Source organism: Triticum aestivum, chromosome 4D (assembly GCF_018294505.1).
Source record: "Triticum aestivum cultivar Chinese Spring chromosome 4D, IWGSC CS RefSeq v2.1, whole genome shotgun sequence".
NCBI classification, from domain to species: domain Eukaryota; kingdom Viridiplantae; phylum Streptophyta; class Magnoliopsida; order Poales; family Poaceae; genus Triticum; species Triticum aestivum.
In genome coordinates, this window is record NC_057805.1 from 324,034,694 (window position 1) to 324,106,782 (window position 72,089).

At 46.5% G+C, this 72,089-nt stretch overlaps 1 protein-coding gene and 1 pseudogene across 1 annotated transcript; one reads left to right on the forward strand and one right to left on the reverse strand.

Annotated features, from left to right (window-relative positions):
* Positions 1–28,449: 28,449 nt before the first annotated feature.
* Positions 28,450–38,827, forward strand: LOC123097687 (probable RNA-dependent RNA polymerase 2; annotated as a pseudogene).
* A 106-nt stretch (positions 38,828–38,933) lies between these two features.
* LOC123097688 (argininosuccinate lyase, chloroplastic) lies at positions 38,934–43,925 on the reverse strand. Its single transcript, XM_044519499.1, has 7 exons — positions 43,505–43,925; positions 42,869–43,132; positions 42,127–42,243; positions 41,101–41,249; positions 39,867–40,158; positions 39,626–39,790; positions 38,934–39,423 (listed from the first exon to the last, which is right to left on the reverse strand). Exons 1-7 carry the CDS (start codon positions 43,814–43,816, stop codon positions 39,172–39,174), a joined length of 1,551 nt encoding a protein of 516 aa, XP_044375434.1. The 5' UTR covers positions 43,817–43,925; the 3' UTR covers positions 38,934–39,171.
* Positions 43,926–72,089: the final 28,164 nt, after the last annotated feature.

Sequence of the window (72,089 nt, forward strand, 5' to 3'; positions counted from 1 at the left end):
TAGTAAGTAAGATGATCCCTTATAATAATTTCAAGAAAGTGTTCACCCTAACTGTGCACCGTTGCGAAGGTTCGTTGTTTCGAAGCACCACGTGATGATCGGGTGTGATAGATTCTAACGTTCGAATACAACGGGTGTTGATGAGCCTAGCATGTACAGACATGGCCTCGGAACACACGCAATACACTTAGGTTGACTTGACGAGCCTAGCATGTACAGACATGGCCTCGGAACACACGCAATACACTTAGGTTGACTTGACGAGCCTAGCATGTACAGACATGGCCTCGGAACACGGAGGACCGAAAGGTCGAGCATGAGTCGTATAGAAGATACGATCAACATGGAGATGTTCACCGATCTTGACTAGTCCGTCTCACGTGATGATCGGACACGGCCTAGTTAAACTCGGATCATGTTTCACTTAGATGACGAGAGGGATGTCTATCTGAGTGGGAGTTCATTAAATAATTTGATTAGATGAACTTAATTATCATGAACTTAGTCTAAAATCTTTACACTATGTCTTGTAGATCAAATGGCCAACGTTGTCCTCAATTTCAACGCGTTCCTAGAGAAAACCAAGCTGAAAGATGATGGCAGCAACTATACGGACTGGGTCCGGAACCTGAGGATCATCCTCATAGTAGCCAAGAAAGATTATGTCTTAGAAGCACCGCTAGGTGATGCACCAATCCCAGAGAACCAAGACGTTATGAACGCTTGGCAGCAGCGTGCTGATGATTACTCCCTCGTTCAGTGCGGCATGCTTTACAGCTTAGAACCGGGTCTCCAAAAGCGTTTTGAGAAACATGGAGCATATGAGATGTTCGAGGAGCTGAAATTGGTTTTCCAAGCTCATGCCCGGGTCGAGAGATATGATGTCTCCGACAAGTTCTTCAGCTGTAAAATGGAGGAGAACAGTTCTGTTAGTGAGCACATACTCAGAATGTCTGGGTTGCACAACCGCTTGTCTCAGCTGGGAGTTAATCTCCCGGATGACGCGGTCATTGACAGAATCCTCCAGTCGCTTCCACCAAGCTACAAGAGCTTTGTGATGAACTACAATATGCAGGGGATGGAAAAGACCATTCCTGAGGTATATTCAATGCTGAAATCAGCGGAAGGGGAGATCAGAAAAGAACATCAAGTGTTGATGGTGAATAAAACCACTAAGTTCAAGAAGGGCAAGGGTAAGAAGAACTTCAAGAAGGACGGCAAGGGAGTTGCCGCGCCCGGTAAACCAGTTACTGGGAAGAAGTCAAAGAATGGACCCAAGCCCGAGACTGAGTGCTTTTATTGCAAGGGAAGTGGTCACTGGAAGCGGAACTGCCCCAAATACTTAGCGGACAAGAAGAAGGCCGGCAACACCAAAGGTATATGTGATATACATGTAATTGATGTGTACCTTACCAGTACTCGTAGTAGCTCCTGGGTATTTGATACCGGTGCGGTTGCTCATATTTGTAACTCAAAACAGGAACTACGGAATAAACGGAGACTGGCGAAGGACGAGGTGACGATGCGCGTCGGGAATGGTTCCAAGGTCGATGTGATCGCCGTCGGCACGCTACCTCTGCATCTACCCACGGGATTAGTTTTAAACCTCAGTAATTGTTATTTAGTGCCAGCTTTGAGCATGAACATTGTATCTGGATCTCGTTTAATTCGAGATGGCTACTCATTTAAATCCGAGAATAATGGTTGTTCTATTTATTTGAGAGATATGTTTTATGGTCATGCCCCGCTGGTCAATGGTTTATTTTTGATGAATCTCGAACGTGATGTTACACATGTTCATAGTGTGAATACCAAAAGATGTAAAGTTGATAACAATAGTCCCACATACTTGTGGCACTGCCGCCTTGGTCACATTGGTGTCAAGCGCATGAAGAAGCTCCATGCAGATGGACTTTTGGAGTCTCTTGATTACGAATCATTTGACACGTGCGAACCATGCCTCATGGGTAAGATGACCAAGACTCCGTTCTCCGAAACAATGGAGCGAGCAACCAACTTATTGGAAATCATACATACCGATGTGTGCGGTCCAATGAGTGTTGAGGCTCGTGGAGGATATCGTTATGTTCTCACTCTCACTGATGATTTAAGTAGATATGGGTATGTCTACCTAATGAAACACAAGTCTGAAACCTTTGAAAAGTTCAAGGAATTTCATAGTGAAGTTGAGAATCAACGTGACAGGAAAATAAAATTCTTATGATCAGATCGTGGGAGAGAATATTTAAGTCACGAGTTTGGTGCACACTTAAGGAAATGTGGAATATTTTCACAACTCACGCCGCCTGGAACACCTCAGAGAAATGGTGTGTCCGAACGTCGTAATCGCACTCTATTGGATATGGTGCGATCTATGATGTCTCTTACCGATTTACCGCTCTCATTTTAGGGCTATGCTTTAGAGACTGCCGCATTCACTTTAAATAGGGCTCCGTCGAAATCCGTTGAGACGACACCGTATGAATTATGGTTTGGGAAGAAACCTAAGCTGTCGTTTCTAAAAGTTTGGGGATGCGATGCTTATGTCAAGAAACTTCAACCTGAAAAGCTCGAACCCAAGTCGTAAAAATGCGTCTTCATAGGATACCCTAAGGAAACTATTGGGTATACCTTCTACCTCAGATCCGAGGGAAAGATCTTCGTTGCCAAGAACGGGTCCTTTCTAGAGAAGGAGTTTCTCTCGAAAGAATTGAGTGGGAGGAAAGTGGAACTTGATGAGGTGATAGTCACCCCTTCCGAACCGGAAAGTAGCGCAGCGCGGGAAAATGTTCCTATGGTGCCTACACCGACTGGGGAGGAAGTTAATGATGATGATCATGAAGCTTCAGATCAAGTTACTGAACTTCGTAGGTCCACAAGGACACGTTCCGCACCAGAGTGGTACGGCAACCCTGTCCTGGAAATCATGTTGTTAGACAACGGTGAACCTTCGAACTATGAAGAAGCGATGGCGGGCCCGGATTCCGACAAATGGCTAGAAGCCATGAAATCCGAGATAGAATCCATGTATGAAACCAAAGTATGGACTTTGACTGACTTGCCCGATGAGCGGCGAGCCATAGAAAACAAATGGATCTTTAAGAAGAAGACGGACGCAGATGGTAATGTGACCATCTACAAAGCTCGACTTGTTGCTAAGGGTTATCGACAAGTTCAAGGGGTTGACTACGATGAGACTTTCTCACCCGTAGCGAAGCTGAAGTCCGTCCGAATCATGTTAGCAATTGCCGCATACTATGATTATGAGATATGGCAGATGGACGTCAAAACGGCATTCCTTAACGGCTTCCTTAAGGAAGAGTTGTATATGATGCAGCCGGAAGGTTTTGTCGATCCTAAGAATGCTAACAAAGTATGCAAGCTCCAGCGCTCAATCTATGGGCTGGTGCAAGCATCTCGGAGTTGGAACATTCGCTTTGATGAGATGATCAAAGCGTTTGGGTTTACACAGACTTATGGAGAAGCCTGTGTTTACAAGAAAGTGAGTGAGAGCTCTGTAGCATTTCTCATATTATATGTGGATGACATACTATTGATGGGAAATGATATAGAATTCTTGGAAAGTATAAAGGCCTATTTGAATAAGTGTTTTTCAATGAAGGACCTTGGAGAAGCTGCTTATATATTAGGCATCAAAATCTATAGAGATAGATCAAGACGCCTCATTGGTCTTTCACAAAGTACATACCTTGACATGATATTGAAGAAGTTCAATATGGATCAGTCCAAGAAGGGGTTCTTGCCTGTATTGCAAGGTGTGCAATTGAGCACGGCTCAATGCCCGACAACGGCAGAAGATATAGAAAAGATGAGTGTCATCCCCTATGCCTCGGCCATAGGGTCTATTATGTATGCCATGCTGTGTACCAGACCTGATGTAAACCTTGCCGTAAGTTTGGTAGGAAGGTACCAAAGTAATCCCGGCATGGAACACTGGACAGCGGTCAAGAATATCCTGAAGTACCTGAAGAGGACTAAGGATATGTTTCTCGTTTATGGAGGTGACGAAGAGCTCGTCGTAAAGGGTTACGTCGACGCTAGCTTCGACACAGATCTGGATGACTCAAAGTCACAAACCGGATACGTGTATATTTTGAATGGAGGAGCAGTAAGCTGGTGCAGTTGCAAGCAAAGCGTCGTGGCGGGATCTACATGTGAAGCGGAGTACATGGCAGCCTCGGAGGCAGCACAGGAAGCAGTCTGGATGAAGGAGTTCATTACCGACCTAGGGGTGATTCCCAATGCGTCGGGCCCGATGACTCTCTTCTGTGACAACACTGGAGCTATTGCCCTTGCGAAGGAGCCAAGGTTTCACAGGAAGACCAGGCATATCAAGCGTCGCTTCAACTCCATTCGTGAAAGTGTTCAAAATGGGGACATAGATATTTGTAAAGTACATACGGACGTGAATGTAGCAGATCCGTTGACTAAACCTCTCCCTAGGGCAAAACATGATCAACACCAGGACGCAATGGGTGTTCGATTCATCACAATGTAACTAGATTATTGACTCTAGTGCAAGTGGGAGACTGTTGGAAATATGCCCTAGAGGCAATAATAAATGGTTATTATTATATTTCTTTGTTCATGGTAATTGTCTATTATTCATGCTATAATTGTATTGTCCGGAAATCGTAATACATGTGTGAATACATAGACCACAACGTGTCCCTAGTAAGCCTCTAGTTGACTAGCTCGTTGATCAACAGATAGTCATGGTTTCCTGACTATGGACATTGGATGTCATTGATAACGGGATCACATCATTAGGAGAATGATGTGATGGACAAGACCCAATCCTAAGCATAGCATAAAAGATCGTGTAGTTTCGTTTGCTAGAGCTTTTCCAATGTCAAGTATCTTTTCCTTAGACCATGAGATCGTGCAACTCCCGGATACCGTAGGAGTGCTTTGGGTGTGCCAAACGTCACAACGTAACTGGGTGACTATAAAGGTTCACTGCGGGTATCTCCGAAAGTGTCTGTTGGGTTGGCACGGATCGAGACTGGGATTTGTCACTCCGTGTGACGGAGAGGTATCTCTGGGCCCACTCGGTAATGCATCATCATAATGAGCTCAATGTGACTAAGGCGTTAGTCACGGGATCATGCATTGCGGTACGAATAAAGAGACTTGCCGGTAACGAGATTGAACAAGGTATTGGGATACCGACGATCGAATCTCGGGCAAGTAACATACCGATTGACAAAGGGAATTGCATACGGGATTGATTGAATCCTCGACACCGTGGTTCATCCGATGAGATCATCGTGGAACATGTGGGAGCCAACATGGGTATCCAGATCCCGCTGTTGGTTATTGACCGGAGAGGCGTCTCGGTCATGTCTGCATGTCTCCCGAACCCGTAGGGTCTACACACTTAAGGTTCGGTGACGCTAGGGTTGTAGAGATATATGTATGCGGAAACCTGAAAGTTGTTCGGAGTCCCGGATGAGATCCCGGACGTCACGAGAGGTTCCGGAATGGTCCGGAGGTGAAGAATTATAATTATATATAGGAAGTCAAGTTTCGGCCACCGGGAAAGTTTCGGGGGTTACCGGTATTGTACCGGGACCACCGGAAGGGTCCCGGGGGTCCACCGGGTGGGGCCACCTATCCCGGAGGGCCCCGTGGGCTGAAAGTGGAAGGGAACCAGCCCTTAGTGGGCTGGGGCGCCCCCCTTGGGCCTCCCCCCATGCGCCTAGGGTTGGGAACCCTAAGGGGGGGGAGCTTCCCCCTTGCCTTGGGGGGCAAGGCAACCCCTTCCCCCCTTTGGCCGCCGCCCCCCCTTTGGCCGCCGCCCCCCCCCCTTGGAGATCCCATCTCCCAGGGCCGGCGCCCCCCCAGGGGGCCTATATAAAGGGGGGGAGGGAGGGCAGCAACCTATAGCCTTGGGCGCCTCCCTCCTCCCCTGCAACACCTCTCTCTCTCTCGCAGAAGCTCGGCGAAGCCCTGCCGGAGACCCGCTACATCCACCACCACGCCGTCGTGCTGCTGGATCTCCATCAACCTCTCCTTCCCCCTTGCTGGATCAAGAAGGAGGAGACGTCGCTGCACCGTACGTGTGTTGAACGCGGAGGTGCCGTCCGTTCGGCACTCGGTCATCGGTGATTTGGATCACGGCGAGTACGACTCCGTCATCCACGTTCATTGGAACGCTTCCGCTCGCGATCTACAAGGGTATGTAGAAGCACTCCCTTCACCTCGTTGCTAGTATACTCCATAGATGCATCTTGGTGAGCGTAGGAAAATTTTAAATTATGCTACGATTCCCAACAGTTTCATCATAAGTATCATGCATAGCAGAAGTGGCATCATCAATAACATGCGACATATCAGAATTAATAGCAGAAGCAGGTTTAGGTGTCGCAAGCTTACTCAAAACGGAAGGTGAATCAAGTGCAGAGCTAGATGGCAGTTCCTTACCTCCCCTCGTAGTTGAGGGATAAATTGTTGTTTTTGCGTCTTTCAAGTTCTTCATAGTGACCAGCAGATATAAATCCCAAGTGACTCAAAGAATAGAGCTATGCTCCCCGGCAACGGCGCCAGAAAATAGTCTTGATAACCCACAAGTATAGGGGATCGCAACAGTTTTCGAGGGTAGAGTATTCAACCCAAATTTATTGATTCGACACAGGGGGAGCCAAAGAATATTCTCGAGTATTAGCAGTTGAGTTGTCAATTCAACCACACCTGGATAACTTAGTATCTGCAGCAAAGTATTTAGTAGCAAAGTAATATGGAAGTAATGGCAACGGTAGCAAAAGTAGTATTTTTGGGTTTTATAGTGATTGTAACAGTAGCAACGGAAAAGTAAATAAGCGATGAAAAGCTCGTAGGCATTGGATCGGTGATGGAGAATTATGCCGGATGCGGTTCATCATGTAACAATCATAACATAGGGTGACACGGAACTAGCTCCAATTCATCAATGTAATGTAGGCATGTATTCCGAATATAGTCATACGTGCTTATGGAAAAGAACTTGCATGACATCTTTTGTCCTACCCTTCCGTGGCAGCGGGGTCCTAATGGAAACTAAGGGATATTAAGGCCTCCTTTTAATAGAGTACCGGACCAAAGCATTAACACATAGTGAATACATGAACTCCTCAAACTATGGTCATCACCGGGAGTGGTCCCGATTATTGTCACTTCGGGGTTGCCGGATCATAACACATAGTAGGTGACTATAGACTTGCAAGATAGGATCAAGAACTCACATATATTAATGAAAACATAATAGGTTCAGATCTGAAATCATGGCACTCGGGCCCTAGTGACAAGCATTAAGCATAGCAAAGTCATAGCAACATCAATCTCAGAACATAGTGGATACTAGGGATCAAACCCTAACAAAACTAACTCAATTACATGATAAATCTCATCCAACCCATCACCGTCCAGCAAGCCTACGATGGAATTACTCACGCACGGCGGTGAGCATCATGAAATTGGTGATGGAGGATGGTTGATCATGACGACGGATTCCCCTCTCCGGAGCCCCGAACGGACTCCAGATCAGCCCTCCCGACAGGTTTTAGGGCTTGGCGGCGGCTCCATATCGTAAAACGCGATGAATCCTTCTCCTCGATTTTTTTCTCCCCGAACACGAATATATGGAGTTGGAGTTGAGGTCGGTGGAGCGTCAGGGGGCCCACGAGGTAGGGGGCACGCCCAGGGGGGCAGGCGCGCCCCCCACCCTTGTGGACAGGTGGAGGCCCCCTGACGTGGATTCTTCTTCTAGTATTTTTAATATTTTCCAAAAATAAGTTCCGTGGAGTTTCAGGTCATTCTGAGAACTTTTGTTTCTGCACATAAATAACACCATGGAAATTCTGCTGAAAACAACGTCAGTCCGGGTTAGTTCCATTCAAATCATGCAAGTTAGAGTCCAAAACAAGGGCAAAAGTGTTTGGAAAAGTAGATACGACGGAGATGTATCAGTATCGTTGCTACTAAGGATAAAAAGATGGGATCTATATCTAACGCAATAGATAAATGGATCTTGTCTACATCATGTCATCGTTCTTATTGCATTACTCTATTTTTCCATTAACTTAATACACTAGATGCATGCTGGATAGCGGTCGATGTGTGGAGTAATAGTAGTAGATGCAGGCAGGAGTCGGTCTACTAATCTTGGACGTGATGCCTATATAATGATCATTGCCTGGATATCGTCATAATTATTTGAGGTTCTATCAATTGCCCAACAGTAATTTGTTTACCCACTGTTTGCTATCTTTCTCGAGAGAAGCCACTAGTGAAACCTACGGCCCACAGGTCTTCTTTCTCATATATTTGCTTGCGATCTACTTTTCCTTTGCATTTTTATTTAGATCTATTAAACCAAAAATACAAAAATACTCTGCTGCACTTTATTTATTTGCGATCTATTATTTCAATCTACTACAAATTTCTGGCATCGTTACCCGAAAGGGATTGACAACCCCTTTAACACGTCGGGTTGCGAGGTGTTGTTATTTATGTGCGGGTGCTGTTTACGTTGTGTTGCTTGGTTCTTCTACTGGTTCGATAACCTTGGTTTCTTCACTTAGGGAAATACCTACCGTCGCTGTGCTGCATCATCCCTTCCTCTTTGGGGAAATACGGACGTAGTCCTAGCAGACAGGAGCTTTTCTGGCGTTATAGTCACAGAGCCATCATGGAACAATAAAAAATTATAGATACGTTGGAGACGTATCACTAGACGCAGGTGACTATGTCACAGGGATGCTAGAACACTTCAAGGAGAAAGAAGAACAAAATCGGTAGCAAGGATAACAGTATAGTGAGCATGTGTATGACTCAATAGGATACCGATGCATCTCGGGTTTTGTGAAGTATCGCGAAGCAAAGGAAACATCACATGATAATCAAAGGTTCACTTGAATGTCATTCGTGTAATCATACGGATCGATATGGACATCCACGGTTTCGCTATCGCTCATTAAACGAAGGGGTTTTGTTCATGTCTACGTTTTACCGAACCTACCGGGTCACAGGCTTAATATAATCATGATATTCTGAGTGTTAGTAGTATGAGAGTATGGAGGATTCATTTGTGGAATTGTTTCATTAATATTTGAAATAGTTTCGAGAGGAATCAAAACCATTTCGGGGCCATCGAAAGGGTTTCAGAGTTTATTGGGCAATATTGGGTATTACCGATAAACAATATATAGGTGGAAAATGTTCGGATGGTGTTAAATTAATAATAAAAGTCTCTAATAATTTTTAGGAGGCCTTTGTATTTAATTTAATATCAATGGGCCTTAAAGGCCAACTGGTGGAAGCTGAATTGGGCCACCATGGGCCAATAGGAGAGGCACCCCATTTTTCCAAGTGGGGAGGCCGAATTGGAGTGGGGAGGAGACTCCTCCTTCCCCTTTGGCCGATGCACCAAGGACGGGTCTCCTTCCTTGTGTGGCAGCCCCTCCTTCCCCCTCAACCTATATATACTGCAGGATTTTGCACTATTGGGATATACAAGTTTTGGAGCGTCCTCTAGTGCTCTAGTTCTAGTTCTAGTTGGTCCTAGTTGATCAATTAGAGCTTGACCTAGATCCTCTAATCCTCATAATTAGAATCCCAATGTGGTTCTAATCTCCTCCCACTAATACTTTGATGATGATTAACTCTGGATGGCGAAGCGCTGCCGGATCGTGAAGACCGTACGCTTGCAACCAAGTAGAGAAACCGTGCTTTCGGTCTTCCATTCGAGGGATTCATGGGAGATTCGCGGGATCATTCATCTATGGTTCGAGGGACTCCAAGTATGATTTAGACCGACTCATCTACTTCCGTTACTACTCGGAGTCGGTAACGACCGTGATCCAAACCGTTTATGCATCTTCATATTGTTCTTGGGTGATCATAGGGCGATTTTTTGTGTTTTTTACTATGTTTCACAACACGAACATCTTCATTGCCCTCTATTGTTTGTGACAGTTCACTATTCTTGACTATGATGAAGCCCAAAGAACCGGTAGCAGATCGTCGACAGCTAGAGCCGATCGGTTGTCAAAACTTTGTATAAAGCTACATCATGCCATCAATGAACTGAACCAAAGAAACACTCGAGGGAATTATAGCAAGAACATAAAATCCTCACATCCACATGTGATCTAGATCGAAGCATGCATCTACTCATAGAACCGCTCATGATGCCACTATTGGGTAACATAGTAGAAAACAATTTTTTTGCCCTACGATCAACCAGGAACACTATGAAGATGCAATAACGATTTGTATCAGATCGTTACCGACTCCGAGTTGCGGTGGAAGAATATGATTCGGTGTAAATTATACTTGAAGTCCCTCAAACCGTTCACGAATGATCCCTTGAACGGAAGACCGAAAGCACGGTCTCTCTACAGTTTGCAAGCGTGCGGTCTTCACGATCCAGCAGCGCTTCGCGGTCCAGAGCTAATAATCACTAGAGAATTAGAGGGAGGAGATTAGAACCACACTGGTCTTCTAATTATGAGTATTAGAGAGGATACAAATCTAGCTCTAATTGGACCAACTAGAAGTAGAACTAGAGAACTAGAGGAGGCTCCAAAAACTTGTGTATCAAAAGTGCCAAAACCCCCAACTATATATAGGTTGGAGGAGGGGGTGGAGGCGCCACACAAGGAGGGAAGCCCCCCTTGACCTAACATGAGGAGGGGGATTCCCCCTCCAATTCAGCGCCCCCTTCCTTCCCCAAGTGGGAAGGGGGCGCCACCTTCTGTTGGGCACAAGTGGCCCAATATCCTTTCCACCACTTGGCCTTTTAAGACCCATTGATATTTAAATAAATATAAAAGCCTTCTAATCATATTTATAGCCTTTTAATATTAATTTAACATCACCGGAAACTATTTCACCTATATATTATTTGTACTTTCACATTTGTGCCTCTAACTCGAACCCACTACTCAGATTTGCCCCTGATTTTGAAGCATGCTCAAATTTGCCCATCCGCTGTTAGGTGCACTTATAAAAATGCCCATCAGTGCCGTTACCGTCCAGTCAAAGGGCTTTGACCATTTTCGGGATGTTTTCTGCACATTTTTGCCCCTCACTAGATGAGCCACTTACATGCGAGACCCACTCTTTAAAAAAGGGAAAACTATCTCACCCCTCTATCTCACTTACAAGTGGACCCAACAAAAACATTTAAATACTCTCTCTCTACCCCTCTCTTTATCACTTACATCTAGGACCCACCCTAGAAACAAATAAATAAAACATAAAATCTCTTTTCCTCCCTGCCTCTCTCACCCCTCCAGCGGCGGTGCATGTGGCCAATGGCTGCTCGCCGGGGTGAGGTGCCCCGAGGCATCAGCCCCCTCCTACCTCTCATCTCTCTCCCCCTCTCTCTTTCTGCCAAATTCCACCGGGTGAGGTGTGTCCCGAGCATAAGGAGTCGAGCTCATCGTCTGTCTCGGCCACCGCCTTCGTCAACGATTGCCACCGGCATAGCCCACCATATGAGCTGCAGCCTCGCCAATCGATTCCCCTAGACATGCCTCTTATTTACTCCAAAGGTTCCATCTCTCTCTTCCTCTGAACCAAGAATGAGCACGGCGCCTAGGGCGCACTTGCCGCAGTCGACATTGCCGTTTGCACGGCCGAAGACCTTCCAGATGCCCAAGACCATGTCTGGGAGATTCTACTCGATCAAATTCATCGCCCCGGAGAATGAATCAAGCCCGAATGGCCTCAGTTGTTGTTGTCGGGTTCATCCTCATCGGTTTCGGTGGAGCTCCGCCATGACACGATCTCCTCTGACGTAGCACCCCGACCATCCTCCCCGGATACCTAGACTTAGCCGATACCTACCGAAGACACTGGCATTGTCCTCCTCAACCTCCGCGACCCCGAGCGTTCCTGCCTCGAATCGGTTCTCTGTCGACCGCCTCCGACGACGGAGATGTCGCTGCAGTGTATTCACAATGGACTCGACCACGCGAGCGTGTTCCAGATGATCATCCCCTACTTCTCCCTCTCTCTGGTCTCTCTCCTGCTTGGTATGCTACTCCTTGAGCATCGCCGTAGCTATCGCCTCCACGTCCACAGCGTCGCCATCTGCAGGCACTTCTAGAAGATCATGGATGTCACCTAGAGGGGGTGAATAGGTGCTTTAAAATAATTACGGTGAATAAATGTGGAATAAAGCTAACATTTAGTTTGTCAAGCACAAAACCTAAAACGTAGGCTCACCTATGTGCACCAACAACTTATGCTAAGAAAGATAAACAACTAGGTGATAGCAAGATATATATCATGAAACACTATGTCTATCACAAAGTAAAGTGCATAAGTAAAGGGCTCGGGTAAGAGATAACCAAGGCATGTGAAGACGATGATGTATCCCGAAGTTCACACCCTTGCGGATGCTAATCTCCGTTTGGAGCGATGTGGAGGCACAATGCTCCCCAAAATGCCACTAGGGCCACCGTAATCTCCTCATGCCCTCGCACAATGCAAGATGCTGTGATTCCACTAAGCGCCCTTGAGGGTGGTCACAGAACCCGTACAATTGGAAACCCTTGGGGCGGTCACCGAACCCCTACACTTTGGCAACCCTTTGGGGCGGTCACCGGAACCCGTACAAATCGCTCGAGGCAATCTCCACAACCTAATTGGAGACCCCGAAGCTTGTCCCGGAGCTTTCCACCACAATGACTGAGCTCTGCGACACCAATCGTCTAGGGCACCAAAGCACCCAAGAGGAACAAGCTCTAGGGTTCCCAAATGCCCAAGAGTAGTAAGTTTCTCACCTTCACTTCCATCACCATGGAGAACTCAAACTATGCACCAAATGCAATGGCAAGGGCACAAGGAGTGCCCAAGTCCTTCTCTCCCAAATCCCACCACAACAACTAATGCTATGGAGCAAAATGAGAGGAAGAACGAAGAAGATAACACAAAGAACTCCAAGATCTAGATCTAAGGGGCTCCCCTCACATAGAGGAGAAAGTGATTGGTGGAAACGTAGATCTAGATCTCCTATCTCTTTTCCCTCAAGATCTAGCAAGAATCATTGGAGGGATTGAGAGATAGCAAGCTCGAAGAAGGTCAACAATGGGGGGGGGCAAACATGAGCTCAAAGGATAGGGACCATTGGGGAAGAAGGCCCCCTTAAATATCCCCCCCCCCCGAATCCAACCGTTATGTGCTCAGCCCGCACACAAGTGGTACTACCGTCACATGGAGCGGTACTACCGCTCGGGCGATAGATCCAGGAAAATAGAGCAAAGGCGAGGAACCTCAGGGAGGTATAGCTGCCATAGCGGTACTACCTCTCAACCTAGTGGTACCACCACGGGAGATGCAGAAGACAGAGCAGAGGCGGTAGGGCAGGGCAGAGCAGGAGACAGTACCCCCAGCAGCGGTACTACCACCCAACCAGGATGGTACTACTGCTTATAGGAGGTATTGCCGCACCTCACTGCTACCCTACTACCCCTGAACCCGACACGAAAAACAGAACCCCCAAAATAACCAAAAGTGCATGCGGTAGTGGAACAGCAGAAATACCGCTTACAGGCGGTACTACCGTCCGGCTGGGACGGTGCTGCCGCTTACAAGCGGTACTACCGTTGCCCAGAGCGGTACTACCACAGGGGTGCATCAAGCAAGCGTCCCAAACAAAATAGATGCCACAAGAGAACCAGAACTACCATAACTTCTGCATACGAGCTTCGATTGAGCAAACTCAAGCTGGCTGGATAGATGACGACGAGTATTATCCAAACAACGACTATGAATGAAGAACCGGCAAAAACTCCAACACCGAAATATCATAGAAGATGCATATGAACTATGTTTTCGATGAACTCGAGCTTGTCATGAAGATGACCATATGCTCTAAAACTCACACAGAGAAAAACCAAACAAGAAGCAAGAAAGATGATGCAAGGATACAACGGTTCGAGCTCTCTACGAACGATACAATCAAGATACTAACTTAAGAGCCCCCCTTGATAGTACGACAATCGATCCTATAACCCGATCTCCCAACTACCACCATGAGGCCGGTAAAATAGAAAACCTATCAAGGGCAAACCTTTGCCTTGCACATAGTCCACTTGAGCTAGATGATGACGATCTTGACTTCCTCAAGTTGGACCACCTTTCTTGATTGCGTTGGCTCGATGAAGACTAGTTGGTTGCTCCCCCATACTCTACTATGGGTGAGCCACTCTTCGGCACATCTTCACAAGTCCATTGCGACCACAATGGATGGCAAGCTTCAAGCACTTGATCTCTTCATGATGCACCACTTGGACTTGCACACCACAAGCTTGATGATGACACCACTTGATGTCATCCTCCATGGGTTGTATGAGATCTTCCTCTTGATGCAAACCCATGGGAACATACCTAACCCCACATAGAACTCTCGAGTAGACCATGGGTTAGTACACAAAGCATAATGGACAATGCTTACCATACCATGGGATCACTTGATTCCTCTCGGTACATCTTGTACGTCGTGTGTGTGTTGATCAACTTGATTCACACTTTGACTTAGTGTTGATCAACCTTGTATCATGTCTTCTCTATGACCAAACTTTGGATAATTCCTTGAAAAGCACCTTGGTCATCTCATAAATTCCTTGAAACCAACACATGGACTTCAAGAAATGCCTATGGACAAATCCTTCAAATATAACTCAAGGCAACTATTAGTCCATATAGAATGTCATCAATTACCAAAACCACACATGGGGGCACCATGCTCTTTCAATCTCCCCCATTTTGGTAATTGGTGACAATCACTTTCAAGAGAGTTTACATAAGGAATTATGCATCACCATGCAAAGCAACAACAAATATGCATGAGCATGAGATGCAAATGCTTAGGAGAAAGAACTCTCCAAACTTCTACACCAAACTCTCTAAACTTCTCCCCCATTGGCGTCGATTGCCAAAATGGGCGAGAAACTTAGAAAGCCAATATAATATGTGTTCCTCCAAAAATTGTGTATTTCTTAAAATATGAGTGGAAGGACATACACATATCCAAAGATAAATAATTCGAGGGAGACAAACTATATTGATGATCCAAAGATTGCTAAAGGATGATATGCCACAAAGACATTCCAAAGAAAGAAACAAGCAATCAAAAGATACCAATAGAACCAACCAATCCAATGATCCCACGAGCCACATGAATAAAAGATATTATGATATAAGCATAGGAGTGTTCTAAAGAGCATAGAGAAGCTCCCCATGATTTGTGCATTATTTAGTTTTGTATTTGGATACAACGTACACAAAATAGGATCATCACTCCCACAAAATCAATAGAAACTCACAATAAATGCAAGTGAGCATATATGAAACTAAGCCTAGCACTTGCATTTGCAACAAACATATGTTTGAGCAATATGTAAAAGAGGCAACTTAGGAATAGGCTCAACCAAAACGATGTGTGTGAGTCATGGCAAAGCACTTGAAAAGACTAATATAAGGATGTGCATTAAGCATCAACATAGTCTTGAATAAATGAGACACAAGGTGCAATACATGTCCTTCCCCCCCACACACACATAACTAGCAAATGAGTTCACAAGCTCACTAAAATGCGAATTAACAACAAAGCTTGTGACAACCCATAGTGAAGATAGACAATGATAGCTTTGTCAAGACAAGGGATACCAATCGAAATGGCAAAAGCCTCATCAAGACAAGCATGAGGAAAACCACTCTTCATCACAAATGAGTGCATCAAGATGCAATGAGGAAAACCACTCTTCACCACAAACCATGATATTCCAGCTTCCCCCACACCAGCGAAGGCCACCTCCATGACTTCGCCATCTTCTTCCATCTGCAGGCGCGTCCCCTCGCGTGCGACGGCCATCAGTCGAGCCGCGCTGGACATGTCCATTGTAGGGAGAGAGAGGAGTTGAAGAGAGACAGAGAGAGTTTTTTATTTTAATTATTTTCATTGGGATACACCTGCAAGTGAGATAGAGGGATGAGAGAGAGGTTTTCCATTTATTTTTATACTGGGTCCCACATGTAAGTGGCTCATCCAGCAAGGGGAAAAATGTTCAAAAAACGTCCCGAAAATGGTCAAAGCCCTTTGACTAAATGGTAATGACACGACGGGCATTTCTATAAGTGCACCTAACGGCGGAGGGGCAAATTTGAGCATGCTTCAAAATTAGGGGCAAATCCGAGTAGTGAGTTCGACTTAGGGGCACAAATGTAAAAGTCCCTATATTATTTATCGGTATTACCCGATAAACCCCGAAACCCTTCTGATGACCTTGAAACGCTTCCGGTTCCTCTCAAAACTATTTCGAATATTAATGAAACTATTTTATAAATATTTCTCATTATTCCTGTCCTACTAACACTCAACAGATCGTGATTACCTTAAGCTTGTGACCTTATAGGTTGCGATAAAACATAGACATGAACAAAACCCTTTTTGTTCAATGATCGATAGCGAAACCGTGGACATCCATATCGATCCCTGTGAGTACGTGAATGAAATTCAAATGAGCCTTTGGTTATCATGTGCTATTCCTTTGCTTCGTGATACTTCACAAAACCCGAGTGAGATATATTTGTATCCTCTTGAGTCATACACATGCTCATTACACTGGTCTCCTTCGTTGCCGCTTTTGTTCTTCTTTCTCGTTGACATGTTCCGGCATCCCCGTGACTTAGTCACCTACTCGGGTTAGTTACCTATCTCAGTAAAGTATATGTTTGGTTTGAGGAACGTCTTGAGATTCAGGCAATTGCGGATGACATAACTAGTACATATGTTCCTCCCCATGTCAACATATTTTATTGTTTAGGGGGAATTACACTTACTTGTTGTCTAGTACAAGTCACTACCGTTTCTGCTATGACTTTTTACTACCGGCCAACCGTTACAGAGGCTTTTTCCTCGGTTCAATACATAATGACCGAGGCCAACTTTGGTTGGTTAATCCGACAAGTTCATCGATGGTTAGCAAGTATGATGGTTTTAATGATGATCTTGCATGTATTTCGTGTGTATCTCACATGGGGATTTAAAAAACCATGTGAATTAACTTGGGTCATAGCTGTGGTTTTGGCTATTTTGGCTGCATCATGTGTCTAGCCAGACGACGATGGATGTTGTTACACCGAGAGGGCCCTAAGAATATCTCTCCATTGTCGGAGGAGCAAATTCGACTCTCGAGCTATCTATCCCTTATCAAATTTTCTGATGAACCTGTAAGTTGTGGTTATGATCACCGTGTTACAGATGATGTTGGAGCAACCCAAAAGTTCACCGGACGATAAGAAGTGACTACGATACTCTCATAGTTTAAATAACTAAAATACATGTTAACTCTCCGTGTTATAACAATTGTCTGACAATATTATCTCAAAGTATAACAAACAAGTTAGGGTCGATTCAATATGATCATTCTTCTAACGTCATATTCTCAAAGTTGTTTTAAGACTATCGTTACACTCAACGATATCCTAAGATCCAGAAAACATGATCACCAACTACACCTGAGCTAGTCTTATAGGCGAGACTAGGAATTTTATTTTACCGTTTATCGTTCCACACGTGCATATGAGTTTTCCACCGAATCACACATTCCAGGATCATATCAGTTATAGCATAGAATATAAACTCTTAATTATGAATATGGAAATATAATAATACACTATTATTTTCTCTATGGCATATTTCCAACACAATAAACACATGAACATGACCTGGTTCATTGCAATCTACGCAAACCTCAGCACCCATGGTGGTCAGTGAAGCATTTTTCTGGGCCAAAGAGCAATCCTGCTGAAGTGGACCCAGTTGGTAGCGCTAGTTGGTCTCAACGGTGCTGCCACGAGGCTAGGTTTTCTCGCGCCCACTGCATGACATTGCATGTGCCTCCCCAAGCTTCCTTGGATGCCGCTTCCAATCGCTCCTGGCCAGCTTGCCCATCGCTCGAGTTTTTGTTTTTGGAGGAATTTTGGACGCCGTCGTCGTCCGACTCACATTGCCACACATAGTTGGGGTGGCTGTCACCATGATCTCACCCCGCGTTGTGACCCATGTGGCTCGGGCTAACCCATGCGCCCCACCCCAAAACCATCCATCCGAAGGTCACTGTTGAAGTGTGCACCCTGGCCCGCCATGGTAGGGAATGTAGTAGGAGGTCGAGGAGGAGAGGCAGCAACTTGAGCAAAGGATATGTCGTCCCGGCTGTTGGGGAACGTAGCAGAAATTCAAAAAAATTCTACGCATCACCAAGATCAATCTATGGAGTAATCTAGCAACGAGGATAAGGGGAGTGCATCTACATACCCTTGTAGATCGTGATGCGGAAGCGTTGCAAGAACGCGGATGAAGGAGTCGTACTCGTAGCAATTCAAATCGCGGTTGATTCCGATCTAAGCACCGAAGAACGGTGCCTCCGCGTTCAACACACGTGCAGCCCGGTGACGTCTCCCACGCCTTGATCCAGCAAGGAGAGAGGGAGAGGTTGGGGAAGACTCCGTCCAGTAGCAGCACGATGGCGTGGTGGTGATGGAGGAGCGTGGCAATCCTGCAGGGCTTCGCCAAGCACTGCAGGAGAGGAGGAGGACAAGGAAGAGGGGAGGGCTGCGCCAGAACTTGGGGTGCTGCTACCCTCCCACCCCCCACATATATATAGGGGCAAGGGAGAGGGGGGCCGGCCCCCTCAGATCCAATCTGAGGAGGGGGCGGCGGCCAGGGGGGTTGCCTTGCCCCCCAAGGCAAGGGGGCGCCTCCCCTTAGGGTTCCCCCAAACCCCCAGGCGCATGGGCCCTGGGAGGGAAGGCGCCCAGCCCACTAAGGGGCTGGTCGCTCTCCACATACAGCCCATAGGGCCCTTCGGGGCTGGTGGCCCCTCCCGGTGGACCCCCGGAACCCTCCGGTGGTCCCGGTACATTACCGGTGACGCCCGAAACTCTTCCGGTGGCCAAAACGGGACTTCCCATATATAAATCTTTACCTCCGGACCATTCCGGAACTCCTCGTGACATCCGGGATCTCATCCGGGACTCCAAACAACATTCGGTAACCACGTATATCTATTCCCTATAACCCTAGCGTCATCGAACCTTAAGTGTGTAGACCCTACGGGTTCGGGAATCATGCAGACATGACCGAGACGTTCTCCGGCCAATAACCAACAGCGGGATCTGGATACCCATGTTGGCTCCCACATGTTCCACGATGATCTCATCGGATGAACCACGATGTCGGGGATTCAATCAATCCCGTATACAGTTCCCTTTGTCTATCGGTATGTTACTTGCCCGAGATTCGATCGTCGGTATCCCGATACCTTGTTCAATCTCGTTACCAGCAAGTCTCTTTACTCGTTTCGTAACACATCATCCCGTGATCAACTCCTTGGTCACATTGTGCACATTATGATGTCCTACCGAGTGGGCCCAGAGATACCTCTCTGTTTACACGGAGTGACAAATCCCAGTCTCGATTCGTGCCAACCCAACAGACACTTTCAGAGATACCTGTAGTGCACCTTTATAGCCACCCAGTTACGTTGTGACGTTTGGTACACCCAAAGCATTCCTACGGTATCCGGGAGTTGCACAATCTCATGGTCTAAGGAAATGATACTTGACATTAGAAAAGCTCTTAGCAAACGAACTACACAATCTTGTGCTAGGCTTAGGATTGGGTCTTGCCCATCACATCATTCTCCTAATGATGTGATCCCGTTATCAACGACATCCAATGTCCATGGTCAGGAAACCGTAACCATCTATTGATCAACGAGCTAGTCAACTAGAGGCTTTCTAGGGACATGGCGTTGTCTATGTATCCACACATGTATCTGAGTTCCTATCAATACAATTTTAGCATGGATAATAAACGATTATCATGAACAAGGAAATATAATAATAACCAATTTATTATTGCCTCTAGGGCATATTTCCAACAGTCTCCCACTTGCACTAGAGTCAATAATCTAGTTCACATCACCATGTGATTAACACTCACAGGTCACATCACCATGTGACCAACATCCAAAGAGTTTACTAGAGTCAACAATCTAGTTCACATCACTATGTGATTAACACTCAATGAGTTCTGGTTTGATCATGTTATGCTTGTGAGAGAGGTTATTAGTCAACGGGTCTGAACCTTTCAGATCCGTGTGTGCTTTACGAATATCTATGTCATCTTGTGGATGCTACTACGCGCTACTTGGAGCCATTTCAAATAACTGCTCTACTATACGAATCCGGTTTACTACTCAGAGTCATCCGGATTAGTGTCAAAGTTCGCATCGACGTAACCCTTTACGACGAACTCCTTTTCACCTCCATAATCGAGAAAATTCCTTAGTCCACTAGATACTAAGGATAAGTTCGACCGCTGTCATGTGATCCATTCTCGGATCACTATTGTACCCCTTGACCAACTCATGGCAAGGCACATTTCAAGTGCGGTACACAGCATAGCATACTGTAGAGCCTACATCTAAAGCATAGGGGACGACCTTCGTCCTTTCTCTCTCTTCTGTTGTGGTCAGGTCTTGAGTCTTACTCAATACTCACACCTTGTAACACAGCCAAGAACTCCTTCTTTGCTGATCTATTTTGAACTCTTTCAAAATCATGTCAAGGTGTGCGTTCTTTGAAAGTATCATCATGCGTCTTGATCTAACTCTATAGATCTTGATGCCCAATATGTAAGCAGCTTTATCCGGGTCTTTCTTTGAAAAACTCCTTTCAAACAACCCTTTATGCTTTCCAGAAATTCTACATCATTTCGGATCAACAATATGTCATTCACATATACTTATCAGAAATGTTGTAGCGCTCCCACTCACTTTATTGTAAATACAAGTTTCTAACAAACTTTGTATAAACCCAAAAACTTTGATCACTCCATCAAAGCGTATATTCTGACTCCGAGATGCTTGCTCTAATCCATGGAAGGATCGCTGGAGCTAGCATACCTTTCAGCATCCTTAGGATCGACAAAACCTTTCTGATTGTATCACATACAACCTTTCCTTACAAAAACTGGTAAGGAAACTTGTTTTGACATCCATCTGCCAGATTTCATAAATGCAGCTAATGCTAACATGATTCCGACGGACTTAAGCATCGCTACGGATGAGAAAATCTCATCGTAGTCAACTCCTTGAACTTGTGAAAATACTCTTTGCCACAAGTCGAGCTTCATAGACGGTAACCTTACCGTCCACGTCCGTCTTCTTCTTAAAGTCCATCTTCACCCAACAGCCTTACGACCATCAAGTATTTCTTCCAAAGTCTATACCTTGTTTTATACATGGATCCTTTCTCGGATTTTATGGCCTCGAGCCATTCGTCGGAATCCGGGCCCACCATCGCTTCTCCATAGCTCGTAGGTTCATTGTTGTCTAGCAACATGACTTCCAAGACAGGATTACATACCACTCTGAAGTAGTACGCATCCTTATCGACCTACGAGGTTTGGTAGTGACTTGATCCGAAGTTTCATGATCACTATCATAAGCTTCCACTTCAATTGGTGTAGATGCCACAGGAACAACTTCCTGTGCCCTGCTACACACTAGTTGAAGTGACGGTTCAATAACCTTATCAAGTCTCCACCATCCTCCCACTCAATTCTTTCGAGAGAAACTTTTCCTCGAGAAAGGACTCGTTTCTAGAAGCAATTACTTTTGCTTCCAGATCTGAAATAGGAGGTATACCCAACTGTTTTGGGTATTCTATGAAGATGCATTTATCCGCTTTGGGTTTGAGCTTATCAGCCTGAAACTTTTTCACATAAGCATCGCAGCCCCAAACTTTTAAGAAACGACAACTTAGGTTTCTCTAAACGGTGTCGTCTCAACAGAATTGCGTGGTGCCCTATTTAAAGTGAATGTGGTTGTCTCTAATGCCTAACCCATAAACGATAGTGGTAAAGAGACATCATGGTATGCACCATATCCAATAGGGTGCAGTTATGATGTTCGGACACACCATCACACTATGGTGCTCCAAGCGGTATTAATTGTGAAACACTTTCCACAATGTCTTAATTGTGTGCCAAACTCGTAACTCAGATATCTCTATGATCATATCATGGACATTTTATCCTCTTGTCACGACAATCTTCAACTTCACTCTGAAATTACTTGAACCTTTCAATAATTCAGACTTGTGTTTCATCAAGTAAATATTCTCAGCATCTACTCAAATCATCTGTGAAGTAAGAACATATCGATATCCACTGCGTGCCTCAACACTCATTGGACTGCACACATCAAATGTATTACTTCCAACAAGTTGCTCTCTTGTTCCATCTTACTGAAAACGAGGCTTTTCAGTCATCTTGCCCATGTGGTATGATTTGCATGTCTCAAGTGATTCAAAATCAAGTGAGTCTAAACGATCCATCTGCATGGAGTTTCTTCATACCAATAGACATGATTCGCATGTCTCAATCTTTTCAAAAACGAGTGAGTCAAAGATCCATCTACATGGAGCTTCTTCATGCGTTCTATACCAATATGACTCAAATGGCAGTGCCACAAGTATGTGGTACTATCATTACTATTTTATATCTTTTGGCACGAACATGTGTATCACTGCGATCGAGATTCATTTTAGGTGCAAGACCATTGAAGGTATTATTCAAATAAACAGAGTAACCATTATTCTCCTTAAATGAATAACCGTATTGCGATAAACATAATCCAATCATGTTTATGCTCAACGCAAACACCAAATAAAAATTATTTAGGTTTAACACCAATCTCGATGGTAGAGGGAGCATGCAATGCTTGATCACATCAACCTTGGAAACACTTCCAACACATATCGTCATCTCACCTTTAGCTAGTCTCCGTTTATTCCGCAGCTTTTATTTCGAGCTACTAACACTTAGCAACCGAACCGGTATCTAATACCCTGGTGCTGCTAGGAGTACTAGTAAAGTACACATTCATATAATGTATATCCAATATACTTCTGTCGACCTTGCATGCCTTCTCATCTACCAAGTATCTAGGGTAGTTCTGCTTCAGTGACCGTTCCCCTCATTACAGAAGCACTTAGTCTCGGGTTTGGGTTCAACCTTGGGATTCTTCACTAGAGCAGCAAATGATTTGCTGTTTCATGAAGTATCCCTTCTTCCCTTGCCCTTCTTGAAACTAGTGGTTTTACTAACCATCAACAATTGATGCTCCTTCTTGATTTCTACTTTCGCGGTGTCAAACATCGCGAGTTGCTCAAAGATCATCATGTTTATCCCTGATATGTTATAGTTCATCACGAAGCTCTGATAGCTTGGTGGCAGTGACTATGGAGAACCATCACTATCTTATCTGGAAGATTAACTCCCACTCGATTCAAGTGATTGTGGTACTCAGACAATCTGAGCACATGCTCAACGATTGAGCTTTTCTCCCTTATTTTGCAGGCTTAAGAAACTTGTCAGAGGTCTCATACCTCTTGACGTGGGCACTAGTCTGAAATCCCAATTTCAGTCTTCGGAACATCTCATATGTTCTGTGACGTTTCAAAAACGTCTTTGGTGCCACAATTCTAAACCGTTAGCATTACGCACTGAACTATCACGTAGTCATCAAAACGTGTATGTCAGATGTTTCGCAACATCTACAGACGACGCTGAGGTTCAGCACACCGAGCGGTGCATTAAGGACATAAGCCTTCTGTGCAGCAATGAGGACAATCCTCAGTTTATGGACCCAGTCCGCATAATTGCTACTATCAACTTTCAACTAAATTTTCTCTAGGAACATATCTTAAATAGTAGAACTAAAGCGTAAGCTATGACATAATTTGCAAAGACCTTTTGACTATGTTCATGATAATTAAGTTCATCTGATTAATGAACTCCCACTCAGATAGACATCCCTCTAGTCATCTGAGTGATACATGATCCGAGTCAAACTAGGCCGTGTCCGATCATCACGTGAGACGGACTAGTCATCATCGGTGAACATCTCCATGTTGATCACATCTACTATACGACTCATGTTCGACCTTTCGATCTCTTGTGTTCCGAGGCCATGTCTGTACATGCTAGGCTCGTCAAGTCAACCTAAGTGTTTCGCATGTGTTCCGAGGCCATGTCTGTACATGCTAGGCCCGTCAACACCCATTGTATTCGAACGTTAGAATCTATCACACCCGATCATCACGTGGTGCTTCAAAACAACGAACCTTCGCAACGGTGCACAGTTAGGGGGAACACGTCTCTTGAAATTTTAGTGAGGGATCATCTTATTTATGCTACCGTCATTCTAAGCAAATAAGATGTAAACATGACAAACATCACATGCAAATCATAAAGTGACGTGATATGGCCAATATCATCTTGCGCCTTAGATCTCCATCTCCGAGGCGCGGCATGATCACCTTTGTCACCGGCATGACACCATGATCTCCATCATTGTGTCTTCATGAAGTTGTCTCGCCAACTATTACTTCTACTACTATGGCTAACGGTTAGCAATAAAGTAAAGTAATTACATGGCGTTTTTCATTGACACGCAGGCCATACAATAAATTAAGACAACTCCTATGGCTCCTACCGGTTGTCATACTCATCGACATGCAAGTCGTGATTCCTATTACAAGAACATGATCAATCTCATACATCACATATATCATTCATCACATCCTTTTGGCCATATCACATCACATAGCATACCCTGCAAAAACAAGTTAGACGTCCTCTAATTGTTGTTGCATGTTTTACGTGGCTGCTATGGGTTTCTAGCAAGAACGTTTCTTACCTACGCAAAAACCACAATGTGATATGCCAATTTCTATTTACCCTTCATAAGGACCCTTTTCATCGAATCCGATCCGACTAAAGTGGGAGAGACAGACACCCACTAGCCACCTTATGCAACTAGTGCATGTCAGTCGGTGGAACCTGTCTCACGTAAGAGTACGTGTAAGGTCGGTCCGGGCCGCTTCATCCCACGATGCCGCCGAATCAAGATAAGACTAGTAACGGCAAGTAAATTGACAAAATCGACGCCCACAACTACTTTGTGTTCTACTCGTGCATAGAAACTACGCATAGACCTAGCTCTGATACCACTGTTGGGGAACGTAGCAGAAATTCAAAAAAATTCTACGCATCACCAAGATCAATCTATGGAGTAATCTAGCAACGAGGAGAAGGGGAGTGCATCTACATACCCTTGTAGATCGTGATGCGAAAGCGTTGCAAGAACGCGGATGAAGGAGTCGTACTCGTAGCGATTCATATCGCGGTTGATTCCGATCTAAGCACCGAAGAACGGTGCCTCCGCGTTCAACACACGTGCAGCCCGGTAACGTCTCCCACGCCTTGATCCAGCAAGGAGAGAGGGAGAGGTTGGGGAAGACTCCGTCCAGCAGCAGCACGACGGCGTGGTGGTGATGGAGGAGCGTGGCAATCCTGCAGGGCTTCGCCAAGCACTGCGGGAGAGGAGGAGGACATGGAAGAGGGGAGGGCTGCGCCAGAACTTGGGGTGCTGCTGCCCTCCCACCCCCCACATATATATAGGGGCAAGGGAGAGGGGGGCCGGCCCCCTCAGATCCAATCTGAGGAGGGCGGCGGCCAGGGGGTTGCCTTGCCCCCCAAGGCAAGGGGGGCGCCTCCCCTTAGGGTTCCCCCAAACCCCCAGGCGCATGGGCCCTGGGAGGGAAGGCGCCCAGCCCACTAAGGGGCTGGTCCCTCTCCACATACAGCCCATAGGGCCCTTCGGGGCTGGTGGCCCCTCCCGGTGGACCCCCGAAACCCTCCGGTGGTCCCGGTACATTACCGGTGACGCCCGAAACTCTTCCGGTGGCCAAAACGGGACTTCCCATATATAAATCTTTACCTCCGGACCATTCCGGAACTCCTCGTGACGTCCGGGATCTCATCCGGGACTCCGAACAACATTCGGTAACCACATTTATCTATTCCCTATAACCCTAGCGTCATCGAACCTTAAGTGTGTAGACCCTACGGGTTCGGGAATCATGCAGACATGACCGAGACGTTCTCCGGCCAATAACCAACAGCGGGATCTGGATACCCATGTTGGCTCCCACATGTTCCACGATGATCTCATCGGATGAACCACGATGTCGGGGATTCAATCAATCCCGTATACAGTTCCCTTTGTCTATCGGTATGTTACTTGCCCGAGATTCGATCGTCGGTATCCCGATACCTTGTTCAATCTCGTTACCGGCAAGTCTCTTTACTCGTTCCGTAACACATCATCCCGTGATCAACTCCTTGGTCACATTGTGCACATTATGATGATGTCCTACCGAGTGGGCCCAGAGATACCTCTCCGTTTACACAGAGTGACAAATCCCAGTCTCGATTCGTGCCAACCCAACAGACACTTTCGGAGATACCTGTAGTGCACCTTTATAGCCACCCAGTTACGTTGTGACGTTTGGTACACCCAAAGCATTCCTACGGTATCCGGGAGTTGCACAATCTCATGGTCTAAGGAAATGATACTTGACATTAGAAAAGCTCTTAGCAAACGAACTACACGATCTTGTGCTAGGCTTAGGATTGGGTCTTGTCCATCACATCATTCTCCTAATGATGTGATCCCGTTATCAACGACATCCAATGTCCATGGTCAGGAAACCGTAACCATCTATTGATCAACGAGCTAGTCAACTAGAGGCTTACTAGGGACATGGTGTTGTCTATGTATCCACACATGTATCTGAGTTTCCTATCAATACAATTTTAGCATGGATAATAAACGATTATCATGAACAAGGAAATATAATAATAACCAATTTATTATTGCCTCTAGGGCATATTTCCAACACCGGCAACTATGCCCTACCACCAATTGAATGCAACCCTAAGAGGATAAACCCCAGACACCATCTAGAAGTGGTGGAAGAGGAGATCAATATCTAGGAAGGGGGGAGGGGTTGGGCTGGTTAGACCTAGAGAGGCTTATACCTAGTTCCGTCTACCCCAAGCTCACTTTGGAGGCGAGGCTCCCGAGTTGCTCGCTTGCAAATTGTTTTGATTGGACTCTAGTCTCGCAATGGCGTGCACACCCAGAGTTGGGCCTAGGATGCAAGGGTCATCTGATCTCTGAGGTATGGCCCACTTTCTGCGAAGTGGTATGCGAACACACCCCACCACCACCGAGTTAAGCGGGTCGTCTCCATTGTCCAACGACGAGGGTCGGAGAGGACACGTTGAAGGAGTGGAGGGAGACGGAGGGCGGTGGTGATGGTCGACACGAGGCTAAGGGGAGGAGACAGACGTGAGAAAAGCCATCCAAAAGGGAATATACTTGTTTGGTTTTAAGGGTGTGCACAACATGGCGCCTCCGTGCCAGGTCTAGACGAGGCAAACACCAGCTGGAAAAGGAGAGGTGAGCAGCTTGCAGTGGAAACTTATAGTGACGAGTTGGTAACTAGTTGTTGTTGATTCGGATTCATTCTGATCAAAGTAGGAGCACATATAGTAGGTGAAATTATGTATAGGTTTAACTAGTAGTGAAGTCGGTCCAGTTCATTCATTTTTCCTAGCAAAACAGTCCATTTATTTAATGGTTCAAAACTCTAAAATTTCACATTTATTGTACAAAACAGCAAGATCATGCCCGCACAAAAAAGACCATAATATCGTAATTTGTTTGCGACCTGCCGCTTTTTTTTCAACGGTGATAATGAGACTCCAATATCACGCCCTAGGTGCTAACGAGTTTCTCAAGTGTTTTGATTCACTCTTGTCAGTTACATCTACAAACTAAAGCAGGTAGCTAAACCGATGCAACGGGAGTATTCAGTTCAATTCCACTATCATTGCAACCATTGTTGTCGAACACGCGATCTCCCGTTTCCTTGCTCACCCGAACTCCCCTCCCCACCCCACCCCCTCCCCGTGCGTGGTGTCTTTACCATTCTTCGCGCCATCCACACATCTTTGTCAGGCAAATGTTTTCTCATTTTAATTGTCAGTATACTTTCTACTATTTGCAAAATTTATAGTTCAAAATCGTGCAATGAAGACTGAAAAAGGATCAAAAGCGGATTAAGTATGAAGTATTCTGGACCCAGGGAGAGAACACATAAACCTGCCCGAGTCTCTTGTAGTTAAAAAGAACATAAGATTCCCATTTCACATCTCTTTCGTCTAATCTTTCCTATATATATGTCCCGCTCTTTTCTTCTTCTCTTTGATTTTTCTCTCATCTCTAATTTTTCTCCCATCCATTCTCTCTAAAATAGAATCATTGTCTCATGTTTTATTAATTTATAAAAAAACACATTTTGTTTTTGGTAAGTAATCAAATTCTTACTAAATAAATGTTTAAAAATAAATGACAGACGATTGCATATAAAAACTTGCTAAGATTTTAATGCATCATCATCAATATAATAATAGAAACGCAGTCACGAGCTAATCTACTATGGACAATTGTCTAGTAAAAAAAAACCAAGAGGGGTAACCCCGCCGGAATACCAAATCCTTCAGTCCCCCCTACACTCCAATGGCGACAGCGTTGTCGGCGACCGTCTCCACGGCGACGGTGCGAGTTTCCAATATCCCGCCCTCCGCCGTCGCTAAGGAGCTCCTAGCATTCTTCAACTCCGCCGTCGCCGCCGCCGGCGAAGCGTACGCCTGCGAGATCGCCGCCGCCCGACGCGGCTGGCTAAGCCGAGGCAATGGCAGCGTTCAGTTCGATTCCACCGCCACGGCAACCCTCGCCGCCGAACTCGCCTCCTCCGGGCGCCTACCCCGCTTCCTCGGCTCCCTCCTCTCCGTCTCGCCTGCCCCCTCCGACCTTCTTCCCCGCGCGCCGGACCTTTCTCTCCGCGTGGCCGACGCCCGCCTCCTTGTAGGCAACCGCGTCGCCGAGCGCGAATTTGAGGCGGCTGACTCTTGGGACAGCGTGCGCGTGGAGGTCATCCCGGGGAAGCGGCGCATAGACCTGCACCTGAATCACGATTCCCAAATGTACAGGCTCGAGGTGTTCTTCGAGGACATCAGGAACTGCTACCAGTGCAGCTTCGATGGGGCCGGCGCCATCTTGCTTCAGGTGAGCTGCTCACCATGTTGTTGTGATGCTTCTGTTTTTCCTTTGTACATTATATATTAGCCAGGCGTTGTGGTTACAGGGCGAGGTAGAAATTTCCAAATGCTAGACGCATTTGCCTGTTACAGATGAGATTCGTGCAAGTGAAGTGTGATCTGATAGTTTTATTTGAAGAAAAGGATGTTGTGCAGACGAACAATAGGTTTGATATGCATGGTGTAAGAAAAGGATGGTGTGCAGACAAACAATAGGTTTGATATGCATGGTGTGCAACCTTGATTTAACTCAGTGGTATGGTATGCGACTGGAATTTGTGAAATGTGAGTAGAGTGGTGACTGAATTTGCAGTTGTTTGTTCTCAAACTTTAGTTTTTTATTTGTTATGGTATACTTAGGGTGTGTTTGTTTGGGCTGCAACTTCTTCGGCTGCAGCTGCAACGGCTCCGGCTGGAAGGAGCAGCTGTAGCTGCTAGCTGCGGCTGGAAGGTTGGAGCTGAAGTGCAGTCGTTTGGTAGTTATGCTGTAGCAGCTGCGGCTGTTGCTGAAACGTGTTGAAATAACCAGAACGCCTTCTGTCGCTTTTTAGGTAGGGTTTAAGTGCTGATTATACTATTTTAACAGTAAATGACTCGATTAAGAGCTCTTTTTGTTGCAGATGGTCAGTTTTCATAGATTTTGACCTGAAATCACACAAGTTTGATGGTATAGGCAGTGTAGTTAAATGAATATGATGTATTAGACGTATGATAATAAATTCCCCACTGACATATTAGACAGTTGCAAAGGTGGCCGCTTGAACACATAAAGGATGACCACACCAACAAATATTACCACACTCTAGCAGGGAGCCTTGGCAGCCAGCGGGCACACACGCAAGCATGCACTGGCAACACATGTAGCACACGCAGGACACACGCACAGATCACGCACGCAGACCATAGACGCCAGGCGCACATGCACGCACGCCGGCCAGCCGCACACGCCGGACACATACACTCGCTAGGCAAGCCCACAAGAGCATGCACACACACCGGAGATGGCTGGAATGAGCTCGGCGGCCAGAGGGGCTAGGCCGGGAATGCCTGAGGAGCAGCATGACGTTGACCTGGGAAGGACCAGGTGGAGCTGCATTGGAACGACGTGTGTCGTCGCTCGTTGGCAAGCAAAGGCATGCCTGGGGGCTCGCTAGCAGCTGCGCGTGCCCAGTGTTGACCCGGGAAGGACCACCACCGATGCAGCCATCTTGGCTCGATTTGGCACGGAGGAGGGAGAGGAAACTCGGGCGACGACTGTCGTCGGCGAGGAAACTCGAGGCGGTGGCCGTCGTTGCCGAGGCAACTCGTGACGGCGGCGCTGTTGCCGAGGGATCTCAGGGCGGCGGGAGGGAGTAGCGGGATCCGCGGCGGCAGCCAGCGAGGTCGGTGGCAAGAGGGATTCGCGGGCTCCGTGGCAGTGGCGGGAGGGACACTGCTGTGAGAGAGATGAGAGGGACAGAGGAGTGGGAACTGATCAAACCGGTAAGGGCATTTCTGCCGTAGTATGTGATTTTGTGGGAGGGCAAATCGGTCATTGGTCACTTTTGAGCTGGCTGCGAGGAGCAGAAGCCCGATTTTTCACCTGCGGCTTCTGCTCGATTTTTTTCGGAGCGCTCCACGGGAGGGCTGGGTGGAGCTGGTGCAAAAACAGCCCGTTTGTTTGGGCCCCGGCTTTTTTGGGCCAGAAGCTGTAGGAGCTGGTAAAAAGAGCCAAAACAAACACACCCGAGTCTAAAACATATAGAGTTGTTTCACTACGTGATATCCTAACTATCCAAACGGTTGCTTGTTTTTAGACATAACTATATTTAGTTAATGGGCTTTCAGAACCCTGGCTCGTACGAAATTATGTCCTGTTGGATTAATGAATTGGATGTGCCTTCTTTTTCTTTCCAATGCATGTGGTGGACAAATTTCTGGAGCATTTAGTGCCAAAATAGATAATATGCGCTACCAGTTTTTTAACTGTTTATATGTCGGGAAATGTTACAGCAAGATATTATATGGATCTACTGGTATCCAGTATGTCAAATGTGGGAACATCTTGTGGTTGAACTTTGAAGAAGGAAGTTCTAGTTCTACTTCCACCCTCAATACTTGCGTGCGCTGAAAAATTGGCAAATTCTCGAGTCAGTAAACTAGAGTGAACCATCACAGTTGTCTGGTTTGCAATTATGCGTTAGAGCCCATAAAGTAAGATGGATAGCGATGCTACTTTTATTTCCACTACGTTGGTGGTTACTAATTAGAGTGAAATGGATATGAAGCTTACCTGATGAATACACATCACCGTTACTTTTCTAAATTTACTGATTGTCATACTTCTTAGACTATAACTTGGGCAGGCGCAACTCACTTTTAATTCTTTCTATAATTCTGCAGTTGGTAAAATATATATTATCTTGACTAATGTTAATTTAATATTTGTTTCAGCTCATGTATGCACCAAGAATATGCACAACAATTTCTGGGCCTGCAGTTTATTCAAGGTTCTCAGATGACCGCTTTCATGCATGCAAGGAGAATGCGAAGTTTACCTGGGTCAGAGCACTAGATTTTACACCTAACCACTCTTTTGGGAAGTGTTCAACTCTTGCCCTCGTACTTGATGAAGGTGCACCAGTGTCATTTATTCTCAACAGCTTACCTTTCTCAGGAGAGTTAGGGGAATTGGTCATTTCTTCAATGGAATTTTTTGGTCCGTTGTCCAAAGTCGTTCCCCTTGTTGACTGCCCAAGTGGTTGTTCAGTGTCGTATGAAGTTCTTTTTCGTCTCAATTCTCTTGTTCACATGGGAAAGATAGTTGCCAAACATGTTAATGCTGATCTGTTTAAAGCTCTTGAAGAAATACCAGTTCATATTTCAAGGAGGATTTTTGAGAAAATGAGCAAGTTAGAGTTTACATGCTATGGACCTTTGCAATTCATCCAGCAGGAGGCTCATAACAGGAATAGGAGCCATAATGCTTTGCTTTCCAGTAAGACTGAAGGTGACGGAAAGTTAATGATGTGTTACAGGATTCACATCACTCCATCCAAAATATACTGCTTGGGACCTGAGGAAGAAGTTTCAAATTATGTGGTTAAGCATCACAAACAGTATGCTTCTGACTTTGCTAGAGTTACTTTTGTCGACGAAGACTGGAGTAAGCTTTTTCCAGATGCTATCTCAGCTAGAACTGGACGAGGGTTCTTTTCTCAACCCTTGAAAACTGGCCTATATTATCGTATTTTTTCCATCCTGAAAGAAGGATTTTCCATTGGTCCAAAGAAGTATGAATTCCTGGCCTTCTCAGCAAGTCAACTTCGTGGAAGTTCTGTTTGGATGTTTGCCTCTAATGATTCCCTGAAGGCCGAGGATATAAGAAGGTGGATGGGCAACTTTGAAGAAATCCGTTCAGTATCTAAGTGTGCGGCTAGAATGGGACAGCTGTTCAGCTCCTCAAGACAAACACTTGAAATCCTACCACGGGATGTAGAAGAGATTCCAGATATTGAAGTCACAACTGATGGCACTAAATACATATTTTCTGATGGTATCGGGAAGATCTCTGAGAGATTTGCTAAAGAAATGGCTTGCCGAATTGGATTAGACTATACTAACCCTCCTTCAGCTTTTCAAATAAGGTATGGTGGCTACAAAGGAGTTGTTGCTGTCGACCCTGATTCCTTTCGTAATCTTTCTCTGCGACCTAGTATGAAGAAATTCGAATCAAAGAGCAGAATGTTTAACATTACAAGTACCAGCAAATCCCAACCATGCTATATGAATCGTGAAATTATCTCTCTCCTTTCAACTTTGGGGATAAGAGATGAGATATTTGAGTTGATGCAACAAGACGACATGCGTGAATTAGATGAAATGCTGACCAACAGAGAAGCTGCTCTCTCTGTTCTGGGGAAAATTGGTAGTGCAGAAACGAAGACAGCATCGAAAATTTTACTGCAAGGTTATGAACCAAGTTTAGAGCCTTACCTGTTGATGATTCTTAAGGCCCATCAGGATAATAGGCTGACTGACATAAGAACTAGATGTAAGATTCATGTTCCGAAAGGCCGTGTTCTTATTGGTTGTTTGGACGAAACAGGTGAATTAGAATATGGTCAAGTGTACATCAGAATTTCAAAGAACAGCAAAGAGCAGAAGGATAATTGTCAACCGTATTTTTCTAAAGATAATGGGAAAGAGAAAACAGCAGTTGTTGTTGGAAAAGTTGCAGTATCAAAAAATCCTTGTCTCCATCCTGGTGACATCAGAGTACTTGAAGCTGTCTATGACCATGGATTGTATGCTAAGAACCTGGTTGATTGTGTTGTCTTCCCTCAAAGAGGAGAAAGGTAATGCCGTATGTTATACGGAAACTGAAAGACAATCATCTAGAGTTTATATTGCTCTGTCAATGCCTTCAGAGGAGCTCAAATCTCTACTGAAGTGTTTGTCAGCGTGTTCCTTTCCATGTTAGATAGATATCCAGTCATGTTACACACATACATCTCTACCTATTGATGGATGTTGCCACTGCTTGCTTTCTCCTTCAATTAATCTTTGATGTAATAGGCCTCGTCCATATAGACTTTAATCTTTGATGTTAATCAGGCCTCATCCAAATGAATGCTCCGGGGGCGATTTGGACGGTGACCTCTATTTTATCACTTGGGACGAGAAACTGATTCCAGAGAAGGTTGATTCACCTATGGACTATACTGCAGCAAGGCCACGCATAATGGATCATGTTGTTACACTTGAGGTATGTTCCTTACTGTTTATTCATTTTAATTTCTCTTCCTAGGTTGTTGCTGCTAATTTTAACGAAGATTGTTTTATTTGACCAATATCAATTTTTATACTTGCAACTGCAAATATAATCAAAATATCAGTTTTTTACAGTCTGTAACATTTCAATAATACTAGAAGAAAATGCGCGCTTCGGCGCACCATTTTCCATTGTTATGCCATGTTTCCTGTTATAAATCATCAAAGAAAGAATTCTTTAATCAAACTTCTGATGTAAACAAATCACGTGCTAACATCATTCATTTTGAACAACTTCTTTCTATTGCTTGCCTATTAGTTCATGGGCTCCCAGAGAACCTGACAAGATACAGTATATTAGCTAGATTTTGAAGTTGACAAAATGGGAAGGAAAAACTGCAGTGTAGGATCTAGTAGACTGGACTACAAAGCTGACCTCCTGGAAGCATCGATTAGAATAAAGATGATCTTGAATAAGATAGCCAGTAAAGAAACCTAAACATGCAAACAAGTTTGGGACCTGAACCAATTGAGCTTCAGTGAGATGAGTGAAACCAATGGCATTGGCAACCTCCCAATAAATTCTAGTGTCAGACAGATCATCATTCGCAGTATAAGTAGGAAGTTATCCAAAGTTACCTTTAGTATCAACATGAGCGTATAATAATATAAAAAACCATAAGTGTCACAAGACCATCAAATAAACTGATTCCTCGGGAGCATTCATCAAAGCATAATCACGCAATTCATGAAATATTATTCTTCCAGAACCAAAAGGACAGTGACTGTCTTGCACAGTGCACATACTTTCAGACACGCTATGGAAGTATATAGATAAAAAAAAGGGTCATTCCAAAAAGTAGAGATTTTATTATGTCCAATCATATAAACTTTCTGAGATAAATCTTTCCCATGTCAGATAAGGCACATCCACGAAAGAAGAGTATATTTTTCGTATCAACCTGCAAAAACAAATTAATGTGCATCTTACAGTAGACTGCTTGTGTATGCGCAACTCACCATTGTAATGGAAGGTGCTGATTACAAATTTAAAGTATAAACACCCAACCAAACTGCCGCCCTGCGGAGCACAGCGACGTAGAAGCTTTCACGTCGATGTGTCAGTTTCCAGTCACACAATGGCAGCAGCAAAGTGTATCCTGCACCCCACGGCCACCGCCTTGCAGCGACCGTATTCCTTATCAGCGTAACTGACACCTTTGAAGTTTGATTGAGTAATTGGAGAGCACTGCATTACAGGTTGTTGAAGCACTCAAAAGGAATAAGGTGCCTGTCACCTGGTCAGAAAACATAATATGCATAACAGGTGAAGTAAGTAGAGTTCTGATTGAGGGAAAGAGGCCGACGCCTATAATACTTATGTGATTAGTAGATAATCATACCAAACCAATATCACATCTTTCAAAGATTCATCAGAGTAGAAAGAACCTCCAGGGGAAGGAATGTCAGAGACAAACACACAACCAAAGAGATCTAACTGCAAGAGATAAGTACCATGTGCGGCATTTTAACTGAGGTTTGGAGATCTCTCACATAGTCACATCTTTGAAAATGGCTGCCTGCATTTGTTTTATTCAAAATAATAAATGAAAGGAACAACTTGGTTGATTTGTTTCAATCAAATTAGTTAAGGGTCTCTATGGTTATTTCTAATCACTAGTAAATGCGTACGTGCAATGCACGTTAAAATTAGGCAGTATATTAATTGCATAGAGATAATAGGTAAGATATCATTTTCGTGTTAATTGTGTGATTAGTGCTGACGATGACATATTGAGCACTTACCATTGGAGCAATCTGGGTCGTTGGATTGACCTTATTTGATGTCTGAGATTAATTGGATCTGCCCCCTAGGGTCTTTTTATATTGGTAGAGATAAAGCTCATCACATCCCCTTGTTAAAAGATTAAAATATATGAAAACATCAGTATGTAATCATCACAAGGACTGTAAACCGACAGAAGAGAATACAAATATGACCGTACATTTATTCAGACCTACAAAAGAGAACTGATATGCAATCTCCACCAGAAATATGTCTCATCTACCCATATTACAGCAATTTGATCAAGTAATTCTTAGCAATTGACATTTATGTTTGCGAAACAATAAAAACAGGGTGAATTATGAATACAACATCAACACTGTATATAAGGCTTTGATTTGTAGGGTGCACTCGTTAAGAGCAATAAATAGAGGAGATGATGTTTACCAATCAGTGGCAAGTTGCAATGCATGTCAGCCAATTTTTTTGATGTGAAACCTATATTCCTAACTCCAGTGCTTTTCTTTCCAAACAGACAAACCTGAAACAATTAGCATGATAGTTCCAATACTAGGCAAGTACTTATTGTTCATCTATTTGCATACTGATAAGAGATAAGAAGGCTTCACATCTTTTATTTCTCTCCTTCTTTCCATGTTTCTCTCTTTCTTGTCCCGGTGGTCTAATTTTTGACTGCTCTATAACTCTGTTAGGTCTGACGAAAAGTTATTTTGTTAAACCACAACATGACCACTTGACAAATCCAGGACGTTATCAATAAACAATAACACCACACTGAGCCGCGCACTTTCCAAATTTGGTGAAAAGTGCATCCTATCTTCCAATTCTTTGTAACCTGACAAACATTCTAGTGGTCGCTGCTGAAAATTTTGTGATAATATTAGCCTATTTTGAAATTGTGTAACTGAACACATCAAGTACCTGACTGTGTGAATGCACTCAAAATGGAACACAAGCATTCTATATTGCACTCATGTCAAGTTTAATTAAGTTTATAGCTCATTTACTAATTTAGTTAGAGTGGAGAAATAAGTCAAGTGACCTGAAAATTCCAACACTAAGTCTGAACGACCACTCCTTTCCTGCCTCTCTGTTTTCTCTATCCCTGTGTGCTAAGTGCCTCAGGCCGATTTTGCCGCACCATGTGAGCCCGAGCTAGAGTCCATCTTCCACACACCCAATAAATCGAACGACCAAAGGCCCATCAACCGCCACATGAAGACGCACCAACAACCCTCGATGGATTGTTTGGAACCTATATGTAACTCCATTAAGAGCTATAGCAAACCATCAGATAAAGGACAGGAACCTCGCCTTCAGGGATGAACAACTGATGTCGACACGAATGAGGTAACCACACTACCAAGTGGTTCCTGTGGTTGTTGATGCGGTGGCCGGTTGGAGCAGCACCGCCCCTCGAAGCCCCCACACGCAATCAATCCAGCGAAGCCACAAAGCTGCCCACTGCCTTTTCTCCTCCCCACTCTGTCCATGAAGAGGCGAAAAAGAGGCGTGTCCCCCCCCAAAAGCAGTGATCCAGGGCACCTAGTCAAAGGCGGTTTAGATTCTGTCAACACCAGCTGACCAGTGGGACCAGAAACGATAGAAAAACCAGATCGCTGAGGGCGTCATATTTCCTGGGAGCTTAGTAACTTTAGAGAATTATTATCTTGATGCACCTCACATCTTTCTAAAACATTTCTTTGGCAAGAACTGGTTACATGCCTATATGGTAAGTGCACAACAGCCAGAGATAACTGGCCACGGAGCGTCGAACTCAGCCAGGATGGCATAACAGCCAACACAAAATTTTGAATGCTTTGAACTATGCTAGCCATACACAATTAATAATGTTCTGTAGAAATGTGGGTACTTATTTCAGAAAGGAAGACATTTTTACCGTCCTCTAATGAAAACAGTTGTGCATGATTGAGTTTTAAAGTGGTCTTGGCTTTAAAATGTTCTTCAATGCATATCTCTGACCTTGGTAGGTTCACAACTATTTACCAGTTGGCTCCAATAAGCAGTTCAGAGTTCTCTTCTCGACAAGCAAATGTATTTTCCTCGCCTGACACGTTTATACCTGAAAGCTTACAGAAACATCTAATGAACTGCAGGAAATTCAGAAGTACTTTGTAGATTACATGATAAATGACTCGCTCGGTGCAATCTCAACTGCTCACTTGGTTCACGCGGATCGTCATCCAATGAAAGCCCGGAGCCCTGAGTGCCTCCAGCTAGCTGGTTTGCATTCGATGGCGGTCGACTTCGCCAAGTCAGGAGCTCCAGCTGAAATGCCCCGGTCACTGAGACCAAAGGAGTACCCCGACTTCATGGAACGGTGGGACAAACCAACGTACATCTCCGACGGGGCTCTCGGCAAGCTCTACCGAGCGGCTGCGAGCCGTATGCAGAGCGCTCCTGCCACCTCGTCCTCGGCTCAACTGAGCCCCGCGTATGATCCCGACCTGGAGGTCCCTGGCTTCGAGGAATTCTTGGCATCAGCGGAGGAGTGCTACGACCTGTACGAGGAGAAGCTGAGCACCCTGATGGGCTACTACGGCGCGGAGCATGAGGACGAGATCCTGACCGGCAACATCCGGAACAGACTCCTGTACCTGAAGAAGGACAACAAGAGGTACTTCGAGATGAAGGACCGCATCATCGACTCTGTCGAGGGCCTGCACAAGGAGGTGCGGGGTTGGTTCACTAGCCGCCCGAAGGCGGAGACGGCGAGGAGGGCCTCGGCGTGGTACCGCGTGACCTATCACCCGGACCACCGCCGACCGGGAAAGAAGCAGTTCTGGAGCTTCCCGTGGATCGTCTGCGACGAGCTGCTGAAGATCAAGGAGTCCAATAAGCAGCGCAGCAGCAGGAGGACGACGCTGCGACCTGACTCGTCTGGCCAAGTGATTAATTAAGTGGGAGTTGGCAAGAAGATGTGTATGTATGTAGTGTAAAACTCTGGGGATGGCTGCGGTGCAGAGTGCAGACCATTGTGAGCTGAGCTGAGCGGCAGAGCTGTGCCTGCCCCGCTCGTATGGACGGACAGCTTTGCTTGATGTGTGTGATGGAAATGAACCGTGCCTGGTCGTGTTGGTTGAACTCACAAGGCGATAGGTAGCATCGTAAATCATGCTCAACAAAGCTTCTGCTTTGTGTGCAATTCTCTTCTGGTGGGTGCCTATACTATCTGGTCGCCATAATATGGTGACGTTCAAAATAAATAAATAGAACCAGTCACCTGTTTGGACATAAACATAGATACTCCCTCTGTAAACTAATGGGCATCCTTTTTGGATTCGTCATGGAGATCAAACATACACAGCCTTTTCAGTACAATTGCAAGTGCCTTACAAATAAAACGTTGAACGGATCACTCCAACTCTCAAATGAAGCAACAGCAGACTGTCTCTCGTCCAGAAACCACGTTCATAACACTACAATCCACTTCCCAAAATAAATAACAGCCACACTAGACTTGGGGGATTTATTCCTCTGTTGATGCCGCGCCTTAGGGGTTGATCCCAAGCTGAACGCGCCAATCTTCAAGCTGTTTTTTTACTTGTTCTGAACCCGTAGAACCGTAAGATATGAACTTGTTGACGGCGTTTTCCACACCCAAATAGGCGTACACATCGGCCTCGAAGACAGGGTGAACCGCTTTCAAGTCGTCCATTTCAAGCTCTGTCAGCTGACAGTTCTTCGACACACATAGAGCCACACACCTTCCAACTATCTCGTGAGAAGTTCTGAATGGAACGCCCTGCACAAGAGAAATATAGAAACCACTCAACCAGAGTAACCATCCTAGTCAAGTAATAACACAGCAGAAATAAAACAAAATAAGTGTTAATGTAATTATCCTAGTCGGTTTACTCATGCAGTTATTATTTTTGATGCTGTGGATTAATTTAATTCCTATTGTAAACCTATGGCTAATTCAGACTAAGTAGAGTAGTGTTTACCTTCTTCACAAGATAATCTGCCAGTGTTGTTGCATCCAGATAACCAGCAGGCAGCGAACTTTGTATTCTTTTTGAGTTAAAAGAGATATTTTGAGCAAACTCACTGCATACTTCAAGCATTCCTAGTATGGCCTTCACACTGTCAAACAAGGGTTCCTTGTCTTCCTGCTCGAAAAGGAACTGTTCAGAACATGCACAGGAAATCAGGCCTGGATAATTAAACTATAAGAATGGGACGCACCTGTAGGTCACGGTTGTATGCCTGTGGAAGGCCTTTGCAGAGGACCAGGACAGTCATGAGATCACCAACAACCCTAGCAGATTTTCCACGAACAAGCTCCATCGGATCTGGATTTTTCTTCTGTGGCATAATGCTGCTTCCAGTTGACACCGAGTCACTTGGTGTCAAGAATCCAAACTCCTCTGATGCCCACAAGACCCACTCTTCGCCAATGCGGGAAAGATGAATAGCAGCAATAGAGTTGGCAGCAAGAAACTCCAAAACAAAGTCACGATCTGACACTGCATCGATACTGTAGAAAAAGATTAATCAAATACCGAAACAAATGTTAAAAGGTGTGATTAACCCAAAAGGAGGAAATTCACAGAGAAAAAGCATACAGTTAGTTCAATTATTAGCATCGCTTAGTCTATAAGAATTAAGCATATAATTTCAATTGCACAGGAATATTCCAGCACTAAAACTTGAAATGGTAGTCGTTGTCTGAATAGCTAATCATGTAAACCAAGTATGAACAAGCAAATTAAAAAAAAAGGGTATTTGTACCTCTGTATTATACTCCCTCCGTCCCAAAATAAGTGTCTCAAGCTTAGTACAACTTTGTACTAAAGTTAGTACAAAGTTGAGACACTTATTTTGGGATGGAGGGAGTATTTCACTTCTTTACTAGATAGCCACAAAATGATAATGCAGTCAGGCTTAACATCTTTAGGGCTCATTCAGTTTTGAGGATTTTCAAATCAGAGGAATAGGAAAAGTAAAGGAATAGGATGCCCTGCCCACTCCGATCCTTAGGGATTTTCTATGAGGAATGAGGTCAATCTGAGGAATTTTCTATGTGGTCTCACCTAATGCTAAGAATCCTAAGGAATGGGGTTAATATGATTATATGGACACAATCCTAAGGAATCCAGTACATCTATGTCTATTAAACGAATGCTAAACACAGGAAAAAACGTAGGAATCCTCCAAACCAAATTAGCCCTTAATCAGCTTACTTTGCTAAGATTAATGTGCTCCCCAAAAAACCAATTTAATAGGCTACATGTGCGCTTGCATGTAAGGTAGAGACTCATTTTACAAGATTTACAATATTTAAGGGTGCTAAGGTATGCAATTTAATAAACTAACTTTATCTTGGTTACAATTCAACAAGATATAGCAGAGAAAGCATACTATCGACTTTACATGTTCACAGTTCCACACTATTAATGAAATCAAGGATGTTGGTTACCTGTTCTTCATCGGAGCGGTAAACTTCAAATCTTTAGCAGTTTTGAACCTATCAATGGGGAGTCCAGTTCCAGCCAAAGCACAAGCACCAAGAGGGCAGAAATTCACTCTTTCCCTGCAGTCGATCAGCCGGCCAGCATCACGCTCCAACTGTGCACAGCGCAAGTGAAAATAAAATCAGATTCATTTCCAGTTATATGGTTCACTCTAGGGCGGAACCTAGTTCAGTCCAAGGTGGGCCATGACCCACCTAAACTGAAATTTCACCAAAAAATACGACTTTCCTGCTTATATACACTAATTACTCAAAGGCTAAGTTGGCTAATGCTTATTACGAATTCAGGCACATGCTGGATTAGCCCCCTCTGTTTCAATTGAAGGCTCCAAGCTATGCTACAGTTCGATCTAAAAGAAATGAGGTGGTATTTATCAGGAGATTAGTAAAGTATCTGAAACACTATTACACCCTTGCACAAGAAACATAGTTAGTGATTGGTTATAAGCTGTAAGATTGTGACCTCAATATTTGATTGCATGTCATGTTGATTTGAGCTGCCAGCTAATGGTGCAGCAATTCAACAACAGAAGGAGTCTACGGAAAATATGAAGCAGTGAAGCACCCAGATATGGTGCTATTTCTATGCATTCCCGGATTACATAACTTTTTGCACAAAGAGAAACAGGACTTTGAATCATATGAAATACCTCATCCGATAATCCATCTACTTCCATTGGGTACTGGGATATGTCTATGTAACATCCAAATGGGCTAAGTTCAATGTTAACTACAGCAACAACGAAAAAACATCCCTTCTGCAGTGTATTCTCATTTTTCTAGTGGGAAAAAATTGAGCTAATGTGGCAAACAGTCTAAAAAAAATTCACATTAGAAATGGTTAAATAGAGTGGATAAATATGATTACTACAGTGTAGAGAGGAGGTTTAGGGGTTCGTTTACAGGACAGTTAGAAAATTAGTCATCAACGCACTAAAAAGCAATGGTGCAGTAATAAGAGGATGGGGGTACCTGTTCAACATAGGATAAGAGAAGATGTGGCAACAAGACAGGTTGTGCCCTTTGAAGATGGGTATAACCGGGGACAATTAAGTCAACATATTTTGAAGCTAACAAAACCAGAGACACCTGAAACAATAAGAATTATGCTTGTGTTATAAAAATAATATCTTAGATAAACACCATGGAAGAGTTATCATAAAAGGGGAATCGTGTTATATCAGCAAAGCGGGATAACTTACAATGTTACCAATTATTAAAATATGTGAACATATGATATAAATTAGATAAAATACAAAAACCCATCGATATTCTTAGTTATACATAATTCATTTCTGCACAGCAACAAACTGCCTCTATTGCTTGGAAACCTTAAGCAGTATGGACAAGGTACAAATACCAAATGCATGGAACCAAGTAGATCTTCGTTTCTCCCCCCTTGAGAGAGTGGAGAAGTTCTCTTTGGAAGTTGTTGCCCATAGTTGAGCATTACCAGAAAAAATCAGTAGGAATAGCTTTACAGTTCAGTTAGCGTCCCTAGTTGTCAAGGTGGTGTACCGGGCGCAAATAATAAAAATAGCAATGGATCTAACATAGACCATGACACTTAATAATGAAAACGTAATGTCTTGTGATGTCTACAAAAAGCATAAATCGGATGAATGCGACAGCAGAAAACAAGTTGTATACAAGAAGGTCAGACAAGTTATAAGCAGCACACCATGAGCATCACAAAGAGAACTCAAGAACAAACCTGAAACTGTTTGATGCGAATCAAAATCTTGTCAATAGCATCGCGGCACCACAACCTAAGATCCGTCACAATTTGGTCGTTGCGGCTCCTAGCAGTGTGTAACTTCTTGGCCGGCTCACCAACTTTCTCAATCAGAGCTGCCTCGATGTTCATGTGCACGTCCTCCCTATCCTTTCTCCACTCAAACTTGCCATCTTGAATCTGCTTCTCAATTTGATCAAGGCCCTCCAAGATAATATCCCTATCACCGGTGGTTATCAAACCCTGCATTGCAAATGATTCAGAACATCCACGATAAGGTTGGCCATTAGTTCAGTTAACATCTACAACAAGCTAGAGGGAGGTGCTTCCATTAAATATTTGGACGTGCTAAGCAAACCCAAACCCCTAATGACTGCAAGATTAAACCCTCAATCCTTCAATGTTACGCTTCAAATCAAGCAAGAAATTTCGAACAGCTGCGGATCACACCAAATGCAGCACAACGAAGGTAGCAATTTCGTCAAACACACTGCGAGCATAACATCAAGCTGTCGCTGCAGCCTCGTCGAAAGCATGGAACTAACCAGACCAACACCTAGGCGGCCACGACACCGACCAGAACAGGTGATTCGATGGAGCGCGCGCACAAGGTACCTGGGCGGCGAGCATGGACGCGTGGGCCTTGCTGCCCATGATGTCGTACTTGTAGAGCTGCCAGTCGTAGGAGATGGACTCGGTGAAGCGCTCCACGGCGTCGGTGACGCCCTCCTCGAAGCGGCCGCCCCACAGCTTGGTCTCCTTCTTCTCCTCGGCCTCCGAGGACGCCATCGAGGAGGCCGCCGCCGCGACGGCCGGGAAAGAGGGGCGACGGCGGGGGGCGACGGCGCTGACGGCGGGGAAGGCGAGGCGGGCGCGGGGGAGCGAGGTGGGCGCCGGAGAGAGGAGGGAATGGGAGGTGGCGGCCATGAGCGTGGCACTGGCGCCGATGTTCGCTGCACGCGCGGCTGTGGCGCGGCGGCGCGGCGAGGGAGTAGGTGGGGAGGGTTTAGAGCGTCCACGCTGTATAGTGTATACTTTTCCTGCCTCTAGCCTTTTAAGGGAGGCCCCGTTTGAAATGAAGTCGAAGAAATTTGGAGGGACAAGATTTCTATAGAGACTTTTCCTATCATGCCGTTTGAAGCAAAGGAAATGCTAATCTTATATTCTTTTGAAATTATTTGTAGAATGATTATTTCATGTTTGATTTTGTAGGAAACCAAATATGAGGTAATATCTCATGTTTTCTTCTCCTTCTCTCTAGAATTCATGTGTTTTTCCTCCTTGACATTCAAACGATGGTTTTGGAGTTTCTTTTAGAAACATCCTATAAAATTTCAGAATAAATGGCATTTTAACATGGTGTATTTTCTTATTGCTACGTGTCGATTTTCTTTCAAACGGGGCCTTAGCTTTGAGGCTACCCCATATAAATAGAACATTAATTTATATCAACATGTAAACATATGCGGGTGAGAAATTTTAGAAGAAACATATATCAAGTTAGAGACAATATCGTGTCCAGGAGTTACAGGCTAACATTGCACGAAAATTGGTCAGGTTAGAGACAACGTTTCACCTGTTGCTTCTATACATTGGCGACACTCTTAAGCAAATCAGTTGGGTTTGGCAATTTTCTCCTTTTTAAGGGTTTAGGGTATCAACGCTAGAAAACCGACCCCACTTTAGGGTCTTTACCATTTGTCAAAGACCTCCTACCACGTCTACGAGACTACCAACACATTCATGAAGAGTAGGGTCTTGCAATATACGTAGAACCGTACTCTGTGTACGTACCTATTATGTCTTGCGCTGCTACTAACTCTCCCTATCCTAGATCTCCCGTCGCCCTTCTTCTCTGTAACCTCTCGACAGGATCGACGGGGAGGTTGGTGTGGTCGTGCAAGCAGGCTCCTCCAAGGTGGCCCTTTCCGGTGGTGTGGCGGACAAGGGTTTGTGGCCTGTGTTACAAAGGTGACACGACTTAGCACCATGCAACGCGGCAAGGCTCTGTAGTGGTAGGGTCTTGGCGGCGCATCCGCGGACTTCACTGGCGGCGATGCGTATGACGTGGAGGTTGCTCCATGGTGGCTTTGTGCGCATCAGTTTGGGTCACCAGTCAAATCTACTGCAACTTGAAGGTGTCCCAGACCATTGGCATCTTCACAGCGCATCTAGGGACGGTGGCTGCTAGGTGTTTTTGTGGCGCGTTCGACAACCATCGGCAAAGGTGACATTGCAATAGTGTTCTACGTGCACCATTGATGCAGAGGTTGGGATTCATCCTCCTTTAAAGATACTATCATATATTAATTTTCCTTGCATGTTTCATGAAAAATCTTGACATGTATTTTGGTTTGTAGTTGCATGTGAGCTTCAACTTATGCCCAACATTATATTTTCTTCATCAAAATTTTGGTTCCTTTCTTTTAAATCGTGTTTCACTATTTTTCACACTAACAAGCAATGTTTAATAGTACATATAGATTTGGGTTTTTAATACAGTAAAACTGCAGATGCTCACATACTCGCAAATATACTTATCTATGAATGTACGCATAGACACTCTACCTATATGAGCATCTTTAAAATATTGAGCCAACACAACATTTTGAGATTGAGGAAGCCATCATAGGCAAACATCGTCGGAGAGACTGAAATAAATTCCAGAAAAATTCGAGTAATGATTCTAAGTTTAAGACTTGAATCCTGATGGAATCCCTATGGGTTGGTTCCTCTAGGAGAGATATAGCCATCTGAGTTACGCTCAGTTCAGATATAAATTTGGTTTTACTTTTTACACTATAGGCCATCATTTTCACAACCCGTATAAATACGAGATGTGTCTAGGTCTCAATCGGCTGGCAGTTAACTAATTCTCATCCGATTATATAAATTTGTTATATAAATCTCACAAATGTTCAGCAATGCTGTAAAAAAGTTCATCTAGTTAATTAAAAAGTTAAAAAGGCGGTGATTGTTTTCAAAGCTTGGAGAAATATAAAAATTTCATGATTCCCAACGTCAAGATAGAATGGTCTTTAGTGTTGACTGGATTTAACTAACGGGTTTATTTACTTATTGCACATCTAAGTGACTCAATTAAGCAAAAGGAAAAAAAACTCACAAATCTTTATGTAAGATAAATGACATAGAACTCAGGTGTGCAATAGTATTTATAGCACATCTAGATGTGCTTTAGCTAATCTGTTAAACTAATTCGTAGTCTGAATTGGCACATTCGGGTAACTATACGCCCCATGCATTTCAAGCAATCCACATGCAGCTAAGAGCATCTCTAGTAGACCCCTTAAAACTGTAAACTGTAAAACTGAGATAAGTGTTAAAAAAAGGCATTATAAGGGTCCATTTTAGTTGCGGCAGAACATATACTATAAAAATAAACTGTAAAACTGCGATAAGAGCTCTTTCCTCCAGCCCAGCCGGCCGCGCCCAGCCCTATCGGCTGCGCCCTGCTCCGTGCCGGCCGCGTCGGGAGGATCCCGGCGCTAGGCTGAGGTCACGAGAGGGCACTGCAAGGTCGAGCTCGTCCAATTCGAACCGGCGGCGATAGATTTCGGCGTCCAGTGGCCTTTCCAGGTGTGCGGTGACGAATTCCGGCGATTTTTGAGTGGATTCCGACAAATTCCGCAGCGGCGTGTTTGCTCGAACGAGGTTTGACCGGTATACGGGGCATCCTTGATTCGGCCTTCCAACCTTCAAACATAAATGTCTCGGGTGTGGAATTTCGGTGCCTTTTGGAACCACTTCTACGTTTTTTGTTTTGGACAATTTTTTCGACCAAAACCTTAAAACATAAAAATTATACGAAAACATTAACGCCCACCCATGTGACAACATTGCAACTCGCCCACACCACCGTTCAGTTAAGTTTGCACGAATCTTGACACATCGAGACAGTTTTCGCGTGCCACGTAGGACAAGCCTGTGTGGGCGTTGGAGAGGTCGTCCACACGCCCCACAACACGCGGTTGCCAACTGCGCTGTGTCGGCGAACTAGTTTCTGCCCACACAACCACCACCTAGTCCACGCGCGTGTGGGCGAATTGCTTTTGGTCCACACGACAGTCGTACGTTGTTGGATGGCAACTGCAGCTGCACGTACATGACAACTAGATAAACACACATGGCAACTATGATTTGTTTGCTAGGCGGCAACTGCAGTTGCGCGTACGTGGCAATCAGGTAAACGTACATGGCAACTGTGATTAACCACACGTGGCAACTAGGTAAACATACCTGGCAACTATTGTTTGACCATATGTGGCAAGTAGTTAACCACGCATGACAACTATGGTTTGATTACACGCGGCAACTACCATAATTTAGACCTGACAACTATAGTTAACCAAAACAGAGAGAGTTGTCATACACTTACAACCATATTTGCCATCCCGGATAACTACATCTGCCATCCCGGATGGTAACTAAATCTTCATCCTGCGGATACCTATTTGTAGTTGCGCCAGGACGTGTGGGCATATTTGGTTCGTGCCACACGCGCAGGGTAGGGATGAGTAGTATTTGTTGGGCGTGTGGCACGAAGTAGTTGCGCCCACACGTGTGGGCAATTCTACTGTTCATCCACACACAACCCGTGTGGGCTGCCGTGCTCATGCCACATACGGTGTGTGAGCGAATGACTATTATGCCACATGTACGATGGATATCGCCGTCTAAATTATAAGGGTTTGATAAAAAAAATTAAGTGGTCTGCTAGAGAGATAGCGGGTGAAATCCCTCGAGGGAAAAGGAGCAGGTGAAAAAACTTACAGTGTCAGCGAGCATGGCAGCGTGGGCGCGGCTGCAAGCGATGTCGTGCGCCCACAGCTCATTGGCCTCCGACACCACAAGAGGCTCGGAGAATCGCGCGCTGGTCCCGGCCTTGGCGGCATTGCCGTTAAGCCATAGCCTCGGTGCCTCCCTGGCCGCGGCCTTCACCACCGTCGTCTCCCTATCCGCCACCATCCGTTTCACCGGTGTTCGAGGCGACGGCTCGTTGATGAACTCCAGCGACGACTTCATCGACGACTCCGCGGAGTCGTCGGTCGAGCTCTCAACCATCTCGATGAGCGCAGCCTCGTGCGCGGACAGCCGCTCGCCGGTCGCCACCTCGACGATCTGCAGCCCGTCGACCTGCTGCTTCGGCTGCTGCCTCTGCGGCGGGAACGGTGCCCACGCCGTGTCCGTCGACGGCTGCTTGCCCGGGCCCGTCGGCGCAGTTCTCCGGTCGGACGTCGCCGGCGAATTAACGTTGCCGGTCTCGGTAAACGCAGGCGAAGGCGGTTGCGTCGACGTCACGCCGGATGCCACGGCGGGCGTGTTCTCCGGCGCAGGCGGGGAGCGCGGCGGGTGCGTCACCATCGACGGCGCCGGCGTGAGGGGTTGGCGGCGGGCGCTGGCCTTCCGCTCCTTCTTCTTGCTGCGGAAGCAGGAGCGGATGGACGGGAGCCGCGCCTTCCTGTGCTTCTTCTTCTTGTTCTCCGCGGCGCTGCCCATGGAATAGACGAAGAATGACGGCTCCTGGCCTTGCTGCTCGGTGCCGATGTCCGCCGACACCCTGGACGGAGCCGTCCGGTTCCGGCTGTGACTGCGGTTGCGGCTGCGGCTGCGTCCACGACCCCGGCCGGGGCACCGGAATAGGGACCTCAGCGGGTTGAAGCAGCACGGCGTGGAGGGCTTGCCCCCGCCGCCGCCAGCGCATTTGCAGCACCGGGTGCGGCGGCGGGACGACGACCGGCCTCGAGGCGTCGTCGACATGTCTGGTAATTAGGATGTTATTAGGAACCGGCCGGAGATCGCACCTCTCTCCTCTCGGAGTTGTGCTTGTTCGTTGCGTTGTATAGGTTGGAGCCGGGACTTTGTTACCTGCGCACGGCCATGCATGGAGGCATGGATTACGTGCAGTGCACTACCTGCCTAGCTGTGCAGCCATGATCGTGTCTGTTACATGATGCGTGGTGAGCTCGTTTGAGGCCCTGGCGCTTAATCGTCTCCACGATTTGTGATTAGTTCCGCTGATTACTCTGGGGAAGTCAAACTCACACAATTTAGACCAGAGAAAACCTTGTTCGTTTTCTGTAAGCTTAGCTAGCTAGCTGTAAAACGTGCCTTATAATTTGGGCCGACGCCACACGTTAAGGCAAGTCTAAATGATTCCCTAAAATTTAAGGGAGTAAATGGCAAAGTAAAATTTTACTCCACTAACTAGGCGCATCTAGCCGATCCCCTAAAAGTTAGTAAATCTCAATTTTGTGTCCTAACCGCACCACTTTAAACACTACACAATACATATCTTAAAAACATTCGAATTAAAACATGCATAGTAACTGTCATAACATAAAGTTTCATCATCCCTTTTTCAAAGTAAAACATACGAAGTTCACCCAAAAGACATGACGTCAAACACAATGTTTGATCCCGCACTATAATATCAAAGCAAACAATCAACAATCATTACCGATCACCAACAATCATTATCGGATACCGACACGACGTGAGGTTTTTATTTTCACCTTGTTGGCGTTTCATCGAGCACACGGCGGCCGCGATTCTTCTTGCTGGCTGCGGCCACCGCTCGTGCTGGAGCAGTTGCCGTAGGTGCAGCACAAGGCGCCGCTTTGGCCTTCTTCACCTTCTTCTTCGCGTCCGCCTCCGCGAGCGCCGCCGCCGCCGTCGTCGGCTTTCGAGCCCGTTTGCCTCTCGTAGGTGCGGCAGGAGGGCGGCTGTCGGTGTCAAAACCGGCGGATCTCGGGTAGGGGGTCCTGAACTGTGCGTCTGAGGATCGAAGGTAACAGGGGACAGGGACACGATGTTTACCCAGGTTCGGGCCCTCTTGATGGAGGTAATACCCTACTTCCTGCTTGATTATCTTGGATGAATATAGGGTTTACAAGAGTTGATCTACCTCGAGATCGTAATGGCTAAACCCTAGATGTCTAGCATGTATAATTATGATTGCCTCTACGGACTAAACCCTCCGGTTTATATAGACACCGGAGGGACCTAGGGTTGTACAGAGTCGGTTTACAGAGAAAGGAATCTTCACATCCGAACGCCAAGCTTGCCATCCACGCAAAGGAGAGTCCCATCCGGACACGGAGAAAATCCTCCACCTTGTATCTTCACGGGCCATTAGTCCGGCCCACGTCACATAGCCCGGACGCCCGAGGACCCCCTAATCCAGGACCCCCTCAGTAGCCCCTGAACCAGGCTTCAATGACGATGTGCCCGGCGCGTAGATTGTCTTCGGCATTGCAAGGGCACCACACACACAGCCGCAGAGTATAATATTTAACAAGTCCCATCTACTGACAACTTTTGTAGCGAGACGTTACGTCCCTGCCCGGTTATTATTTTGAACCATTTTTTTAGCTTCCCGCTCCACGTTTCGAGATGCGGTTTTCATTGGCACGTCTTGTCGAAGCAGAGATCGTGTCCCCTTATCGCGGGATTCTCATCAATACGGGTGTGGGTAATCCAACTGCGCCGTCCGCACGACCCTTGGGGAATAGGCGAGTTTTAAGGCGAGTGGGGAGGCGCTTGATATTCGCTGCCTTTATAAGAGGATAAGGATCCACTCTTTCACCCACGCCTTCTTCCTCTCTGCCCATCCGTTCTCGAGCTCCAGCGCCCAAACTTCCATCCTTTCCGCCCCCAAAAAGCACTCCGACCATGTCCGGATCCGAAGCGCAGGGCAAGTGGATGGCCTCCTCCATCACGGAGCTCCGGGAAGCGGGGTACTTGGCCCAGGAAATCGCCCACCGGCTTCCAGCCAAGGGGCAGATCGTCCCCACCCCGGAGCCCAACGAGAGGGTGGTATTCATCCCCCACGTCATCCGCGGGTTACGATTTCCCCTCCACCCCTTCGTCCGCGGACTCATGTTCTACTACGGGCTAGATTTCCACGATCTAGCCCCAAATTCTTTCCTCGACATCTCGGCATTCATTGTCGTGTGCGAGGCCTTCCTACGCATCCCACCCCACTTCGGATTATGGTTAAAGATCTTCAATGTGAAGCCGAAAGTGGTGGATGGTCAACATGCTGAGTGCGGAGGCGCCATGGTGAGCAAACTGTCCAATGTCACATGGCCCACAGGCACCTTTGTGGATACCGTCAAAGGGTGGCAACAACAATGGTTCTACGTCACAGAGCCCCGCGACACCACCTGGGCCGCGGCTCCCGAATTCAAGTCCAGGCCCCCAATGCGGCTTACCTCCTGGCTAAACAAGGGCCTGGACTGGGCGTCGTCGGACGAGGTGTCAGCGCTGCAGACGCACATCAAGAGCATGGTGGACAAGAACATCAAGCTTGTCAATGTGATCCAGGTGATGCTTTTTCGCCGGATCCTTCCTTGCCAAAACCGGACTTGCCATTTGTGGGAGTTCGATCCGGCCAAGCACCAGACCTTGCAACAGTTCTTCGGCGCCACGCACGAAGGTATCTGGAAGGTGCTTTTCAAGGCCAATCAGTCGTGGCCGAAGACGACCGAGGACCGCGGCTATGACCTGACTCATCCCGCCAGTTCGGTAAGTTCTTCATATTTCAAGGTGTATCCTCTACCTATGCATTCAAGGAAGATGTCTAAGCTTCTCCATTTGTCTTTTCAGGGCTGGATAAAGAAGGCGGAGCGGATCCAGTGTCCGGCCCTGCTGCTCGAAAACCCAGCTATCCCACTTCTGACAAAGATGCTGGTTCCGGCGCCCTACAAGGCGCCGGAGAAGAAGGCCAAGAAGAAGGGCCAGGAGGCAAGAAACGGCCTCCGTCGTAAAGGCACTTCGAACGCAACGTCCGAAGACGCTGAAAACCACTCCTCCCCCGCCGAGAACGACGAGGAGGAGGAGGAAAGCAATTCTCCCCCCGAGGGGGGAAGGAAGAAGAGGGCGGCCTTCACGGATCTGGAGGCGGAGGCGTCCAAGAAAGGGAAGGTCTCCCTTGCAGACAATTCCGAGTCGGACACCGGTAGCAGCCTTGGGTGGCGTCCCAGGAAGAAGCCCCTGGCCGGATCGTAAGTACTCAAAGGCACTTATGCACATATATATCCAGCTCCTTTACTTCGTGGTTTTAACATGTTGAATCATGCGCTACAGTCCGGCTCACGCCCACCTCCAGCGATCCTCATCTTCGGGGAATTCGCTGGATCCAAATGTGATGGACAACGAGTCGCCTCCGCCGGCCTCCTCCCCCAAGACTACGGACGACGCCGAAGTGTTGTCCCAAAGGACCCTCCCAGGCCAGGGAGAGGTACAGGAGGCCGTTGAGGTGGTGCCAAAGGGTGATACCTCGGCCGCCGGACACATGGGGAGCAGACCCCCCTGGAAACTGGTGATGGGGGCCATACCCAATTCGGCCCCCAGCCGAATACTATTCCGAAGGCCCATACGGCTCCGGAATCAGGTAAGCAGCCTCCTTCGAAAGAAGGAGGTGCACCTATTCCGCCGATGACCTCTATCCATCCAGAGGCACCGGATACTCTACTGGAAGCGCTTCAAGGTGCTTCCATTGTGGAAGAACACCGTATCCTTAAGGGTACGGTGGTTGAGAGGGTTCAGTCTGCTAAGAGCGGACTGACTGAAGCCTGCGTCAGCCTTCTAACAGGCTTTGAGGTATGTGACGTAATTATGCAAAAAGAATGCCGTAGTATAGACAGTAGCCCCTGAGACTCTGTCCGGTGTTCAAAAAGAAAGGCCGGACAGAGGATCGAATAATTATCGCAGGAGACTAATCATATGTGTTTATGTGAATAAGCAGGCGTCGATGCTGGCTGCGACCTCCCATTCTGCCGAAGTCTCCAAACTGAAGCAGAGGGTGGAGCAAGCCGATGAAGAGCTCGACCGTGTCAAAAAACAACTAGAGGACAAGTAAGGTATGCAATGGCCTCTTCAGATCTAAAATGGTATGAATTGTTTGTGTTGATCGTGCTATTATGATGTTTCATAGGAGCTGCGGCCGAGGTGGAGTCCCTCAAGAACGCGCTGACCGAGGCCCAGAAGAAAGCAGAGAAGGAACAAGCCGCCCACAAAAAATACGAGTCAAGGGTCGGGGAGGTTCAGCAGGAGCTCAAGGACGCCGCAGAGAAATGCGAGTCCTTGGAGCGCAAGATTGCGGACCAAGAGTCCGAACTTGCTAAGGCCCGCCAAAGCGCACAAGAGGCCCGAGTTGAAGCCCGAGGCGCCCTCCGGGAAATCCAAGAGGCCAAGCAAATTGCGGCAGGTAAGACCTTTATTATGCAGAGCAAATTTGTGAAGGAAAGGTACCTCTTACTGACCCGGATTTGGAGTTCTCCAGGGGCGTTTGCGGATCTGCCTCGCAGTGTTGCTGATGCTGCGGAGTTCTTCCGAGCCGAAGAGGGGAGCTCAACGGAGAAGCTGTTCTGGTCGCAATACCTTGCGCCAGAGCATCCGGTGCCCCTCAGCGATCAGCTGAAACAGCTGACCGAACTGCATAGGGTGGCCGGATTGGCCATGAAGGATTTGATAATCTGTCTATGGCCTGCCGAAGCCATGCCCAGCAGCCACTTCGGGCTCGTGAAGCGGTTGGTCGATGCCTGCCCTCGGCTGATGCCGTAAAGCGGTCGGTCTGCATCGAAGGTGCGCGGATGGCCTTCGCCCGTGTCAAGGTACAGTGATGAGGACATCAATACCATATTTACACCCACAGCCCCTGCTACTATACATACTGGACCAATTACTAGAGCTCGTGCATGCCAATTAAATTACCAGGTACTTTTGTTTCTTAGTAATGATTCTAATGTTCAGGAGAATATGATGCTGCCTAAATTGGATATATTTGTTTTGCTTACAAATGAAGGGCCTAGCTTGGAGAAGGATGAACATTGGAGCAAGAACAAGCATGGAGTTGATGGCATGCGCAAGGCAAACAAGAACGGAGTTTCCGGTGATGATTTCAGGAGTTTGAAGCCACCATAATGAGTGCATGAAGCCTTGGACGAAATATACAAGATGCCACTTCATAAATTTTGTCCAGAGGCTATTCTAGGTGCTGCGTCACCTTATTATTCGGCCAGGCCCATGTAATTTCGAAATACTTGAATATAGGCTGTTTTTAGAGTCCGTATGTGTGGGGAAACAAGAGTTGGGGTTGGTTTCGGACCCCTCCTCCAAGGGCCACGAAATTCCCCCCTCTTCCTCCATATATACAGCCCTTAGGGCATCGTTTAGACTTTGGGTTTTGTTTAGATCAAAAGTTTGCCATAGCTGCAACTTCGCGTACTTCGTTTGTCTTCAACGACCAGACAAAGGCGTCACAGAACCCCACCTTCATTAATAAAGCTTTCCTCTTATATTCGCAATATCCAGATTGCAATCTCAGTTTCTTGCTTGTTCTTCGTTTGCATGCAGGAAACATACCCTCGTGGTCAGGTTGATCGTGCTCCGGCGTGGTCAATAACCTCTCGGAGTTGGTTTAGCGATTGCTAAGGCGCGACGTCCTCGCACGTTCGTAGTCGGATCGTGAAAGTCTACTCCTCTGAAACGATAATCACCATCTCATCGAAAGACGGGACACCTTTGCCTCTATCAAGTGGTATCAGATTTCCAGGTTGCTCGGTGAGATTTTACAGTTTTTCATAGTTTAGATCGAGTCTGTTCTTCATACCTACAGTCCACGAAAAAGCCAAAAAAATTTAGGTTAGTTCATCATATCCGAACTAGTCTGAGCCTTTGCATAATCTTTTCATTGCTTTGTTGAATTTGCGGTTGCATCGTCGTGTCAAGTTGCTGGTCTTAGCGTCTAGTTTACCTTAGAGTTTCGAGTTCTGTTCACAAGTTGTCACGCCGCCGCCGCACCATCGTCATCGCTCCTACCATCTACCACCACCGCTTATCCGCCACCACTCTGAATCCATATCCATATACCACCACCAATCCGTATCCATATACCACCACCGATCCGTATCCATATACCACCACCGCTACCATATACCACCATCGCTGCCATATCCGACCACCATATATCCACCACCAATCCGAATTCTTTTCATATTAGGTTTGTTTTCGAGATCCATCTATTTTTTGTTTCGTGTTTTATTGCCTGAGTAGGTCTCGAAAAAAAAGTCTGGAGACCCTCGGGCGATTTTTAGGCCAAAATTTCGGCGACCAAAAATATTTTTTCCCTATCCTATTTTTAGGTCCCAGGGAGTGTTTTGAGATACTCGCCATCATAGTGATTTTTTGTCACACTTTTTCGTTGTCGCAGCCCTGATTTTCGAAAAAAAATCCAAAAAAAATTCGTGCCTATCCTGTTAGTTTGACTTGGGAAGAGTTTTGAGACACTCGCCATTATAGTTATTTTTCACGAAAAAAAGAGGCGCAAAAAAAAGAGCAAAAAAATAATAATTTCAGAGTGTCCTTTTTCCTTGCTTACGTGCAGCGCCGTGATTTTGTTAGTGTTCTAGGCTCGCGTCTCTAGCACGGTCTAGCCTAGGACCAGCACAATACCGTCGTTGAGCGTTTATTCAACTTTGCATCTCTGAATTGATTAGTGCTGACCCTTTTTGCTACCATATTATAAGCCTTCCCAGCTCCACATACATCTACGTCATGCGTTTGACTCTCCCTGGTAATCGCTTTATCCAAGCTTTGAGAGTTTTGACTACAACGGTTGCCTATCACCTCCTGCTGCTGGGTAAGAACTGGTAAGAATTTGAGATTTGCTTGACGGATTTGTGACACACTGCCACTTTCTAGTAGTCTGTAGGATCATATTCTTGTGTGTTTCTATTGCTGCTAACCATGGCAGGATCACAAGCTGACGAGGCTGACTGGGAGAACATGACGAACAAGGAGCTTCATGATAAGTTTCAGCAAATGATGAGTGGACAGGTGGAAGATGTGCTAAACAGATTTGAAGAGGCCATGGAGAAGATAGATGGCATTGAGAAGGCATTCGAAACAAAGCTCGATAACAAGTTTAATGAATTGCTCGCGTGTCTTCCACCGCCTGCTGCACCTGTCGCACCTCTACAACAACAACAACAACATCGCCTTCTAAATCAAGTGGGACGAGTGAAAGGATCGATATAGTTGACTAGAGGGGGGTGAATAGGCAACTAACAATTTTTAGCTTTTCTTTACCAAATTAAACTTTGGATCAAAATAGGTTGTCTAGATATGCAACTAAGTGAGCAACCTATATGATGCAACGACAACAAGCACGCAAGCAAGTAAGAGATATAACACAAGTAAACTAGCTAAAGTAAAGGAACGAGATAATCAAGAGTGGAGCCGGTGAAGACGAGGATGTGTTACCGAAGTTCCTTCCTTTTGAGGGGAAGTACATCTCCGTTGGAGCGGTGTGGAGGCACAATGCTCCCCAAGAAGCCACAAGGGCCACCGTATTCTCCTCACGCCCTCACACAATGCGAGATGCCGTGATTCCACTATTGGTGCCCTTGAAGGCGGCGACCGGACCTTTACAAACAAGGTTGGGGCAATCTCCACAACTTAATTGGAGGCTCCCAACGACACCACAAAGCTTCACCACAATGGACTATGGCTCCGCGGTGACCTCAACCGTCTAGGGTGCTCAAACACCCAAGAGTAACAAGATCCGCTAGGGATAAGTGGGGGGAATCAAATTTCTCTTGGTGGAAGTGTAGATCGTGGCCTTCTCAACCAATCCCGAGCAAATCAACAAGTTTGATTGGCTAGGGAGAGAGATCGGGCGAAAATGGAGCTTGGAGCAACAATGGAGCTTTTGGGGGAAGAGGTAGGTCAACTTTGGGGAAGAAGACCCCTTTATATAGTGGGGGGAACAAACCAACCGTTACCCCACTTCTGCCCCGAAGAGAGCGGTAGTACCGCTGTCCAGCGGTACTACCGCTTGCCACTATAAGCGGTACTACCGCTCCTCATCGCGGTACTACCGCTTGGCCCACAGCGGTACTACCGCGGTGGGAGGGCGGTACTACCGCACAGGAGTGGTACTACGGCCCCCCACAGCCGCGGCCAGTACCGTAAAACCCGACACGAAAAAGGAGCCCTCGAATTGAGGCGGTACTAGCACGAGACCACCGCGGTACTACGGCTTGGGGCCACTAGCGGTACTACTGCTCTGGAGCGGTACTACTGCTCTGGAGCGGTACTACCGCTCCCAGAGCGGTACTACCGCTTGTGGCACCCAAGCGGTACTACCGCTCCGTCCCGCGGTACTACCGCTGGGACCAGAGTTAGTACACACATGGGGGCTGCTAGCGGTACTACTGCTCTGGGCGGTACTACCACTCCAGAGCGGTACTACCGCTTGTAGCACCCAAGCGGTACTACCGCTGGGACCAGAGAGGGCACAATGAGAAGAGAAACAAGCCCATCATCGAAACGGAAAGGCTCGGAGGGAGGGGCAAAGGAAGTGTACGTGATGATTCCGCCCTAGCCTTTCCAAAACGGACCCCCTCTTGATAGTACGGTGATCCCTATGAAACTAGTCCACCAAACTAATCCGAAAGGACTACACCGTCTTCGCTTCAAGCTCCGAGGGGAGGAAATCGTCTCGTGCCAAAAGGATGAATCTCTGAAAACACTCAACGCACACGATTAGTCCGCAAAAGCATTTTCATCAATCACCAAAACATCTTAGGGATAAATATGCCCTTACAATCTCCCCCTTTTTGGTGGATTGATGACAATACGGGATTTGCACAACTGGGAAAAGACAAAGGACATAAGCAAACCCCAAATCTCTAAAATATAGATGGGCTCCCCCTAGATGTGTGCCATCAAGATAAGTGCTTTGAACTGCACGACACACATACTAGGATCAACACTCCCCCTGTATTTTAGAGACCAACAACCTAAGCGAGATACAAGATAGCAGGATATATAACATAATGAAGCATATAACTCATGAGATATCAAATGACTAGAGACAAAGATAAAGATATGATAAGGATGGGGTAGCATATGTCTCACACCATATGACTCGAACTAAAGTCTCACTGAACACAAAACCAAGCAAAGCACAAGGTCCAAGCAAAGCACAAGGTAGCACACAACGAAAGCACAAGGTAAAGACACACACGCAACACAACGACGCAAATCCCTAAACTCTCTCCCCCTTTGGCATCGAGACACCAAAAGGGGCAAAGAGCTAACCTACGGCTCCAGGTGAGAGCATGCTGAGGATCTCGAACATCAGGACTCTGCGTGATCATCTGCACTGCCGTCCTCGCCCGAAAACTGCTCGGCATCTGAGTCGGTCCACGGACAGTGCTGCTGGATCCACTCCTCCTCCTCAGTAATCTGACCCTCAGAGCCGCTGGTGACCGTCGCACCCATCTGACGCATCAGCTCCTTGTGACGTCCTCTTGCCTTCTTCTCAGCCACATGAGTCATGTACTGACCATGAGACTCCATGCAGAACAGCTTCTTCATCTCGCGTTTGAGCTTCTTTGCCCAAGAGGGCTCTGCCGCAGAAGGCTCTGTCCCAGGAGGCACATAATCCTCATCATCATCACCGGCATCAGCCTCGTCCTCGGTCTCCATGGCAGCAGCAGAAGATGGAGCTCCAGATCTACCCCAATTATCCTTCTTCCGCAGACGCTTGATCTCATGAGAGACCAACTCTCCAGTTTCCAGCTGCTCCTCAGGATAGGTATGTCTCCAGGCCCTCTCAATAAGCAACATGATGAACGGACCATAAATTGGGCACTTGCGCTCAGAAACAGCCGCCAGAAGCTCAGACCACATGACGTGAGAGATGTCCAGGGACTCGCCGGTGTTTGCGTCCTTCTCACGCTGGCAGAAGAGAAGCATGTCCACAAGGTAAGAGTGTACCATGTCCAGATTCCCAATACGAGGGAAGAGAGTCTCGCGGAAGATACGGTGAAGGATGTCCAGATAGGTAGACAACTCATAGGTTTCCTTCCTGGTCTCAGGGTGGACCTTCCGAGTACAGTAGGGCCAGAGGGCTTGCTTGTGAGTGGAGGTGACATTTTGGTGAGGACGAAAACCAACTGGAGTCTCGAGCCCTTGATCTTCCACCTCAAGCAGCCCCATGAAGGCCTACCACTTGACAGCTAGCACCTTTCCATTTGTCATCCAAGTCAGAGTCCTGTCTGCATCGGTTCCTAGGTGAACAGTGGCAAAGAACTGTGCCAGCAAATCTGCATCAAAGTCCTTGTTGAACTGCATGATCCTGAGAATGTTCAACTGAGAGCACATCTGAAGGGCATCACCAAAGTACTCAAGGTCCTTCTCCATAGCATCCGTGTTGATGGAATGAACATTGACAAAGAGGTTCTTCTTAGCCTTGATCACATCAAAGTATGTGGCATACTGAAACCGGTTCCAGAACGGGCGATTGACAAGATTGGGTTCTTGGTCTTCCTCATAGGGGTTGCGCCGACACCTGTCCCAGAATTCCTTGCTAGACATCTCAGTCACTTTCTTGCCACCTGGCTTCGGTCGACTGGCAATCTTCTTCTTGCGAGGAGGATTAGCACTTGAGGAAGCACCCCCTGCCGGCTGTGGAGCACTGGAAGAACCACCTGCTGGCTCAGATGAGCGGTACCGCTTCGACGTTGAACGCCCGGGGTTGACACGGCGGACTTGCTGCTCAGGATGTTCATCACCTGGAACCAAACACACGGACACAAGAAACAACCAGAAGGAACAATCTAAACCAAATAAACACAACAAATATGGATCAACATGTGGTAGGAAACAATGGAACTGGCATCCAGCGGCAGTACCGTGCCTGCTCAGCGGTAGTACCGCTTAGCCACATAAGCGGTAGTACCGCTCCGTGGAGCGGTAGTACCGCTCCAGCGGTAGTACCGTGCCAGATGGGCGGTAGTACCGCCCGAGACGGGGCACGGCGGATCCCTACTGCCGTGGTCAGACCCGGCACTACCGGGGATGCCAAATTCAAAAATAAACCTACCAAACATCAATCCAAAGAGTCTAGTTGCCTTCTCCAACCTACTCAAGCCTAGATTTGGCCAAAAATCTAGAGATGCAACTACTATTGCCCCTAAAACGCGAGATCTGAAAACTAGACAAGAAGAGAAGAGGAGCGGGGGCAATACCGGCATCCATGGCAAGAGGACGAGGTGGGGATCGACTCCACCGAAGGAAATGGAGAGGAACGGTCCGGAGACGGAGGGCCGCCGGAGCCTTCCCGTGGCGAGATGGCGCTGGAGAGAGAGGAAGAGGAACCAGGGGACGAAGCAAATGGGTATGGGGTGGAGGAAACCACCCCTGCCCACGACTTAACCCCCTGGCCCCGCCCCTCAGCGGTAGTACCGCTTAGCCACATAAGCGGTAGTACCGCTCCGTGGAGCGGTAGTACCGCTCCAGCGGTAGTACCGCTCCTGCACAACGGTAGTACCGCCCAGCGCAACTCAAACCAGACTCAACACATATGGTGCAAAACGAAAGACGGGAAACAACGGCAAGAAGACCAACAAGAGCACTAGCAAGAGAACAAGAATCACACGCCTCTATACGAGAGGGCGGTGGCTGAGGCCACCTATGTTTGAGTCACTTGGTATGGCACCGCGAAGAATTATCCTTGGGCCCATGACCAAAGCTCGTCTTTGAAGCACAAGTACCATAAAAAATGGCTAATGTGAAAGAGTGAGATCAGTTTATGCATTGTGGGGGGAGGGAAAGTTCATTGAGAGAACAACACTCCCCCTACGTCCATGCCTACACCTAGACAAGAATGCACAATGAATGTGAGAGGTGTGCAAAGGTTCAAACCACATTGCTCGAATCAATGATATTTAGCTCATGCCTTAACTCGTGAAATCTTGCTTCATCCAATGGCTTCGTGAAAATACTGCAAGGTTATCATGAGTGTTGACATAGTTGAGCTCGATCTCCCCTCGCCTAATATGATCCCGGATGAAGTGATACCGAATCTCAATATGCTTTGTCTTGAAGTGTTGCACCGGGTTGAGAGAAATCTTGATAGCACTTTCATTGTCACACCAAAGAGGCACTTTGTCACAAATGACACCGTAATCCTTTAAAGTTTGCCTCATCCATAAGAGTTGTGCACAACAACTTCCGGCCGCCACATACTCCGCTTCGGTGGACGAGAGAGACACACAACTTTGCTTTTTAGAAGACCAACTTACCAAAGAGCAACCAAGAAATTGGCACCCTCCGGAAGTGGACTTCCTATCCACTTTGTCTCCCGCCCAATAGGAGTCTGAATAACCTACAAGCTTGAAGTTTGCTCCTCTTGGGTACCATAGGCCAAAGTTTGGGGTATGAGCCAAATATCGAAAGATTCGCTTGACCGCCACAAAGTGGCTTTCCTTAGGTGCGGCTTGAAACCATGCACATATTCCCACACTCAACATGATATCCGGTCTAGATGCACAAAGGTAAAGCAAGGATCCAATCATAGAGCGATATACCTTTTGATCCACCGCTTTACCATTGGGATCAATGTCAAGTTGGCACTTGGTGGGCATTGGAGTGGAAGCCGGCTTGACATCACTTAGCTTGAATCTCTTTAGCATGTCTTGAGTGTATTTGGCTTGGTTGATGAAGGTTCCTTCTCTTCTTTGTTTGATTTCGAATCCGAGAAAGAACTTCAACTCTCCCATCATAGACATCTTAAACTTTGAGGTCATGAGAGCGGCAAATTCTTCATTGAAGGCTTTGTTAGGGGAACCAAAAATAATATCATCAACATATAGTTGGCACACAAACAACTCCCCTTTGACCTTCTTAGTAAAAAGAGTGGGGTCGATTTTCCCGATTTCGAATCCACGATCTTGTAACAACTCCGTAAGATGCTCATACCACACACGTGGGGCTTGTTTAAGGCCATAGAGCGCCTTATGGAGTTGATACACATGATCGGGGAAATAGGGATCTTCGAACCCGGGGGGTTGTTTGACATATACCAACTCATTTATGGGACCATTAAGAAAAGCACTTTTCACATCCATTTGTTGCAATGTGAAATTATGATGAGAAGCATAGGCAATCAACAAACGAATAGATTCAAGGCGAGGGACGGGGGCAAAGGTTTCACCGTAGTCGATACCCTCGACTTGGGAGTAGCCTTGTGCCACCAAACGAGCCTTGTTGCGAACAATGATTCCATGAGCGTCTTGCTTGTTCTTGAATATCCACTTGGTTCCAATGACATTATGATTCCCGGTTGGCCTTGACACTAACTTCCACACTTGGTTATGTTTGAAGTTGTTGAGTTCTTCATGCATGGCGTTGAGCCAATCCGGGTCCTCAAGCGCTTCATAAACCTTTTGGGGTTTGACACAAGAAACAAACGCATGATGTTCACAATAGTTTGCTAATTGTCTACGAGTGCTTACCCCCTTTCTTAGGCTTCCAACCACATTCTCCATGAGATGACCTTTGGTGGTGAGCTTGGAAGCGATCTTAGCGGCACGACGCTCCAATTCCTCCTCGGAAGTGAAGTGAGGAGGGGTTACTTGATCATCTTGAGCGTCGTCTTGAGCTTGTTCTGGATCTTGAACTAGCTCGAGGGGAAGAACTTGACCTTGGGCATCATTTGGTGGATCACCACCATCTTGAGGTTGATCTTGCCCTTGATCTTGTTCATGAGGTTGAGGGCCTTCACTTTGTTCTTCGGAAGCGTGTGGGTCTTGGGTTGGTGATGGCTCCACTTGAGTGGAGCATTGTCCTTCTCCTTCGTCCACAAGGGGTTCCTCAATGGGTAGGATATATCCAATACCCATTCTTCTTATGGCTTGGGGAGGAATTTCATCACCTACATCACAAGTACCACGTTGCTCCACTTGGGAGCCGTTATTTTCATCAAACTCCACGTTACACGTCTCCTCAATAAGTCCCGTGGACTTATTGAGAACACGGTAAGCATGGGAGTTTGTAGCATAACCAACAAATATGCCCTCATGAGCTCTAGTCTCAAATTTAGACAAACGAACACCTTTCTTGACAATGAAACACTTACACCCGAACACCCGAAAGTACTTGAGGTTGGGCTTGTTACCGGTGAGGATCTCATATGGAGTCTTGTTCAAGCCTTTGCGAAGATAGAGCCGATTTGAAGCATGACACGCGGTGTTGATGGCTTCGGCCCAAAAGTTGTATGGAGACTTGAACTCCGCCATCATGGTCCTTGCTGCATCCATCAACGTCCGGTTCTTCCTCTCCGCAACACCATTTTGTTGAGGGGTGTAAGGTGCGGAATATTGATGCTTGATCCCCTCATCACTGAGAAACTCATCCAAGGTGTAGTTCTTGAACTCGGTGCCGTTGTCACTTCTTATTGTCAAGATCTTTGCATTGTGTTGACGTTGGGCTTCATTTGCAAAGTCAATGACGGTTTGTTGGGTCTCACTCTTCCTCTTGAAGAAATACACCCACGTGTATCTAGAATAGTCATCCACGATTACCAAGCAATACTTTCTACCCCCAAGACTATCAAAGGATGGAGGCCCAAAGAGATCCAAATGAAGGAGCTCCAACGGCCTCTTCGAGTAAATAAGAGTCGTGGGAGGGTGAGCCTTCTCATGAAGCTTTCCTTCGATACAAGCACTGCAAGCACGATCTTTGGCAAAACTAACGTTCGTTAGTCCACGGACATGGTCCCCCTTGAGAAGACTTTGCAAAGATCTCATATTGACATGGGCTAAACGGCGATGCCAAAGCCATCCCACGTCAACTTTAGCCATTAGGCATGTCGCGGTCTTAGTGGGTCGCTCCGAAAAGTTAATCACATAGAGACCGTTCTCGACATGCCCAAAAAAGGCTACCTTAAGAGTCTTGCTCCACAAGAGGGCCACGGTATCAATATCAAGGAAGGTGGCAAAGCCCATGATAACAAGTTGACGAACGGAAAGTAAATTGTATGCAAGGGACTCAACTAGCATGACCTTCTCGATCGTGAGATCATGAGAAATGACAACTTTGCCGAGTCCCAATACCTTAGAAGACGAGGCATCACCCCACTCGACATTGGTGGGCATAGATGGAATCTTGTGCACGTCCACCACCAAGTCCTTGCTTCCGGTCATATGATTTGTAGCTCCACTATCGAGCAACCATGATCCCCCACCGGAAGCAAACACCTACAAGAGATCAATGCTTGGTTTTAGGTACCCATTTTGTAATGGATCCTTTGATGTTAGCAACAAGGGTCTTAGGAACCCAAATAGACCATTCAATGTACTCATGAGGAGAACCAACGAATTTGGCATAAACATGCCCATCACTAGCATGGCATAACACATAAGAAGGATTAAAGTCGCCGGCTTTGTTGGAAGGAGTGGCATTGCTCTTCTTGACACCGCCACCCTTCGCATTGTTCTTCTTATCCTTGGAAGCACCCTCTCCCTCCTTCACAAAAGTTTGCTTGAGAGGAGGAGGTCGCTTGGTCTTGTCATTCTTCTTCTTGTTCTTGGGATTGGGTGCGAACCCAATCCCCTCCTTGGCCACAACTTCCTTTTGATTGCTCAAGAGGTCGTTGAGGTTCTTCTCACCTTGTATGCATGACACAAGGCCTTTCTCAAGTTGCTCCTTCAACTTAGCATTCTCCTCAACAAGATGCACATGCTCACAACACGGGTTAGTAGCATTTGCATTATCAATTAACACCATATGAGGAAAGGTGGATTTCTCCTTTGTTAGCTTCACTTGGAGTTGATCATGAGACTCCTTGAGGCTAGCATGAACACCCTTCAAGACTTTGCGAGCCTTGTCGAGAATGCCAAACTCCTCTTTGAGTCTAGCAAGATCAACCCCAAGTTTTGCCTTCTCGGAGTTTAGCACACGAGACACAACAAGAGCATGATCAAGATCTTTCTTTAACTTAGCATGATCATCGTTGTATGACTCCTCAAGAGCCAAACGAAGACCACGCTCTTCGTCAAGAGCATTGGAAAGATCCAAAATCTCATCGGCATAGTCACGACTATGCCCCTCCATCTTAGAGATGGTATCTTCATGAGCCTCGATCATGTCATTGGCTTCACCAAGTTGTTCCAAGAGAGCAACGAAGTGCTTCTTGGATTTACCCTTGAGTTTACCCATAAAGATCTCAAACTCATTTTCCTCCACATTTGTCCCCTCATGTTTATCAATGCTATCCGTCGAATAAGGATGATTAATGATGGTAGTTTTGATGTTGGAGGTTACCTTATTGGTGGCTTTAGCCATGAGGCACTTGGCGGTGATGTTCTCATTGGGTGAGTCGAAGAGAGACACCCGTGGAGTCTTCGCAATGGCAACGGAGGCCATGGCAACCGACTCACTATCTTCATCATCGTCATCATCCTCATTGTACTCTTCTTGAACCACCAACGCCTTGGGAGGAGTCTTCTTGGTGAAGTTGCTCTTGTTGGGGAACGACTTGGCCTTGTCTTTTCTAATGAGCTTGCCACCATTGTCTTCCCTCTTCTCGTAAGGGCACTCCGCAACAAAGTGGCTCACATTGCCACAATTGAAGCAAGTCCTCATCCGTTGCTTGCCCTTTGCGCCACTTGAGTTGCTTTTGTTGAAGTTTGGCCTCGTGTTCTTCTTGCTCCAAAATTGCCTTGAAGCAAGAGCCATGTGTTCATGATAGGCATACTTCGTATCTTCGAGGTTGCCCTCCTCTTCTTCCTCTTCATCCTCTTCCTCCATACTAACCTTGGCTAGAGCAAGGTTGGGCTTCTTAACTCTTTGAGAGCGAAGAACCGCATTGTTGGCGGTTTTGTCCAAGATGCTCATAGCCACAAACTCATCCAACACTTCACTTGAGGACAAGGTGTGAAAGTCCGGCCTTTGACGATTTACGGAGGACATGGCTTTGTGGTAGGGCATCATTGCCTTGAGGAACTTGCGCTTGATCCAATTGTCATCCGTGTCCTTACTTCCATGATCTCGGAGCGAGACCGCGAGTTTGGTTACTCTCCGAAAAAGCTCACGAGGTTCTTCATCTTCTTTCATTGCAAACTCGTCGGCTTCATCTTGCACCACTTCATAGTTGGAGCGTTGAATGCTTGCGCTTCCCCGATAAAGGGAAACAACTTGGAGCCACGCATCTTTGGCCACGGTGTAAGGCCGGAGATGAGGAAGATCTTCGGGTGGGATGGCTTCTTGGATGATGAAGAGAGCATTCTCATTGAATTGATGATCCACAACTTCTCTAGGAGTGAAGTTACTTCGGTCATGCGGATAAAAGCCTTCTTCAATGATTCTCCAAAGGTTAGTGTTCACATGATTTAAATGACGCTTAAAACGATAGACCCAAGAATCAAAATCTACATTCTTCTCAATCTTAGGGGCCGGGCCGGCATGATTAAAATGAGTGGAAGGGAGCGGTCCACCATAGACAGGTGGAGGTTCCACATGGGCAAAGATGCCGGTCCCATTTTTATCACTAGAACAAGGAGCCTTCTCGCTCGAAGCTTCCCCCTTGTCGGAGGTAGCATCCGTCACCTTGTTAGCGGGATCACCCACTTTCAATGGTGCGGTGGTAAGTTTAAGCCCTTCTAAGAATTTATTCAACATGCTTTCGACCTTGGTCGTCATGGAGGTTTTCAATGTGTCCAACGCCACATTGAATTCCTCACGAGAGACCGCGGTTCCCCCATCTCCCGTAGACGAGACTGGATTCTCACCGGAGTGCTCCTCCGCACCGTCTACGACGTCAACCATACTCTTTGGACGGTAAAGTCCTTAATAAAGAGACGAGGCTCTGATACCAATTGAAAGGATCGATATAGTTGACTAGAGGGGGGTGAATAGGCAACTAACAATTTTTAGCTTTTCTTTACCAAATTAAACTTTGCATCAAAATAGGTTGTCTAGATATGAAACTAAGTGAGCAACCTATATGATGCAACGACAACAAGCACGCAAGCAAGTAAGAGATATAACACAAGTAAACTAGCTAAAGTAAAGGAACGAGATAACGAAGAGTGGAGCCGGTGAAGACGAGGATGTGTTACCGAAGTTCCTTCCTTTTGAGGGGAAGTACGTCTCCGTTGGAGCGGTGTGGAGGCACAATGCTCCCCAAGAAGCCACAAGGGCCACCGTATTCTCCTCACGCCCTCACACAATGCGAGATGCCGTGATTCCACTATTGGTGCCCTTGAAGGCGGCGACCGGACCTTTACAAACAAGGTTGGGGCAATCTCCACAACTTAATTGGAGGCTCCCAACGACACCACAAAGCTTCACCACAATGGACTATGGCTCCGCGGTGACCTCAACCGTCTAGGGTGCTCAAACACCCAAGAGTAACAAGATCCGCTAGGGATAAGTGGGGGGAATCAAATTTCTCTTGGTGGAAGTGTAGATCGTGGCCTTCTCAACCAATCCCGAGCAAATCAACAAGTTTGATTGGCTAGGGAGAGAGATCGGGCGAAAATGGAGCTTGGAGCAACAATGGAGCTTTTGGGGGAAGAGGTAGGTCAACTTTGGGGAAGAAGACCCCTTTATATAGTGGGGGGAACAAACCAACCGTTACCCCACTTCTGCCCCGAAGAGAGCGGTAGTACCGCTGTGCCAGCGGTACTACCGCTTGCCACTATGAGCGGTACTACCGCTCCTCATCGCGGTACTACCGCTTGGCCCACAACGGTACTACCGCGGTGGGAGGGCGGTACTACCGCACAGGAGCGGTACTACGGCCCCCCACAGTCGCGGCCAGTACCGTAAAACCCGACACGAAAAAGGAGCCCTCGAATCGAGGCAGTACTAGCATGAGACCACCGCGGTACTACGGCTTGGGGCCACTAGCGGTACTACTGCTCTGGAGCGGTACTACCGCTCCCAGAGCGGTACTACCGCTTGTGTCACCCAAGCGGTACTATCGCTCCGTCTCACGGTACTACCGCTGGGACCAGAGTTAGTACACAGATGGGGGCTGCTAGCGGTACTACTGCTCTGGGCGGTACTACCGCTCCAGAGCGGTACTACCGCTTGTAGCACCCAAGCGGTACTACCACTCTGGCCCGCGGTACTACCGCTGGGACCAGAGAGGGCACAATGAGAAGAGAAACAAGCCCATCATCGAAACGGAAAGGCTCGGAGGGAGGGGCAAAGGAAGTGTACGTGATGATTCCGCCCTAGCCTTTCCAAAACGGACCCCCTCTTGATAGTACGGTGATCCCTGTGAAACTAGTCCACCAAACTAATCCAAAAGGACTACACCGTCTTCGCTTCAAGCTCCGAGGGGAGGAAATCGTCTCGTGCCAAAAGGATGAATCTCTGAAAAACACTCAACGCACACGATTAGTCCACAAAAGCATTGTCATCAATCACCAAAACATCTTAGGGATAAATATGCCCTTACAACGAGCACAGCGCGTTCCCCTTGAACCTGGTCAAACTTCTAGTGCCGGTGTACCTACTGTTGATGCTTCTGTAGCTCCTGCTGCTACTGCAGAGGTGGAGGACCATTACGAGGATGAGGTTGATCAAAATCAGAACTACGTGCAACCACCACCACCACCACCACCAGGTCGTCCTCATGCATATCATCGCAACGGTAGGGCTGCACCACCACCTGAGGTACAAGCTCATGACCATCTTCCTAAACTAAAATTGAATATTCCACCATTTGAGGGTAGATATGTTCCTGATATATATCTTACTTGGGAGTTAGAAACTGAACAACGGTTTACATGTTTACAATATCCTGAGGAGAGACGTGTTCCTACTGCTGTTTGTGCTTTCACTAGTTTTGCATGTGTTTGGTGCTCTGAACATTGTAGATTATATCCCATTCCAGCTATTTGGGCTGTTTTGAAAAGTGCTATGCGTACTCGTTGGGTTCCACCTTATTATCAACGTGAATTACTTCAAAAATTGCAGCGCTTAAGACAAGGGAAAAATTTTGTAGAAGAATATTACCAGGAATTACAAACTGGCATGATTAGATGTGGTATTGTTGAGGAGAATGAAGCTATGCTTGCATGTTTTATGGGTGGATTAAATAGAGAGATTCAGACCATTCTAGAATATAAGGAGTATAATAATATCACTCGTTTATTCCATCTTGCTTGTAAAGCTGAACATGAAGTGCAGGATAGACAGGCATTGGCGCGGACGAACTTTTCTGCAGGTCGACCTTCATCATGGACACCGCGTGCATCCTATACTTCCACACAGTCTACTGCACCGACACCTCCATCAGCTGCCACCTCTAGCCGTGATACAAGGAAGCAGGCACAACCACCACTATCTGCCAAGAGCACACCTATTGGGGATGCACAGAGTTCTTCTTCTTCCATGGCATCAACAGGGCACACAAGTGATATTATTTGTCGTTGTTGTAAGGGACGAGGTCATTACGCGAGAGAATGCAAATCTCAGCGTGTGATGATTGCTACTGAGGATGGTGGCTATGAGTCTGCTAGTGACTATGATGAGGAGACTTTGGCTCTTATTGAAGGAAATATGCCCTAGAGGCAATAATAAAGTTATTATTTATTTCCTTATATCATGATAAATGTTTATTATTCATGCTAGAATTGTATTAACCGGAAACGTAATACTTGTGTGAATACATAGACAAACAGAGTGTCACTAGTATGCCTCTACTTGACTAGCTCGTTGATCAAAGATGGTTATGTTTCCTAGCCATAGACATGAGTTGTCATTTGATTAACGGGATCACATCATTAGGAGAATGATGTGATTGACTTGACCCATTCCATTAGCTTAGCACTCGATCGTTTAGTATGTTGCTATTGCTTTCTTCATGACTTATACATGTTCCTATGACTATGAGATTATGCAACTCCCGTTTACCGGAGGAACACTTTGTGTGCTACCAAACGTCACAACGTAACTGGGTGATTATAAAGGTGCTCTACAGGTGCCTCCGAAGGTACTTGTTGGGTTGGCGTATTTCGAGATTAGGATTTGTCACTCCGATTGTCGGAGAGGTATCTCTGGGCCCACTCGGTAATGCACATCACTTAAGCCTTGCAAGCATTGCAACTAATGAGTTAGTTACGGGATGATGTATTACGGAACGAGTAAAGATACTTGCCGGTAACGAGATTGAACTAGGTATTGAGATACCGACGATCGAATCTCGGGCAAGTAACATACCGATGACAAAGGGAACAACGTATGTTGTTATGCAGTCTGACCGATAAAGATCTTCGTAGAATATGTAGGAGCCAATATGAGCATCCAGGTTCCGCTATTGGTTATTGACCGGAGACGTGTCTCGGTCATGTCTACATAGTTCTCGAACCCGTAGGGTCCGCACGCTTAAAGTTTCGATGACAGTTATATTATGAGTTTATGAGTTTTGATGTACCGAAGGTTGTTCGGAGTCCCGGATGTGATCACGGACATGACGAGGAGTCTCGAAATGGTCGAGACATGAAGATTGATATATTGGAAGCCTATATTTGGATATCGGAAGTGTTCCGGGTGAAATCGGGATTTTACCGGAGTACCGAGGGGTTACCGGAACCCCCCGGGGGTTTAATGGGCCATAGTGGGCCTTAGTGGAGAAGAGGAGAGGCGGCTAGGGCAGGGCCGCGCGCCCCTCCCCCTCTAGTCCGAATAGGACAAGGAGAGGGGGCGGCGCCCCCCCTTTCCTTCCTATGTCCCTTCTCTTTCCCCCCTTCTCCTAATCCAACAAGGAAGGGAGGGGGTCCTACTCCCGGTGGGAGTAGGACTCCTCCTGGCGCGCCTCCTCCTGGCCGGCCGCGCCTCCTCCTGGCCGGCCGCACCTCCCCCCCTTGCTCCTTTATATACGGGGGCATGGGGCACCCTAGAGACACAACAATTGATTTGATCTTTTAGCCATGTGCGGTGCCCCCCTCCACCATAGTCCACCTCGATAATACTGTAGCGGTGGTTAGGCGAAGCCCTGCATCGGTAGAACATCATCATCGTCACCACGCCGTCGTGCTGATGAAACTCTCCCTCAACACTCGGCTAGATCGGAGTTCGAGGGACGTCATCGGGCTGAACGTGTGCTGAACTCGGAGGTGTCGTACGTTCGGTACTTGATCGGTCGGATCGTGAAGACGTACGACTACATCAATCGCGTTGTGCTAACGCTTCGGCTTTCAGTCTACGAGGGTACATGGACAACACTCTCCCCTCTCGTTGCTATGCATCACCATGATCATGCGTGTGCGTAGGAATTTTTTTGAAATTACTACGTTCCCCAACAGTGGCATCCGAGCCAGGTTTTATGCGTAGATGTCATATGCACGAGTAGAACACAAGTGAGTTGTGGGCGATATAAGTCATACTGCTTACCAGCATGTCATACTTTGGTTCGGCGGTATTGTTGGATGAAGCGGCCCGGACTGACATTACGCGTACGCTTACGCGAGACTGGTTCTACCGACGTGCTTTGCACACAGGTGGCTGGCGGGTGTCAGTTTCTCCAACTTTAGTTGAACCGAGTGTGGCTACGCCCGGTCCTTGCGAAGGTTAAAACAGCACCAACTTGACAAACTGACGTTGTGGTTTTGATGCGTAGGTAAGAACGGTTCTTGCTAAGCCCATAGCAGCCACGTAAAATTTGCAACAACAAAGTAGAGGACGTCTAACTTGTTTTTGCAGGGCATGTTGTGATGTGATATGGTCAAGACATGATGCTAAATTTTGTTGTATGAGATGATCATGTTTTGTAACCGAGTTATCGGCAACTGGCAGGAGCCATATGGTTGTCGCTTTATTGTATGCAATGCAATCGCCCTGTAATGCTTTACTTTATCACTAAGCGGTAGCGATAGTCGTAGAAGCATAAGATTGGCGAGACGACAACGATGCTACGATGGAGATCAAGGTGTCGCACCGGTGAGGATGGTGATCATGACGGTGCTTCGGAGATGGAGATCACAAGCACAAGATGATGATGGCCATATCATATCACTTATATTGATTGCATGTGATGTTTATCTTTTATGCATCTTATCTTGCTTTGATTGACGGTAGCATTATAAGATGATCTCTCACTAAATTTCAAGATAAAAGTGTTCTCCCTGAGTATGCACCGTTGCCAAAGTTCATCGTGCCCAGACACCACGTGATGATCGGGTGTGATAAGCTCTACGTCCATCTACAACGGGTGCAAGCCAGTTTTGCACACGCAGAATACTCAGGTTAAACTTGACGAGCCTAGCATATGCAGATATGGCCTCAGAACACTGAGACCGAAAGGTCGAGCGTGAATCATATAGTAGATATGATCAACATAATGATGTTCACCATTGAAAGCTACTCCATT

What these genes read in the sequence shown, in the direction of transcription:
- LOC123097688 (XM_044519499.1), bottom strand. Translation starts at nt 43,816, where the DNA reads ATGGCCGCCACCTCCCATTCCCTCCTCTCTCCGGCGCCCACCTCGCTC. An exon ending in CGTCCATGCTCGCCGCCCAG is followed by an intron (nt 43,133 to 43,504) that starts GTACCTTGTGCG and finishes TTTGCAATGCAG; the next exon opens with GGTTTGATAACCACCGGTGA. An exon ending in TCTTATCCTATGTTGAACAG is followed by an intron (nt 41,250 to 42,126) that starts GTACCCCCATCC and finishes CGCTGTGCACAG; the next exon opens with TTGGAGCGTGATGCTGGCCG.